Below are 72,089 nucleotides of genomic sequence, written 5' to 3'. Positions count from 1 at the left end.
ATTTTGAGGGACCCCGAACCCCTAAGTATGACAGAGGTGGATCTTCAGGGTGGAAGCAATCAAGAACCATTCGTCAGAGAACTAGAAGTTCCTACCCTATCCGTATCTGTGACATTTGTGGAAAATTTCACTGGGGTATATGCCATAGGGTCACTGGAGCCTGCTTCAATTGTGGTGGAATTGGACATTTTGCCCGAGATTGTACTAGCGTGCGTCGAGTTATGCCACATACTACACCAAAGGAATCACCCAAGGTTCGATTTTAGAGGCTCATTAATAGTTAGTAGGGGCAAGAGAGACAAGATTCTGTAATCCTCGCACAATGGACCAACCCGAGCAGAGGAATACATTAGAAAGAGGAAACGCCATGCATTGAGGGGAAGAAGCAGAGACTTCAGATGTAGTTGCCGGTATGTTCTTAACTTGTGAAAGGAATAATTATGTACTATTTGATTCCGGCTCTACTTATTTATATGCTAATGCAAAATTATATGTTCTACTGCTATTCCCTTGCATGGAGATAAATTTTAATGTGTTAGTAATTAGTCTTTTAGGATAAGAATTGCGATAATAAGCATGATTGGAATTAATTTTGGAAAAGTTTCTAGTGAGAGACATCTCCTAAACTACGATAAATTATAAAGTTAATTAGTAAGCCTAATTAGGTAAGGTAAGAGGATCAAAAAGTAAGTTATAGCAATATATCTGCCCTAGATAGAAGTAAAGGTACTACTGTTGATAGATGTCAGTAAGTACCATAATCAAAATAAGTTTAAGATATTAGTGGATTTGAAAGAAATAAGACATAGGGAAGTTTGATCTATTGGGATGTATCGTAGTGACTATGCAATATTCTTGATGTTTGTGCCGAAGTCAGACATAAAAGATTGACTTGAGATTTATTGTGTAGAGCTACGCATCACCCAATAGTACATAAGGATAAGAATAGTTAGAAATGACTTTCGCTTTGGTACAAATATACCAGAATAGAGTTTTATTACTAGAACTAAGTTTGAAAATCCTAATTCGGGATTTAAAACTCTATAATTAGAATATCAAAAGATCATGGTTGCAAGGTAATGAAAGTTAAAACTCCATTACCCTAGCATGAATTACAGTACATCAAGAATTGTTATGGACCGAGATTTTAGCATGGTAAAAATTTAGAAATAACACCTATAGGGCTAAGTCATCCAATCTCTGATATGGGGTTTATAGTTGTTTTGATATTGCAATGGATGTTTTGCTCAAAGTTTAGTAAGGAACAATATTCTATTTGTGTAGCAGTAAGACACAAATATAATTTTGTTTCTAGAAGAAACAGATGCTATGGATGACAATTATAAACTTATAAAACAGCTTAAGAAATGATATTTTACTAATAACAGAATTCGATAGAAACTAGTTGGCCTGTATTCTTAGGAAGAGCACAATTTTATTGTGCGGATCATAAGGATTAGATTAGAATTCAAGCCAAACTTTGAATAGCATGGGAAATGTGAGAGTCCGCAGACTCGCTAAGATTAAAAATTGTTTATGGTTGAAAAAAAAAGGGTAATGATCGCAAACCAGAGGAAAAATAAGCTATAAAATATTGATAGATAAAAGAGTTGTGGAAGTAAAAATTAAAATAGTCAAAAGTAATATAAGAAAGAAACATTATGAATATTAGTGAAAGTGTTGACTAGAATGGTCAGAGGACCAAATCAAAATAATATTGAAGTATAGTGGATTATTTAGGACGATAAGAGGTGTTAAATTACGACTGACAATGAAAGTTAAGGAAGAAGATTAAATTAAGAAATAAAATAATTAAAGTTAAGTTGTGGAATGAAAGAAAAAACAAATAGAACAATAAGAAATGAGAAAAACACTAGATGAGGAATTGCCACTAGGCAAACAACATATTTAAGACGCTGTAACGATATCCCTAACTATTTTATCAAGAAGAAAATAAGTTAAACAAAAGCAAACAAGATAGTGCAAAATGGCACATAGGCCTTGGTCATAAATAGAAATGGTAAGATAATGACTATGGACCTATGGCCAAGAAAGAGATAAGCTCATATATGACCAACAAGGTCATTTAAAAAAAAAAAGAGACTACAAAGGAAAATAATTACTAAAACAACAATGAAAAGACTAAAATATTCTAAACTAAATCAAGGTTGCATCAAATGATCAAGAGATTTGATAAGAAAAGAGTAAAACTAAGTTCTCATCCATAGGATCGTATGAGGTCCTAGAAAGAGTGGATCCACTAGCACACAGATTTGCTTACCTCTAAAATTGAAATGAAATTGAATCTAACTTATGACAAAAGCTCATAAGAAACTTGGCACACGAGGTGAGCAATCGATGAGTAAATAGTATAGCTTAAAGTGCTAAGGAACCATCATTCAGGCCAGGAAGTTGCTTAGGAGCGTGAATAGGACATAAGGAGATAGCACCCATAAGTGTTCAGAGACTGATACCAGGTAAAATTTCGAGGACGAAATTATTTTAAGGGGGGGAGAATTGTAACACTCCTATTTGTATAGCCTGGTATATTTCACTGTTCCGGTGATCGGAGTTAGTCCGGACAATTAAGGAGATTAGAACTATGTTTAAGACAACTAGATAAGCCATAAACACAAATAATTAGTAATTGTCAATTAGTTAAGTATAAATAAGAAAAACAGAACATAAGAAGTTAAACAAGCCGAGAGTCACAAATGATGAGTGACCTTCTGAATGATCATAAGTCGATTTAAACTCAAATTTCGAATCAGAAATGTGATGTCATTGTCCTTAAGACCATTACGAACATAGTGGAAAAGAGAAAATCACTAAAAGAATCATAAACTACCAAATAATTAGGTCAGTGAGCCAAAAGAAATATTGAATTATTTACAAATCGGTTGAACTCATGAGGGGCAATTTGGTCAATTGACCCTAGAGTCGTCTCGACCTAATCACAAATAAAATCAGAGAAAAGAAAATTTTGGAGTCGGGAATTAAATTAAAGAACTGATAGAAAATAAATAAAAAAAAGAAGGAAAATGAAAAAGTGAAGGTAGATGACATCATGCTTGACATCATGCATGATGCCATAAATATCATAATTAAAAATTTGTTTAATTTGATTTATGGTCTTGCTAAGACATTAAAAAGAAAAGAAAAGAAAAAAAAATTAAAAGTCTTCTTCTTCCACCAAGTTGCCGCCCCACCTCTCCCTTAACACCACCATTACCACACCTCCATGAAAGCTTGCTCCAAGCTTTAAATCCCCATTAAACCCTAATTTCTTCCTCAATCACTCCATAAAACCTTATTATCTTCCTTTCAGAAAAATATTTAGCAAGAAAGAAAGAAGAAAAGAGGAGAAAAATTGAAGATGGAATATCAAAGTTGAGGTAAACTATTTACTTTGGAATTTTCAGTTTAATACATGTGTTTATGATTAAATGAACTTAGAAACTAAAGAAATGAGATGAAATTAATTATTGGAGGACCAAACCTAAATTTCGGTCAACTAGGGTTTTGATATTTGTATGCATGAATTTGGTGGATTTGAAAGTGTATGTGAGCTTAATTGTGTTGAACAATTATGATTAAATGCATTGAATTGGTTAAATGCAATTAATTGGTGAACTAGGGTTTTGGACACCTATGGTTTGGGAGACAAAATGTGAAGAAATGGTGAAATGATGTAGTTGACCTAGTTTGAAGTGAGAAATGGTCATTTGTGACCAAATGGAGTGTGTTAGAAGTGTTTAAACCAAAAGCAAATTCGGATTGAGTGTGGTCAAGCTGCTGGCAGCAGGACCAAGGTCCCTTTGAGGGACCAAAACTGAAAATTTACAAGTCCAATTGGTATGAGACCAATTGGGAATGAAAATAGACACAAAATGACACAATTTTCATTCAGGAACCATGCCCAAAAAGTGACCAAAACCTAGTGAACAAATTGACCAAATCTGAAAATTCTCAGTCTGCCCTGTACAAACTGGCCAAATGAACAGTGTTTGTTCATTTGGCCATAACTTGAGCTAGGAAGGTCTAAATGACCTGAAATTTTACCAGTGGACAGATGAGATATATACATAAAACTTTTCTGAAGAAAACACACTCAAATTATGCCATTAACCAAGTCATTTGGCCACCCCAAGTTGGTGACCTAAAACTGCCAGAACCAAAATTTGCCTCAAAATCAAGTTAAGTCCAATCTGGCACCATGGTTCAAATTGCTATAACTTGAGCTAAAAAACTCCAATTGGAGTGATTCAAAAAGAAGAATAAATTTAAGACAATAAGGAACATTTTCTATGAAGAAAGTTTTACCAAATTCTAACAATAAAGTGACCAATGGAATAGTGCAACTTAGGACACCAAAACTGAAAATTTGCAAATTTGCCTAAAAGACTTAGAATTTGAGAAAACAACCAAAACCAACAAATTTAGTGACCAAAATGTGGTATGTGAGTGAAGTTGGAATTCATACCTATTAAGCCTTAGAATGTCAACAAATTGACTTGAATAGTGTAGTGAATAGTAACCCCGAAAAAAAAATTTTGAAGAACGCCAAGTTTAGCATATTAAAGCTAGGTATAAGTGAATTTGAATTTATTTTTGGATTTACGATGAGTTATGATACTGAAACACTGTGAAACTGTGTGTTTTAGTTGAAAAGAACACCAGGAAAGAACCCAAGGAATCGAGTCAAGGCCAAGAGGCGACTTGTCTAAGGTTTGTGCACAACTAACTCTTTTGTTATTTTTCAATTCCAAATTGATTTGAAATAAATTTATTGTATGATTTATGATTTTTATTGTGTTGAGAATTTTAACTTATTGAATGAAATTGTATAATTTGAATATAAATTTTCTTATGCATTTAAGGATTTATTGCATGGTTTTGAGGATTGCAAATATTAAGTTTGATGTGTTGCCAACCTTGAGCATGAATTTATGATGATTAAATATGTTGATAATTTGTAAACACTTTGTAAATAAAAATTGTTTTGAATATTATTTGAAACGATAAATGACATGGCAAAATTTGTTGTGAATTCTCATTAGCTTCTCTAGTGAGATATCTCCTCCACTAGATGGGGCGAGTTACTTCTTCTCTGGCTTTCCAGTTGGGGAAGAATTTGAATGAGTACTCATACATACTGGCTAGGCTTCGTTTCTCCCTTTTAGCCTCAGTTATTGAGAGAATGTGAAATGTCGTGGTGTACAACATGGCATCTATTTGAATTTTGGGTCATGGGATCAATCAGGAATTGTGTGGCAACGTCCTTTAAATTATTCATAATTTGATAAATTGTGATTGAAATAAATAATTTGTTAGTGATTCAAAATATTTTTGTATTGTTTTGGAATTTAAAAGAAATGTAAATAAATAGTTATTAATTGATCAAAATGTTATTCAAATGAATAATTTGCATGAATGAAAATAACGATTTTTGTATGTCATGAATTTTGAAGAATTTAGAAATTTTAAATTTTTATTCATTATGAATTGTTAAGAATAATTTGTATTAAGTTTTAAATTATTAGTTTGTGCACCATCGAAGTTCATCACTCAAATGATAGCTTTGTATGTCACACAGAAAGAAAATTTGTAGAGCAAATTGAGCGAGGTTAATGAAAGACACGTTGAGATTATCCTGCATATCATAGGTATACCCTTGTACATTAGCTTTTGATTTAATTTTGTAATTATATATATGAAATTTACTTTGAGCAGTTGTACCAACTGTTTTGTAATATATATATTTCGATTGTAATCAAATACAAATTATTGTAATATTATCTTGAGATTTTATATACTTATAAAGTTTTGCATTATTAAATTGTAATGCTCCCATGGATGTGAAAATTAATTCGGTTACCTCAATGGGATGTTTTAATGTTTGATTTAATTTAAACTGTGTAATGAATTGCTTGTGTTGATTTGTGAAATGAGGATTGTTTAAATTTTGAGACTTGAGAAATTGGTTGAGATTGATTGTGAAATTTGAAGAAGTTGGGATTGAGAAATATATTGTGAGTGTCTTTATTTTCAGTTATTGAAGAACTGCTTTTCAAAATACAGACGACACTCACAAATTTTTGTAAAATTACGGAGATTTTAAATATCTAAAAATTAGATTTATGTTTGGACTTTAAATGAAGGTTTTTAATATCTGAGAAAATTTTACCCACCAATTTAAAAATGAACGAAAATTATTTAAAATTATTTCAAAATTCCCAATTGTAGATCATGTAAATTATGAATTTATGTAATCAGTTTGTAAATCATGTAAATTAATGAAACTTGAGAACTTATATATATAAATTGTGCATAAATGGAAATGCATGGAAATGAATATAAAATTGAGATATATGAATGAGATGTGAATTATGAGATGATTATGAGAATAATTGGTGAGATTTTTACTGTAAAATATTATTGAAATTTTCAAATAGGTGAATAGTAAAACACATCAAATAATAATAAAATAGAGAAACTCCATTAGTTTCTCCATCGAAAAATAATCAATATTAAATATAACGAGAACAAAAATTTTAAAGAAATAAAGTAAGATAAGTTAGGGTGCTCCAGCACCGAATGTAACGCGCCTTACTCGGCTACACTGTAGTCGGGTGAGGAATGTTACATTTATTGGTATTAGAGCATCGTTTAGGCGTTTCTGGACCTAGATAGACTGCATATCATGCATTGCATTCATAAGAGTCGAGGTGACACTATTGCAGATCCAGATTTCTGCTTATTTTAGGTTAAGGTATGGAATAAGAGAGTGAAGAGACAATGAGATAGCGAATGGAGATGAGAAGGAGACTGTATTTAAGATGAAAAAGGATGAGTACAGAACTGTTTGAGGATAGGATTGAGGTTAACGAGAAAGTGAAGTAGGATAACACGGAAAGGTGAAGAAATAAGGAGGTAGTAGCTCCTCGACTACTTACACTGGGTAAATTTGGAGGACGAAATTTTTGTTAGAGGGGAAGAATTGTAACACCCTCACTCGTAGCAATTCCGCATATTCTACTATTTCGTGATCTGTCGGTCCTGATAGCTAGAACGTCTGGAAAAATATTTAAACTAAAATGAGGAACCTTAATTAACTCAAATATTAATAAGAAAAATTTAGGAAAAAATTTTAGAAATAAAATACAACCAAGTTAAATGAACCAGTGCCCTAGCGATGGGTGACCGTATGGGGAAGTATCAGTAAAGACAGTTACCGACCCCAGACCCATGAGAAAATTAATGAAATAATTTTTGGGACTCCAGAGAAGAGTCATTGAGGTTTCTATGGCATTAGAATGCCAAGAAAAGGTTTAGAAAAAATTTTCAATCGGTACAGACAATTTTAGTCTATTAAGCCAAACGGATGGCATTTTGGTCATTTCATCTTCAGAGATGATTTTTGGCCGACTTACCCAGTTAAGTAAATAATTATTATGAAATAAAATATGAATAAATATTGCTAAAAATTAAATTGAAAATGAGTAGAAAAGAAAAAGAAAGAAAAATGAAAGAAATTGGGAATTTTGACATCACATGATGTCATTAAGAAGGCCTCCACCAATCACATCACAACAAGCATATTTAAAATTATTAAAAAGGAGATAAAAACAAAAACAAAATAGCCATCTTCCTCATTTGTCTCTCATTATCGGAAATCTCTTATCTTTCTCTCTTCCATGAAAAAAATTTCTTCATCTCTCTTTATTTTCATTGATTTCCCTCTACAAAACCTTAGACCTCCTTCATTAAAACTTGTCTACACCACTTGGAAAGTTGTTTGGCTACCAAGAAAGCCAAAGAAAGTGAAGGAAATTGAAGGGAGAAAATCTCTCCATAAAGGTTAGTGCTAAATCTCTTACTTCTCTCTTTATATTTTTTATTTGAACCTTCAGTTAAGTTAGAAAAAGGAGAAAATTTGAAGAAAATATGCATGTTATGAACATTCTAATTTTTGGCAGCCATGGGGGAAGGTTGAGAATTGTTGATTTGATTGAATTAAATTGCTTGGGAATGATGTTTGATAATTATATTAGAGTTAGAAGTTGATTTGTGTATGTTAGATAAAGTGATGGATTGTTAGGGTTAGGGTTTTGAGATTTAATTGATGGTTTAATGCTTAGTTGTTTAAATTAAATTCTAATGGTCAATTAGTGACCATTTGATGAATTATGATCTTAAATTGGAGACCATTGTGGTATTGGGATTGAAATGGTATGCTGCCTTGAGTGGCCCTGCAGGTCTAGATGTGAGTCCACCATGTTTGGGTAGCTATAACTTGAGTTGTGTAGGTTCAATTGGTGCAAGGCCAATTGGAAATGAAACTAGACACATAAAGGCACAACTTTGGTGAAGAAACCTTGCCCAGAAAACCAAACCAGGTTGACTTAAAAATTACTCTAATCTGGGTGACCAACAGGCTGTCCTTGGAAAATAACTAAATAAACAGTGTTTGTTCAAATGATCATAACTCAGTGTAGGAAAGTTTAATTGATCTGAAAGTTTACTAGTAGAAATTTGAGACATAGCCCTACAACTTTCATGAAGAACATAAATCCAAATTTTGAACATAACTTAGTCAAATCGCCAACCAAACTTAGGTCACCAAATCTGGCAGAACCAAATTGCCCAGAAATTCTGGGTACAGGTCAATCCGGCCAGTTATGATAAAATGACCATAACTTGAGCTACAAAACTCCAAATGGAGTGATTCAAAAAAAGAAATGTAACTAGACACAATAAGGAACAACTTTCATGAAGACAATTTTGTCAAATTCTTACTGTACAAAAGACCAATGGAACAGTAAACCTAAGGTATGAAATCTGAAAATTTTGATTAACATAAGATAAGCTTTGAAATGGTATTGGAAATCAATACCAACAAAAATAAAATGCAAAATGTAGTATCTTGGAGAACTTAGATTCAATAAATTTATTATGTATTAAAAAGTCAACAATTTGAGTGAATAGTAATGTGAATAGTAGTACAAGGACACAAAGTGTAAGAACTATATTATTAAAGGGAAATTAAGGTCATAAATTTGAAATCCATGAAATGTTCATGGATTGCTTGAAACATGAAAAGTAATTCACCTAATTGATGTGAATAGGTAGTTAGGGCTTATATGCCCATCACAAATAGAATTCATAAAATGAATAAATGAGAAAGGAAAAATGTTTTGAATACAAATAAAGACATGTGAACCATTGTTTTGAATTATGATCAATATGAATAACATAATGAATGAATAAATGAACCATATTAATGTATGAATGAGACATTAGTTCTCATTATTGTATAAAGGAAAAGTACTTTGAGTACAATGGTATAAAAGGATAATTGATGTGAATTGTGATCATATAAATGATCAAATGAATGTATAAATTATAATCGAAATTTATCATGAAATAATGAAGTCATAAAACACAATATATTAATATTTAATGATATTATGTGCCCTTGTATTGCCTAGACATGTGTGTCAGATTTGATAGTTTGTCATGCCAATAGGGTAATGTTATAGCAGTACTGCGAAAGGCATTATGCCCATATTCATTGCTTTATGCCCGTATTCATGGCTTTATGCCCGTACTGATGGCTTTATACTCGCACTCATGCCTTTAATGCCCGATTTATGTGTTATCATGGCTTTTTAGCCATACTGGCTGCATACGTGGTTGACGTTCTGCATCCCATGGTATGACGGCCCGAGGCACCACGGTGTCCAGTGCCAACGACCCGTTATCCAATTTAGTCAGCCTATCGTAGGTTACTTGGGTAGTCTAATTTATTAAAATAAGTTACGAATATTAACAATTAAAAATGCTAGAAAGTAAATAAATGAGAAGAAGTTCTGAAATAAATTAGATTGGCTCCAAAAAATTTGTTTCTTAGAATGATCTAAAGTAAATTAAACTAGTTCTAAAAATTTTAAATATTACGAAATGATTATAAACAACTTAGAAAGTATCAAGGAAGTGATAAAAAGATTAGTAGAAGAATTATAACTTAAATAATATTACAAATATGACTTTCATAAGAATATAAGTATAAGTATAAATTTTAGAGTTATTTGTACATGATATAAATGATTATTATTAACTTATGAAAGAAGTGATTTTAGAGAGCAACATAAATGACGAAAGATATATTGTATGGAAAATTTCATATGAACTCAAAGAAAATTCTTAAGTATAGAAAATATGCTCCAATTATTTTTACTTGTTATATTATTTCCTTATTATATTATTGCACCACTAAGCAAAGAATGCTTAGCGTGATGGATTTGTTTCCTCACGCAGTATTGAAGTTAAAGCCCAAAGAATACCAATAGAGATTTTGGAGATCCGATCTCAGAGTGTTCAAGGTTGTTACCTCCTCAAAGAATGCATATACATAGGGCCCATATAGCTCATATTATGTATTTTGTATATTATAATTAGTTATTATTTGTAATGTAAACTATGAATTGTATGTTGAAATATAGATTATGGAACTGTAATTAATTTGTAGATCATGTAAATTATGAATTTATGTAATCAGTTTGTAAATCATGTAAATTAATGAAACTTGAGAACTTATATATATAAATTGTGCATGAATGGAAATATAAATTGTGCATGAATGGAAATGCATGGAAATGAATATAAAATTGAGATATATGAAGGAGATGTGAATTATGAGATGATTATGAGAATAATTGATGAGATTTTTATTATAAAATATTATTGAAATTTTCAAACAGGTGAATAGTAAAACACGTCAAACGATAATAAAATAGGGGAAACTCCGTTAGTTTCTCCATCGAAAAATAATTGATATTAAATATAACAAGAACAAAATTTTCAAAGAAATAAAGTGAGATAAGTTAGGGTGCTCCGGCACCGAATGTAGCACACCTTGCTCAGCTACACTGTAGTCGGGTGAGGGAAGTTACATTAACTGTGTTATCTCAGGTCTAAAGATTATATGCACTAATATGATATATGACAATGCATTTATAAGAGTAAACTCCATGTGGTTGTCATAAGTGTCACTGGGTCGGTCTACTTATCGTGTCTAAGTGCCTATCATGTTTGTTATGTGGCATGAGACTCACCACTCTAACTTATTTATATCTCATATTAATACTTTGGGAACAAACATGATTACAATCTTTCTGGAAAAGTCATGTCCTTTGTGAAGTATCCTCGATTATGAACCAATTTATGATACTTTGTACTAGAAATACTGTCACTCATATTCTTAATAACTTAAGAATAGAATTTCTAACAAAATATCAAAGGACCTTTTCAATTACACATAAATGAATTATGTAAATAGAAAAGTGAAAATGTCTTTTATTAATTAAAAATGTAAAAGATGCATACAATATGATATGCTCTAAGGCATACTACTAACAATCTTCTACTAACACTAGATCCATTCATTATAGTATCTCATACCCATCTTCTCAAGATGTCTGACTAATCGAGCTTGTGACATAGGCTTTATGAATGGATCACCGGATTTTCACCGATGCTATTTTCTCGCGTGGTTACATCGCCTCGCCCAACTATCTCTCCGATAATGTGATAGCGCCTTTCTATGTGTTTGGATTTCTGCAAGACCGGTTCCTTAGCTCAATGATAGCTCCACTATTGTTGCAAGAAAGAGGAATTGCTAACTCAATGGAAGGAACCACCGTAAGTTCTCATGAACTTCTTTATCCAAACAAATTTCTTTTGTAGCATCCGATGCAAAGAATGTACTACTCTATAGTGGAATCAGAATGACTGCTTGGAAACTCTTCCAACTAATCGCACCTCCATTACAAATAAACACAAATCTAGAGGTAGAATTTCTATCATTGATATCTAATTAAAAATCGTAATCAAGATAGCCATCCAATTGCGTGTCGTCGCCTTCATAATTTAAGAATAAATCCTTAGTTCTTCTCAAGTACTTAAGGATATTCTTGATACTATCTAGTATTCCAAACCCGATTGGATTGAAACTCGCTAGTCAAACTAATAGCATACGTGATATTCGGCCTAGTATACAACATTGCATACATTAAACTTCAAATAGCCGAGGCATATGGAATCCTGGCCATTTTATCTCTTTCTTCAGGTGCCTTTGGAGACATCTCTTTAGAAAGATGGATACCATGTCTTACTGGTAACAATCTCCTCTTGGAATCAAGCATGTTAAACCTTTTTAACGCCTTTTCCAAGTATAAACTTTGGGATAAACCAATTATTCTTTTCACTCTATGTCTACAGATGAGAATTGTCACACCTTACCCCTCTGTAAGGTATAACATGATCACGTAGAATACCTAATGAACTGCCGAACTTCACCTACCGATAACTCATTAAGTACTCTACAAGAGATTTTAAAACAATTTTCTTATTTTTGATAAGTGGTGAGCGTTTTCTAATAGGTATTTAAAACATTTGATTGAAGTTAAAAACTAGTTAAAACTTTTGGCCCATTTTATTTTTCCGCAAATTTTATAAAAATTTTGACAGAGCTCCGTTTATATTTTGAGAAAACAGTTCTTCAAATACCTGTAAAAGAAGCACTTCTAAAAATTTTTCTCAACCACTACTTCAAATTCTGAATCAATCTCAAATCTCAAGATTCCACGATCAACATTTCTCAATTTTCAAAATTCAATAATCCTCAAAATACTAGCAATACATTTCATTCAAATTAAATAAAATAGTTCCACTCATATTTCATTAGAGAAAAACAATTTATATTCATCCTTGCAAAATTTACATAAAAAAAATTACAAACTAAACTTTATTACAAAATTCATACAAATTTTGTACAAGCGGCTCAAGACCCATTTACATGTCCATACATTTATATGCAATACATACATCAAAAGAAATATTTATGATTAGGGTATAAATTATACCCGATAACTTCAAACTGAATGATCTTTAATCCTTAGCACTCATCACGCTCTTCTAGTCTCTCAGATTCCGCGACAAAGAATAGAAGCTATCACGAGTACTAGGACTCAAGCAGCACAACATACTAAAATAATCTTTATGCAAAACTTAAATCACATTTATTCAAAATTTTGGCTGAACATGAGAATTAAGTACAAATCATGCATTATGAGATTTTAAATGCAAACCAAGTTCATTTTAAAGTATCAAAACACATTTCATAAAACCCACAGTTAGATCATGCCATTCGAAACAAATAGAATCTCAATAGCCAGAGGCTAAAGAGAAATCACATCACAAGGCTAGCTAGCTCAAATATATGGATATCAATTCACATCCTCTTCTACTGGCACACCTCAACACTTCTCCAGAGAAGGAATCAAAATTCGAAACTAATTACCCCCACTAGTCGTGCTAGTGAGGTGTTCAAATATATGATCATGACACTGTGGTTTTAAAACTTTTCTTAACAATTTGCTAAACATTGTCATTTCAAATATACACAATAACTTTCACAATTTAAATCAAACATCATAAGAATGCCATAATTCAATATTTCACATTATTCAAAACAGTATGCAGAAGATGATTATAAAAAAGCATACGTTGTGCACAAACCTCAAATGAGTCGCCACTTGGCCTTGACTCGGTTCCTCGGGTTCTTTCCCGGTATTCTTCCCAACTGAAACACACAATTTTACAGTGTTTCAGTATTATAATTTAACATAAATCCAAAAATAAATTAGCCTTATTTTTACCTAACTATAACGTGCTAAACTCGACGTTCTCGAAATTTTGTGTTTTGGGTTACTATTCACTACACTATTCAAGTCAAATTGTTGACTTTCTAAGGCTTAATAGGTATGGGAACTCTAACTTCACACACATACCACATTTAAGTCACCAAACTTGTTGGTTTTGGTCCTTTTCTCAAAACTTAGGCCTTTTAGGCAAAATTGCCAAATTTTTAGTTTTGGTGTCCCTAATTGTACTGTTTCATTGGTCAGTTTATTGTTGAAATTTGGCAAAACTTTCTTCATAGAAAATATTCCTTATTGTCTTAAGTTTATTCTCCTTTTTGAATCACTCCAATTGGAGTTTTGTAGCTCAAGTTATACCCAAATTACTGTTACTGTTCATGCTGCAAAATTTGGTTCTGCAGATTTGTTGATCCAACTTCGTTCAGAAATTTGATCAAGTTAAGTCCATAATTTGGTCTAATTTTCTGCATATGAAATGTTATAATATGTCTTAGGTTTCCATCGGTTCAAGAATCGCTTAAATCGGAGTTTTATATAGAGAGTTATAGCCATTGAAACTTTACTGCTCATATGGCAATTCTGCAGTCCAGCAGATTCAGTGACCCAACTTTGATCAGTAATTTGATTTGGTTAATGGCATAATTTGGGTTTGTGTTCTCCATGAAAGTTTTAGGTCTATATCTCATCTAACTACTGGTAAAATTTCAGGTTATTTTGACCTGCCTAGCTCGAGTTATGACTAAATGAACAAATACTGTTCATTTGGTCAGTTTGTGCAGAGGCAGACTGTGATTTCTCAACTTTGGTCAATTTGTTCACTAGGTTTTAGTCACTTTTTGGGCATACTTCCTTAATGAAAATTGTGTCATTTAGTGCCTATTTTCATCCCCAATTGGTCCCATATCCATTGGACTTGTAAAATTTCATTTTTGGTCTCTCAAAGGAGATTTTGGTCATGCTGCCAGCACATGACCTTATCCAATCCGAATTGGCTTTTAATTCCAATACTTCTAACACACCTCATTTGGTCACAAATGACCATTTTTCACTTCAAATTAGGTCAAAGACACCATTTACAAGTTTTTCACATTTTTGGTCTCTAAACCCTAATGTCCAAACCCTAATTCACTAACCTCATGCATTTACTTGATTCCATGCCTCTAACCATAGTCATTCAACTAACTAAGGTTTATATACCCAATTAAATCCATCAAACCATGCAAATATACTCCCATATACATGCTGGCTGAAAATCATTCATGGTCCCTCAACAAATTTTTATTTCATTTTAAGCATTTTTCTAAGTTAACTAAGTTATAAACACAAGCAATAAACTCATTTGCAACTTAAATCACTAACCTTTGTGTAGTAACTTCTAACTCCCCTTTTCTCCAATATTATTTCTTCTTTTCTTCTTTCTTTGATGACCAATCTTCTTCTCAAGTTGCCTAGACAAGCTTTAACTATGGTGGCTTACTTTTCTATGGTGAAATCTTATAATATGCAAGCTCAAAATTGAGCTTTAATGGAGGTTTTGGTGTGGGAGAGGGAGAGTGACGTTTTTGAAGAAGACTTTTGTGTTTTATTTTTTTTTCTTTTCTTTTATGTCTTAAGAAGACCAAAAATCAATTTAAGTAAATTTATTAATTATATTCTTTATGGCATCATACATGATGTCATGCATGATGTCATCTCCCTACACTTTTTTCATTTTCTTTTTTTTATATTAGTTATTTAATTTAATTATCGATTATGAAATTTTATTTTCTCGATTTTATTTGGATGCTAGGTCGAGTCAGCTCTTGGGGTCAATTGACCAAATTGCCCCTCGCCGGTTCATCCCGGTTTGCAATTAATTCCATATTTCTTCTGGGTCCCTGACCTAATTATTTGACTGGCTTAACAGTTCCTTTTCATGATTTTCTCTTTTCCACTGTGTTCATAAGGGTCCTAAGGATCGCAACGTCACTTTTTACGGTTCGAAATTTGAGTTTAAAATGACTTCGCAGTCGTTCCCGAGAAGGTCACCTATCGTTGTGACTCTTGGCTCATTTAACTTCTTCAGTTCTGTTTTTCTTATTTATATTGAACTAATTAGCAATTACTAATTATTTGTATTTATGGCTTATTTAGTTGTCTTAAGTGTGGTACTAATCTCCTTAACTATCCGGATCGACACTGATCACCGAAATAGTAAAATATACCAAGTTATACAAATAGGGGTGTTACACGAATTCCAATAATATAGGTTGCTTCCCCTAAGTCTTTCATGGAGAATGTATTTGACAACCATACCTTGACAGTTGTCAACATACCTATGTCATTGCCTATTAACAAAATGTCATCTATATATAAGACAAGGAAAGCGATAGCACTCTCACTAACCTTCTTATATACACATGGCTCATCCACATTTTTGATAAAACCAAATGATTTAATGGCTTCATCAAAATGGATGTTCCAACTCCTCGAAGCTTGTTTCAACCCATAAATGGATCGTCTTAGCTTGCACACCTTGAAACTATCTTGGGATTCAAAACCCCTAGGTTGTTCCATGAAAATGTTTTCATCAATATTTCCATTGAGAAAAGCTATTTTGACATCTATCTGTTAAATCTCATAATCATAGTATGCAGCTATTGCTAATAAAATCCTAATTGATTTAAGCATGGCAACAGGCGAGAAAGTCTCCTCATAGTCGATTAACCCTTTCGCAACTAGCCTTGCCTTATAGGTCTCTACCTTTCCATTAGATCCAATTTTCTTCTTGAAAACCCATTTATTTTCTATAGGTATAATACCTTTAGGTGGGTCAATAAGATCCCAAACTTGGTTCTTATACATGGAATCAATTTTGGATTTCATTGCTTCAATCCATTTAAAAGAGTCTATATCTGATATAGCTTCTTCATAGGTAAAAGGATCATCTCCATGATCTATTTCTTCATGAGCAAACAACTCTTGTTCATCTTCATAAAGAAAATCATATCTCTCTGGTGGGTGAGATATTCTAGTTAATCTATGAGGAATTATTGTAGATGTTTCATCAATAGGCGTAGGTTGACTAGATGGATCTATATCCATCTGATTTGTTGGTTGGTCAGAATTCTCCAATTCTAACTCTATTTTCCTTCCTTTGCCACCTTCTTGAATAAACTGTTGTTCAAGAAATATGGAATCTCTGCTTATCATAACCTTTTGTGATGCAGGCAAATAAAAATAATATCCAAAACTTTCTTTTGGATATCCAACAAATTAACCCCTTTCTGATTTGGTTTCTAATTTATCAGTCTTCAGCTTTTTAATGTAAGCTGGACAACCCCAAATCTTAACATGCTTAAGACTTGGTTTTCTTCCATACCATATCTCATAAGGTATGGAAGAGACCGACTTTGATGGAATCCTATTCAGAATGTGCAAAGCAGATTCTAATGCAAATCCCTAAAAGGAGATTGGCATGTTAGTATAACTCATCATACTACGTACCATATCTAATAAGGTACGATTCGTCCTTTCAGATGCACCATTCAATTGTGGCGTTCCTGGAAGAGTCAACTGAGAAATAATGCCATGCTCTTTCAAGTATTCATCAAATTCAGTACTTATGTATTCATCTCCACGATATGATCGAAGAGTTTTAATACTTTTTTTCGTTTGATTTTCTACTTCAAATTTAAATTCTTTAAACTTTTCAAAGGATTTATGTTTGTATTTCATCAAATACAAATACCCAAACCTTGATTTGTCATCAGTAAAGGTAATAAAGTAATGAAAACTACCTCTAGCCATTTCCTTAAATGGACCATATACATCACTATGTATTAGTTCCAAAATATTTTCAGCTCTTAACCCTTGTCCAACAAAAAGTGATTTATTCATTTTGCCTTGAAGGCAGGATTCATAAGTTGGAGTAGGTTCAGAACCCAATGAGGATAAAATCCTCATTTTCTCCAGCTTCGTAATCCTATCTTCTGCAATATAACCTAATCTTAAGTGTCAAAGACGTTTTGAACTTGAGTTGATTTTCATCATGGCATTACATTCATTTAGATTACTTGCATTAGATTTATATTTAACATTATTATCCAAATAATAAAGTCCATCATGCATATAATTGAGCCAACATATTCATTTCCAAAATAAATATTACAAATATCATTTGTGAACTGAAATTCAGAACCATTTCTTGTCAAACTAGATACAGAAATGATATTCTTAAAAGCATCAGGTACATACAAAATATTATTTAAATACAAAACATGTCCATACATGTACAAAGATTTAGATCCTATGGCTAAAGCTTTAACAATTAAGCCATTGCCAATCTGGAGTCTAACATCTCGTGACTGCAAGCTGCTACTACTTGCTAGTTCCTGCATATCAAAAGAAATGTGATAACTAGCACCAGTATCTAATACCCAAGTTATAGATGAACTATTAGTATTATCAGAATCTAAATAACAAGATATAGACATACTTTCTGAAGGTTTATCTTTCCTGTCCTTCAGAGATGTAAGATATTCTGGGCAGTTTCTTTTCTAGTGCCCATCCTTCTGGCAGTGGAAACACTTTCCTTTGCTTTTGTCAGATTCGATCTTACCCTTCTGTTTGGCTATCTTCTTGGAAGGTCTAGGAACTTGAGGTTTCTTTTTCTTATTGCCCTTCATCTTCTTGGACTTTCTAGCAAAAGAAGAAGATGCAACCAAAGCCACCTCTTTTCCTTTATTGCTCGGCATATTCTTTTTGGCAATAACTAACATGTTAAGCAACCCAGCCAAAGTGCATTCTTGCTTAGTCATATGGAAATTTGTCACAAAATTCCCAAATGACTCTGGTAGGGACTGAAGGATCAAATCCGTCTGTAGCTAGAAATCCATGTGAAAATCAAGATGTTCCAGCTGCTCTATAAGCCGAATCATCTTGTAGACATGATCTCCTACATTCTGTCCCTCTGACATCCTCATCCGGAATAGCTATCTAGATATCTCATATCTAGCATTTCTACTGTGCTCACCATACAACTCTTACAGGTGAAGGAGGATCTCATTTGCACTTTGCATGTTTTCATGCTGCTTCTGTAACTCATTAGTCATAAAAGCAAGCATATAACATCTGGCTCTCATATCATTCTCCTTCCACTTGTCCAAAGTCTCTAGTTCCTCTGGAATGGCCCTTAGAGGTAAGGGAACAGGAATCTTCGAATCTAGAACATATCCAATATGTTCTAGGTTCAGAACAAGTTTTCAATTTCTGAGCCAATTAGAAAGATTAGGTCCTGTCAACCTATTATGATCAAGTATACTCGCAAGGATATTGGATGGTGGTGGTTTTTGTGTGCTCATTATTATCAGAAAACAAAATGCGGAAAATAACAAGATTAATTAGTAAATGTATCAAGTAATTAATCAAAATGATTATGGTTTTTTATTCAAATTGGTCCTCCCACTAACTTGGCGAATCCTACACTTCTAAAGTAGGAAACGGAAATCCTAGTTGAATAGATTTCTAGTGGGTGAATTCTTATAGTCTTATTGATCATCCTCATACACATCCATTATTGGAATCACAATAAACTATAAGTGAGCAACTCCTTGCCCATCACATCTCATGTGAGGTTCAATAATTTATTTGGCCCCTAATGCTCAAAATCTTAGGCACATCCATTATTGATTTATCTTGCATTAGTTAAGTTGATCCCATTGAGCTAGTAAGCATGCAAATAATTTTAATGACCTCAAGCACATCCATTATTGGCCACCAACCATTTACATACTTACAACATCGCATAACAATTATTCTTAAGAAAATCTCTTAAACAAATGCATCATTCCTAAGCTCATATAACTAACAATGCAAGTGTTTAAAATTTCTTAAAATAACTACCTCAATGGAGGGCCATGATAATATTACCATAATTATACCATCACCAATTTAATCATTTGTTTGTAAGATTTTGTGGTCGGCTTAATTACTATTATGGTCTCACTTTGCACATTATCTAGTTAGCATGCATATATCACATGCTTGCATACATTCATATACATCTCATGCATATATGGATAAACAAATAATATGGTATGATCATGGACTGTCTAAGGGATTTAATTTTGAGCCACCAAGAATTAAATCAAGGGCATTCCTAGGTGTATTTTATTCATTCATTTTACAAGAATTGCTAAAGGAGTACATAATTAACCCTTGATCTTGATCTCCTCCCACTAGTCCCACCAATGCTCTTGACCTTCTTGTTCTTCTTGCAATCCAATTACATTGTAACCCTTGGCATACCAAGGTGAATATAGAAGAATATGGACTTTTAAAGTCCTTAAATAAATGAAAATACATCATAAGTTATCACAACATTTATAATACATGCTTCTAAAATAAAATTAATTATTTTTACATCCCAAAGAAAAATAAAAGATATAAATTCAATCACATTGGTCTTTAATTGTCCATGATCATCTATCATGCATATTAAAATTTAATAATTAAATAAAATATACATGTTTAAAAATTAAATTGAATATCATATATTCAACTAAAAATTAAATTTGAATCTTATTCAAATAATTTTAAATTTTAGAAACTTTTTCTAAATTTAATTATATGAAAACAATTTTCATAATTATTTGTGTGATTGAAATTCCTAATTAAACCATTTAATTAGGTTAAGGCTTATTTCTGGGTCCAAAATTATACAACATTTGCATAAAAAGCCAAAATTCAAGCCAAACACAACCCTAAGGGGAAAACATGGCCCGTGTAACTATTACACGGCCTGAGGCACTCCCGAACATGGGCTGGGCCATGTTAACGCTAAACGACATGGGGCAGGGAGTGAAAATGGATGCGGGCCATGTCGTTGAACAACATGCCCATGGTGCTTGTCAACAAACCCGTGTACTATGAAAACAGGCCCTGGGCCATGTAAAAACCTAGAACATGGTCCAGGCTGTGTTACTTGTGGCAGTTTGACATTTTTAGGGTTTTCTTGATCCGAACCAACTTCAAATCAACCCAAACTTAACCCAATCACACCATTAATCCTCAAAATCAATTCTAATGGCAAATATAGTGGCTCTGATACTAATTGAAGGCATGGAAGCATGGAATTTAGGGCATTAGAGCATTGAAATTTAAAATTTAATCTAAGGTTACATGCACCATACTTGATGAGTTATGTGCTTAATCAATTTCAATGCCCAAAAGCATACCAAAATACATTTTAGCATGCACTAATGATTCATTTGTCATCAAGAATTGTGAATTAACAAATTAATTCATTAACCCTAATTAAAAAGAGGGATTTTGAGTACTAACCTCCAAGTGCACAATCAATGAATCTCCCTCTCTTAGGATGCTCTTAGGACTCCAATTGTTATCCCTCTAGCTTGTCCACCACAAGCACACCAATGGCAGTGTGACACCCCTTACCCGTCTACAGTGTAGCCGAGCAAGATATGCCACACAGTGTACCGAAACACCCTATTTTAATTCAATCATTTTTATTCTTCCTAATTTATTATTTTTTTTCATAGTTATGAAATAAAATTTCTGAAATATAATTCATTTCAATCATTTATTGAAATCATAAATTTATTTGAGGTTCCGCAAGTTTTATAAAAAATCTGACAGAGTACCGGCTAAAAATGGAGGAAACAGTTCTTCGGAACCTGTGAAAAACACTTCCAAAATTTTCAATCAATCCCAAACTCCATTTCATCAACAAAATTCCAATATTTCTCATATATACTCCCATTCTCATTCATTCATTTCATATGAAATTTATATAAAAGTCATAAATAAATATTCACTTGTTCATTCATAAACACAGTTTTCATAATTTACATCAATACTAAAATACATTACATAAGTCTTAATTATACATGAAAAAACAAAAGTTAATTACAAAATACTAAAATAAAACCTAGTGTCCTACCAATGCATTGATGACGGTGAGGTGACACGGATACTATGCAGAGCTGCAGAAAGTCTCACCCAGTCTGTGGTCTACTAGGCTCTTGGTCGGTCTCTCTAGAACCTACGCGTGGCAAAAAGTAACACGCTAAGCAATAATGCTTAGTGGTGCAAATAATAAAATAAAAAAATAACATAAAATAATTATGTAGTGCATGTTCTGATGTCTTATGCAGACAATTTTTCAATCACTATTGGTAATCTTATTTATTTTGTACTCATTATATTCATAATTTCATTAAATTTATTCACTTTCATTTTTGGTTGCCCAAGTAACCTATACTAGATGACTGGACTGCATAAACGTAACCGCACGGGTATCGTGCACTCGCCGCCACACCATCAGTCACATGTGTATCTCCCGGTATGCAACAGAACTGCTAATGAGCCGTAATAAATATTGGGCACAAGGCCAAGTATCATCACAATGTCAGAATGGCTAAAAGCCATGAAATAACAGAATGGCATAATGCCATGTGCAGTACTACTAACTGAACCCTATTGGCATGCCAACCTATCCAAACCAATCTTGCTAGGTGTACTAGGGTATGTTACACTTTTAAACTTTACAATTCTTGAAATTTAAGTTTAGGTGTTACTATTCATTTTATTGATCAACTAAAATGTTAACTTTTGCATAGACAATAGGTACATTGGTTTTAATACTCCTAACATACCACATTTTGCATTCTAAAATTATTGGTATTGGTTGCCAATACCATTTCTAAGCTTAGTGTTAGTTATTCAAAATTTTCAGATTTCAAGCCTTGTATTTACTGTTCCATTAGTCATTTTTGCAGTGGGAATTTGGCAAAGTTGTCAACATGAAAGTTGTTCCTTATTGTGTCTAGTTATATTTCCTTTTTTGAATCACTCCATTTGGAGTTTTGTAACCTAAGTTATGGCTTAAATACCATGACTAGCCGGATTGCCAACTTCCCAGATTTTCTGGACTGACCAAATCTATAGCGTTTTGTGTAGTGACTGTAGGTCACCTTTTGAACATGTTATGGTCAAAATTTGGGTTAGGTTTCTTCAAGAAAGTTGTAGGTCTATGTCTCGGCTATTTTCTGGTAAAATTTCAGGTCAATTAGACATTTCTACATTGAGTTATGACTAAATGAATAAACACTATTCATTTAAATTTATGATTTCAATAAATGATTGAAATCAGGACTGAGCATGAGTCCAATAGGTTTGGGTAGCAATAACTGGAGTTGTAGAGGTTCAATTGGTGCAAGGCCAATTGGACATGAAACTAGACACAAAATGGCACAACTTTGGTGAAGAAACCATGCCCAAAAAACCAAACCAAGTTGACCTAAAAATTGCCCTAATCGGTGACTCGCATTCTACTGGCAAAATGACCAAATGAATAGAGTTTATTCATATTTAACACCCTCCATGCAAGAACTCCGCATATTCTATCAAGCTTTCTGATCGTTGTCACTAAACAAAGCTAGAACGCCTAAAAATATTTAAAATGAAGTGACGAACCATAATTAACTCAAATATTAACAAGAAAATTTTAGGAAAAATTTTAGAAATAAAATACAACCAAGTTAAATGAGCCGGTGCCCTAGCGATGGGTAACCTTGTGGGAAGTTGCGGTTCTCGCAACTAGGAGCCCTAGACCCGAGGAAAAATTCATAAAATAATTTTTGGGACTCCAGAGAAGGGTCATTGAGGTTCTTATGGCATTAGAATGCCAAGAAAATGCTTAGGAAAATTTTTCAATCTGCATGCATAATTTTGGTCTATTAAGCCAAACGGAGGGCATTTTGGTCATTTCGCCTTCAGAGGTGATTTTTAGTCGACTTGTCCAATTAAGTAAATAATTATTTTGACATAAAATGTGAATAAATAATGGTAAAAATTTAATTGAAAATGAGTAGAAAATAAAAGGAAAGAAAATGAAAGAAAATGGGAATTTTGACATCATTATGATGTCATTAAAACAATTTTAACCATTCACATGATGACACATGGCTAGCACTCACTTAAAATAGATAAATGGGCAGCAAATGAAGGAAAAAAAAATCAAAATTTCCTTTTCTTCGTCCTTTTTGCTGAACCATTGCCCATGGTTTTTTCTTCCACCATTTTTCTTCATGAAAAGCTTCATCTTCCATAAATTCTTACCATATTTCCCATAAGCCCCAACACTAAAACTTGTTCTTGGACCTTGCTAGAGTGATTGGGAGCTAAGAAAGTTGAAGAAATTGAAGTTTGGTCAAGAAGGAAAATTGTTAAGTTAAGGTTAGTGCAATTTCTAGATCTCTTCCTTCTTTAATTCTTAGAATTAAGTTAACATGAGATGAAATTTCATGGAAAATTAATGAAATTATGCTTAAATGAAAGACCAAAATTTTGGCCAGCAATGAGAGCTTAGTGGTTTTATGGAATTGAGTTGATTACACATGCCTACTAGTGTGTATTAATTGTTTATATGCTTTGTATAATTGGATTGTGGTATTTGCATGAGATGTGAATTGTGGAGGTTAGGGTTTGGACACAAACTTGAGACTTTGTTCATGAAAGGATGAAAATAAGTTTTAATGATAAATTATTGATCATTTTCTTGTGTGTGAACAAGAAATGAAGTGAGTTGAGGCTTGGCATTTGTGTATGGGTGAGCTACCTTGGCTGACCTGCAGGACTGAGCATGAGTCCAGCAAGTTTGGGCAGCAATAATTGGAGTTGTAGAGGTTCAATTGGACATGGCCAATTAGACATGAAACTAGACACAAAATGGCACAACTTTGGTGAAGAAACCATGCCCAGAAAACCAAACCAAGTTGACCTAAAGATTGCCCTAATCCGGTGACTCGTGATTCTGCTAGGCAAAATGACTAAATAAATAGTATATATTCATTTAGTCATAACTCAGTGTAGAAAGGTCTAATTGACCTGAAATTTTACCAAAAAATAGCTGAGACATAGACCTACAACTTTCATGAAGAAACCTAACCCAAATTTTTATCATAACATGTTCAAAAGGTGACTCGCACATCGTGACAAAACACTGTAGATTTGGTCACCTAGAAAACTGGAAGTTGGCAATCCGGCCAGTCATGGTATTGAGGCCATAACTTGAGCTAAAAAACTCCAAATGGAGTGATTCAAAAAAGAAATATAACTAGACACAATAAGGAACAACTTTCATGTTGACAACTTTGCCAAATTCCCACTGCAAAAATGACTAATGGAACAGTAAAACAAGGCTTGAAATTTGAAAATTTTGAACAACTAACACTAAGTTTAGAAATGGTATTGGCAACCAATACCAACAATTTTAGAATGCAAAATGTGGTATGTTGGGAGTATTAAAACCAATGTACCTATTGTCTATGCAAAAGTCAACATTTTAGTTGATTAATAAAATGAATAGTAACACCTAAACTTAAATTTCAAGAATTGTAAAGTTTAAAAGTGTAACATGCCCTAGTACACCTAGCAAGATTGGTTTGGATTGGTTGGCATGCCAATAGGGTTCAGTTAGCAGTACTGCACATAACATTATGCCATTCTGTGATTTCATGGCTTTTAGCCAATCTGACATTGTGATGATACTTGGCCTTGTGCCCAATATTTATTATGGCTCATTAGCTGTTCTGTTGCACACTGGGAGATACATATGTGACCGATGGTGTGACGGCCCGAGATACTTGATACCCAGTGCCAGTCAATTCATCCAGTATAGGTTACTTGGGCAACAAAAAATGAAAGTGAATAAATTTGATGAAATTATGAATATAATGAGTACAAAATAAAAAAGATTACCAATAATGATCGAAAAATTGTCTGCATAAGACATCAGAACATGCACTGCATAATTATTTTCTGTTATTTCTTTTTATTTTATTATTTGCACCACTAAGCATTATTGCTTAGGGCGTTACTTTTCGCCATGCGTAGGTTCTGGAGAGATCGACTGAGAGCCCTGTAGACCACAGACTAGGTAAGACTTTCTGCAGCTCTGCATAGTGTCACTTCATCGTCATTAGTGCATTAGTAGGACACTAGGTTTTATTTTGGTATTTTGTAATTAGCTTTTGTTTTTCATGTGTAATTAAGACTTATGTAATGTATTTTAGTATTGATGTAAATTATGGAAATTGTGTTTATGAATGAACAAGTGAATATATATTTATGACTTTTATATGAATTTCATATGAAATGAATGAATGAGAATGGGAGTATATATGAGAAATATTGGAATTTTGTTGATGAAATAGAGTTTGGGATTGATTGAAAAATTTGGAAGTGTTTTTCATAGGTTCCGAAGAACTGTTTCCTCTATTTTTAGCCAGATCACGATTTTTTATAAAACTTTCTTAAAATCAAATAAATTTATGATTTCAATAAATGATTGAAATGAATTATATTTCACAAATTGTACTTCATAGCTATGGAAAAAAAAATAAATTAGGAAGAATAAAAGGAAATTCTGATTTTTTTTTTCCTTCATTTGCTGCCCATTTATCTATTTTAAGTGAGTGCTAGCCATGTGTCATTCCGGACAGCTAGAACGCCCGAAAAAATATTTAAACTAAAGTGAGGAACCATAATTAACTCAAATATTAATAAGAAAAATTTAGGAAAAATTTTAGAAATAAAATACAACCAAGTTAAATGAGCAGGTGCCTAGCGATAGGTAACCTAGTGGGAAGTTGCGGTTCTCGCAACTAGGAGCCTTAGACCCGAGGAAAAATTCATAAAATAATTTTTGGGACTTTAGAGAAGAGTCATTGAGGTTCCTATGGCATTATAATGCCAAGAAAATGCTTAGGAAAATTTTTCAATCGGTACAGACAATTTTGGTCTGTTAAGCTAAACAGAGGGCATTTTGGTCATTATGCCCAGGTAGAATGCAGGTCACTCGAATTAGGGCAATCTTTAAGTCAACTTGATTTGGTTTTCTGGGTATGGTTTCTTCACCAAAGTTGTGCTATTTTGTGTCTAGTTTCATGTCCAATTAGCCTTGCACCAATTGAACCTCTACAACTCCAGTTATTGCTGCTCAAACCTGCTGGACTCATGCTCAGTCCTGCAGGTCAACCAAGGCAGCTCACCCATACACAAATGCCATTTGGTCATTTTGCTCAGGCAAAATGCAAGTCACCCGGATTAGAGCAATCTTTAGGTCAACTTGGTTTTGTTTTTTGGGCATGGTTTCTTCACCAAAGTTGTGCCATTTTGTATCTAGTTTCATGCTCAATTGGCCTTACACCAATTGAACCTCTACAACTCTAGTTATTGCTGCCCAAACCTGCTGGACTCATGCTCAGTCCTGCAGGTCAGCCAAGGCAGCTCACCTATACACAAATGCCAAGCCTTAACTCACTTCATTTCTTGTTCACACACAACCAAATGATCACTAATTGATCATTAAAACTTATTTTCATCCTCACATGAATAAAGTCTCAAGTTTGTGTCCAAACCCTAACCTCCACAATTCACATCTCATGCAAATACCACAATCCAATTAAACAAAGCATATAAACAATTCAATACACACTAGTAGGCATGTGTAATCAACTCAATTCCATAAAACCACTAAGCTCTCATTGCTGGCCAAAATTTTGGTCTTTCATTTAAGCATAATTTCATTCATTTTCCATGAAATTTCATCTCATGTTAACTTAATTCTAAGAATTAAAGAAGGAAGAGATCTAGAAATTGCACTAACCTTAACTTAACAATTTTCCTTCTTGACCAAACTTCAATTTCATCAACTTTCTTAGCTCCCAATCACTCTAGCAAGGTCTAAGAACAAGTTTTATTGTTAAGGCTTATGGGAAATATGGTAAGAATTTATGGAAGATAAAGCTTTTCATGAAGAAAAATGGTGGAAGAAAAAACCATGGACAATGGTTCGGCAAAAAGGAGCAAGAAAAGGAAATTCTAATTTTTTTTTTCCTTCATTTGCTGTCCATTTATCTATTTTAAGTGAGTGCTAGCCATGTGTCTTCATGTGATTGGTTAAAATTGTTTTAATGACATCATAGTGATGTCAAAATTCCCATTTTCTTTCATTTTCTTTCCTTTTATTTTCTACTCATTTTCAATTAAATTTTTAGCAATATTTATTCATATTTTATGTCAAAATAATTATTTACTTAATTGGACAAGTCGACCAAAAATCACCTCTGAAGGCGAAATGACCAAAATTCCCTCCGTTTGGCTTAACAAACCAAAATTGTCTGTACTGATTGAAAAATTTTCCTAAGCATTTTCTTGGCATTCTAATGCCATAGGAATCTCAATGAACCTTCTCTAGAGTCCCAAAAATTATTTTATGAATTTTTCCTCAGGTCTAGGGCTCCTAGTTGAGAGAACCGCAACTTCCCACTAGGTTACCCATCGCAAGGGCACCGGCTCATTTAACTTGGTTGTATTTTATTTCTAAAATTTTTTCTAAATTTTTCTTGTTAATATTTGAGTTAATTATGGTTCCTCACTTCAGTTTAAACATTTTTCCGGGCATTCTAGTTGTCCGGACCGACACTGGTCACAAGAACAGTAGAATGTACGGAGTTGCTAGAGGGAGGGTGTTACAGGCAGCCCCAATCTTGACTTCCAAGGCCTTGCCAACCACTTGAAATTGGGGTTTATAGCTTAATGAGGGTGTATGGATGTTTAATGGGCTAGAAACACTTTCTAACAATTTTAATTCAAAAGAAATAAGCTTTTTCCTTTTGAATTAATTGAGAAATGAAAAGAGGAGAGTGAGACCCAAAGTTGCCATCCAAATGGGAGAGAAGAAAGAAGATTTTGGTTTTTCTTTCTTCCTTTCACTTATATACTTAGGTCAAAGTTCACTTACTCCCTTGCCACATGTCACCACATGATCTAATCTTACTTTTGTTTGACTTAATCTTATCAAGCCAAGTGTCAAAGGTAGATTCAATCTTGACTTTTATCATCTTTCATGATTGGAAGACAAATGGCAAGCTTATATGGTGCCATGTGTCACCATCTCATGGTGCCACATTTTACCATGTGAAAAGACCAATTTACCCTTATGTTTTAATTTGAGTTCTCAACCCAAATTTGTAATTTCTCCTCTTCAAATCAATTTATAACGAATATAAATTAATTAATTAATTAATCTTCATTAATTAATTTCTCACAATTAAATTCATATTTAAACACTTTAAATATAAATTTAATCTATGCTATACATCCAATAACTTATATTTGATTTTGCAATCTTATTGCAAACCAAACCTATTTAATTAATTAATTAAACTCTTTAATTAATCAATTAAATCACATTTTATTTGGTGATTAACTTGTGTAGATGTGTGACTTACTGGGCTCATTACTTATTGGCAATGAGAAATGATATTATCTCTTAATATGATTAGAACTCTTTCTTACCTTAAATGATTTCTCTAAATTATTTCAAGCATCTCATAGACCATGGTTGACACCTAGTATAGTATGCCATGGCCACCCAATCAGTAATAAGGAATACCTTAAATGAACCTTTAATTATATGTTACCATGCATTAAAATCTCTCCGTTACAAAATCTCAATTCCATCTGGAGTCATGGTTAATGTCAAACTCCATTTGCTATGAAAATTATGTTCTCTTTTAATTCCAATTCTTGATTAATTAGATTTTCTTGTCTCAAACTCTTTTCTGACTAAATCTATCTGTCCTGGCCAGGAACATGAATCATCAAGAATAATTAAATGAACATAAGATTTTATCCCTGTTTACTTAGGGTAACAGATTCCATCTTGATCAATACCTATCTCCATATATAACTAAGAGGAGCTAACACATGCCCATATACCCATACACAATAGTATGAAAGCAGTATCAAACTCAAACTACCTATATACAAGATAATTGTATTATCTCAGGTTTAAAGATTATATGCACTGATATGATAGATGACAATGCATTGACAAGAGTAAACTCCATTTGCTTGTCATAAGCGTCACTGGTTCGGCCTACTTATCGTGTATAAGTGCCTATCATGTTTGTTATGTGGGATGAGACTCACCACTCCAATTTATTTATATCTCATATTAATACTTTGGGAATAAACATGATTACAAACTTTTTGGATAAGTCATGTCCTTTGTGAAGTATCCTCGATTGTGAATGTCACACCCTACCCCTCCGTAAGGCATAACATGATCCCGTAGTATACCAAATGAATTACCAAACTTCTTCTACTAATAACCCATTAAATACACTATAAGGGATTTTAAACATTTTCTTACTTCTTTTTACAGTTGTGAGCACTTTTGACAAGTGTTAAATATTTTTTTTTTTTGCTGAAGTGAAACCAAATAACAAATTTGAGTATCAATAATTTCTGTAAAAATTTTGACAGAGTGCCATCTGTATTTTGAATAAAACAGTTCTTCAAAAACCTGTAAAAAGCACTTCCAATATATATTTCTTCAATCCCAAACTCTAATAATAATTCAACACAATAAGTAGACTACAAAAGGACTGAGTAGTTCAAAAGCTGAGATAAGAAATAAATATATTACAACTTTAGTTTACAACTGCTCAAGACCAAGTACAATATATACATATAGAGCATATACATTACAATAAAAACTACAAAATATGGTATACTCAATATACCCAGCTAAATCTCAAAATGTAGCACAAGCAGCCTACTCTGCTACTCCGTCTATCTGTCTACCTGCGACAGCAATGAAAAAGCTATCGCTGAGCCAATGTCTCAGTGGTGCACAACATTAAGAAAATGCAATTTAAAATCATAAGCCATAAATCATATAAACAGTGGATACTTAAAACTATAGTTAAATTCAAAAGACAGAGAATGTCCTAAAGAATTTAAACTCCATTTCACAATATCTCAATAAATATCAATAAATCACACACACAGTTTAATCATGATTCCATAGTCCAATTCGTCCCAAAAGCCGATGGCTAGTGAGGAATAACATAGCTAGCTAGCAAATAAATGAGTACTCATCCTATTCGTCCTCAACAGTACACACATAAACAATTCAGCCAGAGAGGGAATTCACAGTCAATTCTTCCCACTAGATAAGCTAGCGAGGAATTCAATCAAATATATATGATAGCTGTGGTTTCAAACCATTTGCAATATTTTTTCAAGCAATAAGTATCCATCAAATTTCCATTCAAACAATTTTCCAAAATTTGAAACAATAACATACAAATTGTCATAATTTAATTGAATTGAAAATTCAAAAGAAATAACTGTTGTGCACAAACCTCTGAAGTGTAATCTCTTGGCCCTGACTCAATGTTTCCTTCCCCTTCCCTGAGTCTTTGCTAACTGAAACACACAATTTAAAGTGTTTTAGTACTCATTTAAACTATCTCTGATATGTGTTGTGTAGTTCCTCTCATGCGGTTTCAGCTGGCGTGATGCATAAGTAATGACATTCCGATCTTGCATCAGTACACAGCCTAACCCATTGTGAGAAGCATCACTATAAACTATGTATTCTTTACTCGAGGTAGGTAAAGTAAGGGCTGGAGCTTCAGTCAAACACCTCTTCAACTCATCAAAACTCTACTGACATTTATCTGTCCACTGAAATTTTACATCTTTCCAAAGCAGCTTGGTCAGTGGAGAAGCTAACATAGAAAACCCTTTCACAAATCGATGATAATATCCAGCTAAAGCCAGAAAACTACGAATTTCTGTAATACTCCTGGGTGGCTTCCAATTAAGGATAGCTTCTACCTTGCTGGAATCTACCTTGATCCCTTCAGCTGACACAACATGTCCCAAGAAAGAGATTTCTTTCAGCCAAAATTTACATTTCAACAATTTGGCATATAGTTGTTTCTCCCCTAAAGTCTGTAGTACAATCCGCAAATATCTGTCATGCTCCTCTGCATTCCTCAAATATATCAAAATATCATCAATAAACACCACCACAACCTGGTCGAGATATGGTCTGAAGATAGTGTTTATCAGATCCATAAAAGCAGCTGGAGCATTAGTTAACCTGAATGGCATTATAAGAAATTTATAGTGGCCATATCGAGTTCTGAAAGCAGTTTTTGGAATACTCTACTCTTGCAGTTTTAACTGATAATAACCAGATCGTAAATCAATTTTAGAGAATATAGCTGCACCCTTCAACTAATCAAACAGATCATCAATGCGAGGCAATGGATATCTGTTCTTTATTATCACCTTATTCAATTGTCGGTAGTCAATACATAAGCGGAGAGTGCCATCTTTCTTCTTAACAAACAATACTGGCGCTCCCCAAGGTGATACACTAGGGTGGATGAAGCCCTTTTCAAGTAGTTCTTGCAACTGTACCTTCAACTCCTTCAACTCTGCTGGTGCCATTCTGTATGGTATTATGGAGATTGGATCTACACCAGGCATAACATTAATCTCAAACTACAGTTCTCTCTCTGGAGGTAATCTTGGCAATTCATTAGGAAACACATATGGAAAGTCATATACTGTAGGGATGTCCCTTAATGCTGGACTCCCCACTTGGGTGTCTACCACATGTGCCAAGCATGCTTCACACCCCTTTCTGATCATTTTTCTAGCTAGTGCAGCTGAAATGATGTTTGATGGCAATAGATGCCTCTCCCCATGTATTACCACATCAACAGATCGAGGAGAACAAAAGTGACTGTCTTGATCTCTGACCAATCATGGCATGATGCCTAGCTAACCAATCCATGCCCAAGATGATATCATAATCTCTGAAGGGCATTTCAATGAGATCAGATAGAAAAGTATGTCCTTGGATCATCAAAGGATAATCCCTATACATTCTATTGACCCTGACCTCTTGTCCTCGCGGACTTGTTACTTGCACCTCAAAGTTCAATTTTGTACACGGAACAACAATGCAATCAATAATGCTAGTACTCGTATAGGAATGGGTAGAACCCAGATCAAATAACACAAACAGATCTTGATTAAAAGTTGAGAAGGTACCAACCATAATATCAGATGTCTCAGCCTCTTCTCTCTGTCTCATTGCATAGACTCTGACTAGAGCACTGCCTTGCTCTGATTGATTCACTATGCCTTGGCTGCCTATTAGACTACCTCTACCCCTACCTCTACCTCTGTTAGGTGGTTGTGAAGCTCGTGGCGTGATTACGAACCGACCCTTCAAAGGTAGTAGGAGATGGCCCAACTCTATGTGCACCGTGCGCTTTGGCAAAGTGTCCTGTGCCTCCACAGTTATAACAGGCTCTTGTGGCCTTATAGCATACTCCACCATGATTTCTTCCACAAGTTTCACATTGGCGGGGAGGGTAGGAACTTCTGGTAGTTTGCTGATCAGATAGAGGAGGTCTCTATCCTGAAAATCTTCCTCTACTGGACTTTTTACCACCTCTGATGTGTCCTCCAAAGTTCTTTCTCTTCCCAGTAGGACCACTGGAACTCTGATCTATTGACTTTCCCTCTTTCTCTTTTTCTGTCTTCTCTGATTTCTTTTTCTCTGGGGCCGCTTCTGACTCAATTCTTTCTAATTACAATGCTTGAGAAATAAGCTCAGAGAAGTTAGTATGTTTGAATCCGACCACCTGTAATCTGATACTAGGCTTCAAGCCGGTTTCAAACCTCTTACATCTTTCCCTGCTAGTAGAAAGGAGACTTCCAGAATAGTGGCTCAAGTGGGAAAACTCCCTTTCATATTTTGCCACTGACCTACTTCCCTGTTTCAGACTTAAGAACTCCTGTAGCTTCTAGTCCACATAGGCATCTGCGATATATTTTTGTCTGAACTCCCTGAGAAAGTCATCCTAGGTTAGTACTGGAGGTTCCATCAAACTATGAGGAATGGTTTTCCATTAGTCATATGTGTCTCCCTATAGTAGTGACACTGAATACTAAAATCTGAGCTCCTCTGTACAATGTAGTTTCTTAAACACCCTATCCATTCTCTCTAACCATCGTTCTGCCTCTAGAGGATCTACTATCCCCTTTAACTTAGTAGCCCCATATTTAATCAGCTTATCATACTGCCTAGCTGAAAACTGTGCTTGTACCACTGGTGTCTGTAGTGGGACTTGAGTAGGCATGTTACCAGCCATCTGTTGGAACATTGCAGCCATCTGCTGAGCAAACTAAGCAGGGAACTGTGGTACTGAGGGGGCTGGTGCGGCTGATCCACTCACATTGTCTAGGGTTGGGGCTTCTCCTTGTACCTCAGCCTCTATTGATTGATCGACTGAATGATCTCCTTCTTTCATAGTCAATTTGAGGATATTATACCTCCTGAACAAATAACACAAGGAGATTTTCTCCCGTTAGTGCATATTTATAATATAATGTACTGTATGTATTAAATAATGACATTGAGCAGTTGTACTATGAAGAAAGAATATTCAAATTACAGGTCAAAATAGAATTTAAAAACTAGCTCTGATACCACTAAAACATGTCACACCCTACCCCTCCGTAGGGCATAACATGATCCCGTAATATACCTAATGAATTACCAAACTTCTTCTACTGATAACCCATTAAATACACTGCAAGGGATTTTAAACCTTTTTTTTACTTCTTTTTACAGTGGTGAGCACTTTTGATAGGTGTTAATTTTTTTTTTTAAATATAGGGGTGTTACATTTATTCCTCATTAGCCATTGGCTTTTGGGATAAATTGGACTTTGGAATCATGATTAAGCTGTGCGTGTGATTTATTGATATTCATTGAGACATTATGAAATGGAATTTAATTCTTTATAACATTCTCTGTCTTTTGAATTTAACTATGATTTTAAGTATCCACAGTTTATATGATTTATGGTTTATGATTTTAAATTACATTTTCTTAATGTTGTGCACCACTGAGACATTGGCTCAGCGATAGCTTTTTCATTGCTGTCGCAGGTAGATAGACAGACAGAGCAGCAGAATAGGCTGCTTGTGCTACACATTTTGGGATTTTGCCAGGCAAATTGAGTATACCACCTCCTTGTAATTTCTGTTGTAATGTATGTGAACTGTTTGTATATATTGTACTTGGTCTTGAGCAATTGTAAACTAAAGTTATAAATTATTTTGGCCTGTAAAAATGTTGTAATATATTTCTCTTATCTCAGCTTTTGGAACTACTGGAAATTGATGTTGAATTGAGTTTGACAAATGTTGAGAAAATTGATTTGTGTTGAACCATATTGGAGTTTGGGATTGAACAAATATAGTGGAAGTATTTTTTTACAGGTTTTTGAAGAACTGTTTTGTTCAAAATACAGACGGTACTCTACTGAAATTTTTATAGAATCTATTAATACTTTAGATTTGTTATTTAGTTTCACTTTAGTTAAAAAAATTTTAACACCTATCAAAATTGCTCGCCACTGTAAAAAGAAATAAGAAAAGATTTAAAATCCCTTGTAGTGTATTTAATGGGTTATCAGTAGACGAAGTTTGGTAATTCATTAGGTATACTACGGAATCATGTTATGCCTTACGGAGGGGTAAGGTGTGACATGTTTTAGTGGTATCAGAGCTAGTTTTTAAATTCTGTTTTGACCTGTAATTTGAATATTCTTTCTTCATAGTACAACTGCTCAATGTCATTGTTTGATACATATAGTACATTATATTATAAATATGCACTAATGGGAGGAAATCTCCTTGTGTTATTTATTCAGGAGGTATAATATCCTCTAATTGACTATGGAAGAAGGGGACCATTCAGTCGATCAATCAATAGAGGCTGAGGTACAAGGGGAAGCCCCAGTCCTTCACAATGTGAGTATATAAGCCGCACTAGTCCCCTTAGTACCACAGTTCCCTGCTCAATTTGCTCAGCAGATGGCTGCAATGTTCTAATAGATGGCTGGTAACATGCCTACTCAAGCCCCACTGCAGACACCAGTGGTACAACCACTGCCTTCAGCTAGGCAGTATGACAAGGTTATTAAATATGAGGCTACTGAGTTCAAGGGAACAGTAGATCCATTAGAGGTAGAACAATGGTTGAAGAGAATGGATAGGGCATTCAAGAAACTGCACTGTACAGATGAGCTAAGATTTGAGTATTGAGTGTCACTACTACAGGGAGATGCATATGACTGGTGGAAAACCATTCCTCATAGTTTGGTGGAACCTCCAGTGCTAACCCGAGATGACTTTCTTCGGGAGTTCAGACCAAAATATGCCCTAGATGCCTATGTGGACCAGAAGCTATAGGAGTTCTTAAGTCTGAAACAAGGAAGTAGATCAATGGTAGAATATGAAAGGGAGTTTTCCTGCCTGAGCCACTATGCAAGATGTCACACCCTACTCCTCATAAGATGTAACATTCTCTCGTAGTACACCTAATGAATTACCGTACTTCGCCTACCCGTAACCCATTAAATATATTACAAGGGATTTTAAAACAATTTTCGTTCATTTTTAAATTGGTGGGTAAAATTTTTTTTTCAGATATTAAAAACCTTTATTTAAAATCCAAACATAAATCAAATTTTTAGATAATTAAAATCTCCGTAATTTTTAAAAAAATTTCGGCAGTGTGCCGTCTGTATTTTGAGAAAATAGTTCTTCAGAACCTGAAAATAAAAACACTCCCAATATATTTCTCAATCACAACTCCATTAATCAATTTCATTTCACAAATCAACACAAGCAGCTCAATATACAGTTTAAATTAAATCAAACATTGAAATATCTCATTAACGTAACAAAATTAATATTTACATTCATGAGAGCATTAAAAATTAAGTAGTACAAAACTTTATAAGTACATAAAATCTCAAGATAATATTACAATAATTTGTATTTGATTACAGTCCAAAAATATATTATAAAAGAGTTGATACAACTGCTCAAATGAAATTACATACATATAATTACAGAATTACATCAAAATCTAATGTACAAGGGTATACCTATGATATACCCGAAGATAGTTTCACAGTGTCTTTCAGTAATCTCGCTCAGCTGCTTTATATTTTCTTTCACCTGCGACAGCATACAAAGCTATCTCTGAGTGGTGAACTCAATAGTGCACAAACTAATAATTTAAAACTTAACACAAGTTATGCTTTGACAATTCATAACAAATAAAATTTTAAAATTTCTAAATTCTTCAAAATTCATGACATCCAGAAATCAATATTTTTATTTATGCAAACTATTTATTTGAATAACATTTTGATCAAATAGTAACTATTTATCTACATTTCTTTTAAATTCTAAAACAATACAAAAATTTTGAATCACTGACAAATTATTTATTTCAACTACAATTTATCAAACTATGTATAATTTAAAGGGCGTTGCCAATAATTCACACAGTTGGACCCATGACACAAAATTCATAAAAGATGTTTTGTTGTACACCACGACATTTCAAACTCTCCCAATAACCAAGGCTAAAAGGAAGGAACAAAGACTAGATAGTATATATGAGTACTCATCCAAAGTCTTCCCCAACTAGCAAGCCAGAGAGGAAGGAACTCACCCCATCTAGTGGAGGAGATATCTCACTAGATAAGCTAATGAGAATTCAAAACATATTGCCATGTCAATTGTGGTTTCAAATCATATTCAAAACAATTTCTATTTACAAAAGTGTTTACAAACCATTAACATATTTAATCATTATAAATGCATGCTCAAGGTCGTCAACACATCAAACTTAAAATTTACAATCCTCAAACCCATGCAATAAATCCTTAAATGCATAAGAAAATTTACATTTAATTTATACAATTTCATTCAACAAGTTAAAATTCTCAACATAACAAAAATCATAAATCATACAATAAATTTATTCAAATCAATTTGGAAGTAAAAAATAACAAAAGAGTTAGTTGTGCACAAACCTCTTATCTAGACTTATCTTGGTTCCAAACCTCCTCCTTCCTTGGAGGGCTCCTTTCCCACTAAAACACATAACTAGAGTGTTTCAATATCTATTCAATTCATTTCTAATAAATAAATTCAATAACTAAATTTTGTACACTTACTTTATCCTACAAAACTGAATCCTTTGTACTTAGTATAATTGTGGCTACTATTCATTTGACCATTTGGTCAAAATATTGACTTTTTCATACTAATTAGATATGTTAATTCTAATTACACCCATATACCACATTTTGAGTCATATTTTTGTTGGCATTTATTGCCAAATTCAATTCAAAGCCTATTAGGGTTAAATCTCAAAATTTCAGTTTTAGGTTACTTGTTTATATTGTTCCATTGGTCTGTCTACAGTGGAAATTTGGCTAAATGTCCTGCATCAAAGTTGTTCCTTATTGTCTTATCTTTAATTCCCTTTTTGAATCACTCCATTTATAGTTTTGTAGCCAAGATATGGCCATTTTCCTAAGGCAGGCCGGATTAGTTCAAACCCAGAATTCTGGGCACTTTCTTGGTTCTAGCAGTTTTGGTGTGTTGACTACAGGTGGATTTTCAAACAGGTTATAGTCAAAATTTGGGTTTGTTTTGTAACACCCCAAAGTTCGGTAGTGCGTTCTACTGCTCCAGTGACCAGTGCTGCCCGGACAGCTAGGATGCCTAGAACTGTACTTCAATATGAGTGAGGAGACATAAAATAATGAAATACAAGAAAAGAAAATACAAGAAAAACAAAGGAAAAATCATAGCAAAGAAATGTAACCAAGTTAAGTGAGCCGAAAACCCTAGCGATGGTGATCAGACAGGAAGTCACGGCGTGGACCGTTGACTAGCCCTGGACTGCGGGGAACCCTGGAAAACATTTTTAGGACATAAATAGAACCTTATTGAAGAATTAATCTCATTAGAAAGATTAAAGAAAAATTAAATAAATAGTACAAAGAAAAGTGAGAAATCGAAAAACAGACAAAACCCGGTAATACCGAAAAATCGGGAACGTAACCCGAACAGGGGCATTATGGTCATTTGACACCCCGAATTGTCTTTTGACCTAAATGTCCATTAAAAATAAATAGTATTACACTTAGAAAATAAAATGAAAAATTAAATTGGTGGTACCTAAAATAAATAGTGGAAATTAAGGGTTTAATGTGGAATTAAGGGAAATTAAGTTTATTAAATGATTAAATGGTGTGAGTGGACCACTAAGAATTATAAAATGGGTTAAATATAATCATAAGTGGGCAGATTCCTCCCACTAAAACATCATCTTCTTCAATTTTTCAACCATGCCGTAGCAAGCTCCCTAAGAAATCCTCCATAGCCATTTTTCATGCAAGCTTTCTTATCTCCCCATTTTCAACTCCAATCCCTTAAGTAGTTTTATGAAAAATAGTCTACACATCACAAGGAAGATATTGATACCAATTTTGAGAAGTTTGGTGAAGGTTTAGCAAGTTACAATTAAAGGTAAGTTCATAATTTTGAGAATTTCTTTGTTAAAGTTTATGTGCATGTTATGGGTATTAGTTTGGTGAAGGAAAATTTTAAGTTTGATGGGTTATTGTTGTTGTCATTTTGGACAGCCATGGTCACGTTTTTGATGAGGAAATTGTGCATATAATTGTTGAGAAATAATGTTGTTCATGGTGATTTAGTAACCTAGTGATTTAATGCATGTATATATGGTGAATTATACACTTTGATGGAAATTAACTTATGGTACGGCAATGTGATGCTGATGAGTGATTTGTGGCAGCTTGTGGACACTTGAGAAAGGGTGTATATTGAAGGAAGTGTGGGCAGCATATTGACCTAGAAGGATTGATGTTAAGTATGTAAATTAAAGTTGTAAAGTGTATGTAATGTTTGTAGTGTTTAGGTGTAATTGTAATGGTACTTAGAATTGTGATTGTGAATAATAATTGGTGTGTTGATGGTGATTGGAATCTGCCCAAGATAATGCTAATGTTATATAGAAAATGTTGTTGGTAATGTGCCAAAACAGTTTGGTAGGGTATGGAAGTAAACCTTGCAAAGGTGAGTGTGTGTTTGAAGTTGGGATGTGTAATGCATATTAAGGGCAGTGTATATTTTGGCCTATAACCTTGAATGTGTAACCTTAATTAGTATGAGACCAATTTGAGGTGAAACTAGGCACAAAATGTGCCAACTTTCATTGAGAAACCATGCCAAAATTCTGCTTGCAAGGTGACCTAAAAAAATGACCAATTCGGATTAGGTGCAATTAGGACCTGAAAAATGACCAATTGGGCAGCAGTGAGTGTTTAGGCCATAACTCACTCAAACCAGGTCCAATTGACCTGAAATTTTGACCAAGAATAGTTAAGACCCATACCTACAAGTCTTATGAAGACACCAAAGCCCAGAAATGACCATAAGCAAGTCAAACAACTTGCACAAGTTCGGGTCCAAAAACTGGCCGAACCAGAATTGACCACTTTGACCTAAAATTTACCTAAAATGGTACCATTTGACCAGCAATAGTGTAATGACCATAACTTGGTCTACTTAACTCGGATTGACCTGAAATTTTGCACCGCGTGCAATAAGACCTAGATCTACAAGTTTGTAGTTTCGACCGAGACCCGAAAACCGAGGGAACTAGATCGTCCGGTTAGGTCAAACCAGTGTTCCGGAATCCAGCAATTTGCATTAAAATGCACTAAGCAAGGAAATGACTTTGGTAAAACATACCAAACCTAAAACCCTATCGAATATGACATATTAACGACACTAAAACCTAAATTACCTAAAACGCAACGAGGGTCGGTATATTAAGTGATTAAGTGAATAATTGAGTTCAGTGCATTATTTACCAAACTCCATCGATAGAGACAGTTTAATTTTGTACTGAAACACTTTAAATTGTGTTTCTCAGCTAACAAGGACTCAGGGAAAGGAAAAGAAATACTGAGTCCAGACCAGGAGACGAATATCAGAGGTTTGTGCACAACTAGTTTTTAACTGATTTGTTGAAATATTTCATATGATTAAATGAGATACTTTTCCTATGTATTATGTTTAACAAGCATTGGATTTAATTCAATGATTATTGAAAATTATTATAGTATGTATGAATTTGGCTTTGTGAAATGGTATTTCCATAAGTATTAAGCATTGTTATGAATTGAGTAAATTATGTTTTGGAAAATTGTGATAGAACATGTTTTGAATTGTGATGGTAATATTCATGGAAAAATGCAAATTTTATTATTTGAATTGTGATGAGCATAAAAATTATTGGATATTGGAATTGACTTTGAATCGAATTATATTGTGATTTATGCTCACTAAAAGGATTGTGATATTGTTTTATATCTCACTATAGTTGCTTGACTAGGTTATTACCCGTCTCTCTCATTTGTTGAGAAGACAATGGAGTGAGTTGTGTTTTGATTACCATGGTACGTGCACAGGCTTAGATTTTCCTCTGATTTGAGGTTAGATCTAAGTTTATTTTATCGTTATGGCCCTTGCGGAAGATTCATTATTGTGATGGTATCAGGCACGATGATTCGACCTCCCGACCATAGGGAGTTAGAATCGATTCGACCTCCCGACCATAGGGAGTTAGAATCACATCGAATATGGCCCTTCGGATTAGTCTTGAATAGTTAGTGAGATAAAGATTGATTTTTGAGATACAACATGGTTTTTGAGATACATAATGATTTTTGAGATACAGAATGGCTTTTGAATGGTGATTTCAATTATGGTTTATGTATAATTGATTTTGTTGGAATTACTTAAATGGATAGTCAAGATTTGACAAATTGAATTTTGTGCTCCAAGTCATTTATACAAATGATTTACATTAGTGGCAATGAATATTTTGAGTTGTGAAATTTGATGAGTATTGATTCCCAAATTATTTATCAGAAATTTGTCAATGTATATTGTATTATGTTTTAAATTATAGTTGTGCACCATCGAGTTCACCACTCAATGATAGCTTTGTATGTCATGTCGCAGTAAGAAGAACATAGAGCGATGAGTAAGTTTTTGAAGACACTTTCAGATCGACTCGGGTATATCATAGGTATACCCGTGTACATAGGTTTTGATGTATGCATGTAATAATATGTATGTAAATTATTTGAGCAGTTGTATAAAAACTCTTGTAAAATATTTTGGTATGTAATTAAATGTAAATTATTGTAAATGTAAATTTGAGATTTCATTTACTTGAATAGTTTTGTATTATATTTCCTTTGTCTCAGTCTTTGAAAAATTACTGTGGATTTGAGTTGAGAAAAATGTTGTGTTGAGATTATGTTGGAGTTGAGATTTGAAAATATATTGAAGTGCTTTCACAGGTTTTCTGAAGAACTGTTTTATCCAAAATACAGATGGCACTCTGCCAAAATTTTTACAGAAACTCCAATTAAGTCAAATGTGTCGCTTTTCTCACTTGATTCAAAAAGGTTTTTAACACTGTAAATAGTGCTCACCATCGTAAAAGAAGTAAGAAAAGTTTTGAAAATCCCTTGTAGTGTATTTAATGGGTTATCAGTAGACGGAGTTGGTAATTCATTAGGTATACTACGGGATCATGTTATGCCTTACAGAGGGGTAGGGTGTGACATGTTTTAGTGGTATCAGAGCAATGGTTTTAAAGTGAATTTCGAACTGTGAATTTGAAATCTTTTGTCAGAACTACAACTGCTCAAATGTTTGATACATATAGTACATTTACATCATAAATGTGAACTAATGGAGAGGAATCTCCTTGTGTTGGTTGTTCAGAATAGAAAATTTCGTGAGAAAAATGGAAGAGAAGAATGAGATAATAGAAACGATGCAGTGATGGCGGAAGAACAAGTTGAAGCCCCACCCACAAAATGTCGAAGCTGACTGTACTGGGCTTTACAGACAAATTATCGCACAAATGGCCCAAAGAATGGCCACTTTCTTCCAACAAATGGCTGATAATGTCACCCAAGCCCAAGTCTGCACTCCAACCCCACGAGGGCAGTGTGAAATGGAAAAGAGGGAGAAACCTATGGGTCAGAGCTCAAGCAGTAATTTGAGAAAGAGAAAAGAATTTGAGGAACCCCGAGCTCAGGGATATGATAGAGGTGGATCAGTAAGGCAGAGACCATCAAGGTCCAGTCGTCGAACAACTAGAAGTTCCTACCCTCCCCGCCAATGTGAAACTTGTAGAAGATATCATGGTGGGATATGCTATAAGGCGTCTGGAGCCTGCTACAATTGTGGAAAACTTGGACACTTTGCTAAAGATTGTACTAAACCACCTCGATCTGCTCTCCAGAGTTCACAGACCGTCAGTCAGAGTCAAGATAGAAATAGAGTTAGTACTCCTCACCACTATAACACAGTGAATCAACTCGAATATGGTAGTGCATCGATCGGGCGTCCATCAGGCGCCAAGGAGAAAGAGCAGAAACTTCAAATGTAGCCGCTGGTAAGTTCTTAATTTTTGAAAGAAACAATTAGTTATTAATTGATCCCAGCACTACTTAGTTGTGTGTTAGTGTCAGAACTATATGTTCTGTTGTTATTCCTTTACATGGGAATGAATTTTGATGTATTAGTGACTAGTCTTTTAGGATATTAGTGGATTCGAGAAAGATAAGATGTTAGAAAACCTAGTCCATGAGGTTATAATGTAGTGACTATATAATGTTCTCGATGTTTGTATTGTAAGCTGCAGATTATAGTACTGACACGAGATTATTATGTAGAGCTACGTACTTCCTCGTGGTACAATAAATTAAGAATATTTGTAAGTAATCTATAATCGACACAGTTGCGCCCGAATAAAGTACTATTACTGGAAATAAATGTGAAAATTTTAGTCAGAAATTTAAGACTTCAGAACTAGCCTATCAAATGATTACACTTGTAAGGTAGCTAGAGTCAGTGACTCGGTTACATTAATGTGAATTACCTGTACCCCAGTAATTGCTATAAGCTTAGAGATATCAGTACGACTTATCATCCTTAGATGGATGGACAGTCGAAACAAGTGATTCAGGTAAATTTTGAAACTCATTGAGTTTCTATAAATAATGAAATGAAATGATAATAATGACCTGTAAAATGGAATAAACCCTCGAGAATATACCGAGAACTTCTGTCATTGAATCCGAGGGGAGATGGGACAGATACATCCCACTAACAGAATTTGTATATAATAATAAGTGTCGAGCTAGCATACAAATAGCACCCTATGAAACATAGTAAGAGAATAGATAATTATGGATTTTGTGATGAGATTTCCGAGGACACAGAATAGTCATGATGCAATATAGGTTATAGTTGATAGACTAACCAAGTCTGCTCACTTTTTGCCAGTTCGAATGGACTATAGCCTGGAAAATTGGCCAGATTGTACACATATGAGATTGTAAAATTGCATGGAGTGCCAGTATCAATTGTATCTGACAGAGATCCTAGGTTCACTTCTAGATTCTAGGGTAGTCTTCAGAGAGCCCTAAGAACTAGATTGAACTTCAGCACAGCATTCCACCCACAGATAGATGGCCAGTCTGAGAGGGTAATTCAGATATTGGAGGATATGCTACGGGCTTGTGTGATTGAGTTTGAAGGTAGTTGGGATACACACTTGTCTTTGATTGAGTTTGCTTATAACAACAGCTACCAATCAAGCATAGGGATGCCTCCATATGAAGCTTTGTATGGCAGGAAGTGCAGAACTCCTTTATGTTGGGATGAAGTAGGTGAAAGGAAGATGATTGGGCCAGAAATTGTCCAGCAGACAGAGGAAAAGATCAGATTGATCAGAGATAGGCTCAAGGCTGCATCGACGCGTAAGTCCTATGTTGATCTGAAGAGAAGAGATATTGAGTATGCAGTGGGTGATAAGGTATTCCTCAAAGTTTCTCCTTGGAAGAGGATTATGAGATTTGGCAGAAAGGGGAAACTGAGTCCTCGTTTCATCGGACCATATGAGGTTCTGGAAAGAGTGGGTCCTTTGGCATACCGGTTGGCATTACCTCCAGAGCTAGCAAGGATACACAGTGTCTTCCATGTGTCCATGTTAAGGAGGTACAGATCTGACCCATCTCATGTACTGTCAGTTGAAGAGATTGAAGTAAATCCAGACCTCTCATATGAGGAAGAACCCATAAAAATTCTGGCATATGAGGTGAAACAGCTGAGGAACAAAAAGATACACCTGGTTAAAGTGCTGTGGAACTATCATTCAGGCCAGGAAGCTACTTGGGAACGTGAAGAGGATATGAGGAGACAGCACCCACAGCTGTTCAGAGACTAATACCAGGTAAAAATTTCGAGACGAAATTTATTTAAGGGGGAGAGAATTGTAACACCCCAAAGTTCGGTAGTGCTCTCATCGCTCCAGTGACCAGTCTTGCCTGGACAAATTAGGATGCCTAGAATCAGACTTCAATATGAGTGAGGAGACATAAAATAATGAAATACAAGAAAAGAAAATACAAGAAAAACAAAGGAAAAATCATAGCAAAGAAATGTAACCAAGTTAAGTGAGCCGAAAACCCTAGCGATGGGTGACCGCACCGGGAAGTCACGGCGTGGACCGTTGACTAGCCCTGGACTGCGGGGAACCCTGGAAAACATTTTTAGGACATAAATAGAACCTTATTGAAGAATTAATCTCATTAGAAAGATTAAAGAAAAATTAAATAAATAGTACAAAGAAAAGTGAGAAATCGAAAAACAGACAAAACCCAGTATCTAAAAATCGAACGAATCTAACAGGTGCATTATGGTCATTTGACACCCCGAATTGTCTTTTGACCTAAATGTCCATTAAAAATAAATAGTATTACACTTAGAAAATAAAATGAAAAATTAAATTGGTGGTACCTAAAATAAATAGTGGAAATTAAGGGTTTAATGTGGAATTAAGGGAAATTAAGTTTATTAAATGATTAAATGGTGTGAGTGGACCACTAAGAATTATAAAATGGGTTAAATATAATCATAAGTGGGCAGATTCCTCCCACTAAAACATCATCTTCTTCAATTTTTCAACCATGCCGTAGCAAGCTCCCTAAGAAATCCTCCATAGCCATTTTTCATGCAAGCTTTCTTATCTCCCCATTTTCAACTCCAATCCCTTAAGTAGTTTTATGAAAAATAGTCTACACATCACAAGGAAGATATTGATACCAATTTTGAGAAGTTTGGTGAAGGTTTAGCAAGTTACAATTAAAGGTAAGTTCATAATTTTGAGAATTTCTTTGTTAAAGTTTATGTGCATGTTATGGGTATTAGTTTGGTGAAGGAAAATTTTAAGTTTGATGGGTTATTGTTGTTGTCATTTTGGACAGCCATGGTCACGTTTTTGATGAGGAAATTGTGCATATAATTGTTGAGAAATAATGTTGTTCATGGTGATTTAGTAACCTAGTGATTTAATGCATGTATATATGGTGAATTATACACTTTGATGGAAATTAACTTATGGTACGGCAATGTGATGCTGATGAGTGATTTGTGGCAGCTTGTGGACACTTGAGAAAGGGTGTATATTGAAGGAAGTGTGGGCAGCATATTGACCTAGAAGGATTGATGTTAAGTATGTAAATTAAAGTTGTAAAGTGTATGTAATGTTTGTAGTGTTTAGGTGTAATTGTAATGGTACTTAGAATTGTGATTGTGAATAATAATTGGTGTGTTGATGGTGATTGGAATCTGCCCAAGATAATGCTAATGTTATATAGAAAATGTTGTTGGTAATGTGCCAAAACAGTTTGGTAGGGTATGGAAGTAAACCTTGCAAAGGTGAGTGTGTGTTTGAAGTTGGGATGTGTAATGCATATTAAGGGCAGTGTATATTTTGGCCTATAACCTTGAATGTGTAACCTTAATTAGTATGAGACCAATTTGAGGTGAAACTAGGCACAAAATGTGCCAACTTTCATTGAGAAACCATGCCAAAATTCTGCTTGCAAGGTGACCTAAAAAAATGACCAATTCGGATTAGGTGCAATTAGGACCTGAAAAATGACCAATTGGGCAGCAGTGAGTGTTTAGGCCATAACTCACTCAAACCAGGTCCAATTGACCTGAAATTTTGACCAAGAATAGTTAAGACCCATACCTACAAGTCTTATGAAGACACCAAAGCCCAGAAATGACCATAAGCAAGTCAAACAACTTGCACAAGTTCGGGTCCAAAACTGGCCGAACCAGAATTGACCACTTTGACCTAAAATTTACCTAAAATGGTACCATTTGACCAGCAATAGTGTAATGACCATAACTTGGTCTACTTAACTCGGATTGACCTGAAATTTTGCACGCGTGCAATAAGACCTAGATCTACAAGTTTGTAGTTTCGACCGAGACCGAAAACCGAGGAACTAGATCGTCGGTTAGGTCAAACCAGTGTTCGAATCCGAGAATTTGCATTAAATTGCACTAAGCAAGCAAATTACTTTGTTAAAACATACCAAACATAAAACCCTATCGAATATGACATATTAACGACTCTAAAACCTAAATTACCTAAAAGCATAGCGAGGGTCGGTATATTAAGTGATTAAGTGAATAATTGAGTTCGATTGCATTATTTACCAAACTCCATCGATAGAGACAGTTTAATTTGTAATCAAACACTTTAAATTGTGTTTCTCGGCTAACAAGGACTCGAGAGAAAGGAAAAGAAATCGAGTCGGACCAGAGACGAATATCAGAGGTTTGTGCACAACTAGTTTTTAACTGATTTGTTGAAATACTTCATATGATTAAATGAGATACTTTTCCTATGTATTATGTTTAACAAGCATTGGATTTAATTCAATGATTATTGAAAATTATTATAGTATGTATGAATTTGGCTTTGTGAAATGGTATTTCCATAAGTATTAAGCATTGTTATGAATTGAGTAAATTATGTTTTGGAAAATTTTGATAGAACATGTTTTGAATTGTGATGGTAATATTCATGGAAAAATGCAAATTTTATTATTTGAATTGTGATGAGCATAAAAATTATTGGATATTGGAATTGACTTTGAATCGAATTATATTGTGATTTATGCTCACTAAAAGGATTGTGATATTGTTTTATATCTCACTATAGTTGCTTGACTAGGTTATTACCCGTCTCTCTCATTTGTTGAGAAGACAATGGAGTGAGTTGTGTTTTGATTACCATGGTACGTGCACAGGCTTAGATTTTCCTCTGATTTGAGGTTAGATCTAAGTTTATTTTATCATTATGGCCCTTGCGGAAGATTCATTATTGTGATGGTGCATGCACGATGATTCGACTTCCCGACCATAGGGAGTTAGAATCGATTCGACCTCCCGACCATAGGGAGTTAGAATCACATCGAATATGGCCCTTTCGGATTAGTCTTGCATAGTTAGTGAGATAAAGATTGATTTTTGAGATACAACATGGTTTTTGAGATACATAATGATTTTTGAGATACAGAATGGCTTTTGAATGGTGACTTTAATTATGGTTTATGTATAATTGATTTTGTTGGAATTACTTAAATGGATAGTCAAGATTTGACAAATTGAATTTTGTGCTCCAAGTCATTTATACAAATGATTTACATTAGTGGCAATGAATATTTTGAGTTGTGAAATTTGATGAGTATTCAGATTCCCAAATTATTTACTGTAAAATTTGTCAATGTATATTGTATTATGTTTTAAATTATAGTTGTGCACCAGGTTCACCACTCAATGATAGCTTTGTATCTTTATCACAGTAAGAAGAACATAGAGCAGTGAGTAAGTTTTTTGAAGACACTTTCAGATCAGCTCCAGGTATATCATAGGTATACCCGTGTACATAGGTTTTGATGTATGCATGTAATAATATGTATGTAAATTATTTGAGCAGTTGTATAAAAACTCTTGTAAAATATTTTGGTATGTAATTAAATGTAAATTATTGTAAATGTAAATTTGAGATTTCATTTACTTGAATAGTTTTGTATTATATTTCCTTTGTCTCAGTCTTTGAAAAATTACTGTGGATTTGAGTTGAGAAAAATGTTGTGTTGAGATTATGTTGGAGTTGAGATTTGAAAATATATTGAAGTGCTTTCACAGGTTTTCTGAAGAACTGTTTTATCCAAAATACAGATGGCACTCTGCCAAAATTTTTACAGAAACTCCAATTAAGTCAAATGTGTCAGTTTTCTCACTTCAGTTCAAAAAGGTTTTAACACCTGTAAATAGTGCTCACCACTGTAAAAGAAGTAAGAAAAGTTTTGAAAATCCCTTGTAGTGTATTTAATGGGTTATCAGTAGACGGAGTTGGTAATTCATTAGGTATACTACGGGATCATGTTATGCCTTACAGAGGGGTAGGGTGTGACATGTTTCTTCATGAAAGTTGTAGGGCTATGTCTCAGCTTTCTACTAGTAAAAATTCAGCTCATTTGGACCTTCCTAGACCAAGTTATGGTCATTTACGTAACTACTATTCATTTGGTCATTTTTGTACAAGTCAGTGTGCCCTAATATGGATTTGGCCTAATTGTTCACTAAGTTATGGTCATTTTCTGGGCATAATTCCTAAATAAAAAATGTGCCATTTTGTGTCTAGTTTCATTCTCAATTAGCCTCACACCAATTGAGTTCGTAAATTTTCAATTTTGGTCCCTGAAATGGACCTAGGTCAAGCTGCCTGCAGATTGATCTTCACCAATCCGAATTGGAACTTGGTTCCAACAATTCATACACACTATAAATGGTCATAATTGACCATTTCTCAACTCAAATAAGGTCAATAACATCATTTGGCCAATTCTCAAATTTTCTCCCAAACCCTAAGTGCCAAGAACCCTAACTTACACAATTCATTCAATTAATGAATTTAAAGTACATAATCAACATCTATACACTTAGTTACACTTCTAGACCCCTTTAATTTCATCAAACTCAATCAATTTCAACTCCCCCAAAGGCTGGCTGAATTTCACAATTAATCCTCAATATTTGATTTGTTTTATTTCTTTCATCAATTCTAAGTGTCTTTCACATACATAAGCATAATTCAACTACAAATTATAAGTTTAAATTGCTAACCTCTCTTTAAAGCTCAAATCCTTCAATTGGTCCACTTTCTTCCTTCCCTTTCTTCTTCAATCTACTTTTCAAGTTGCCAAAGTAGGGTTTAACAAGAATTTTTAGGGATTTAATGGAGAATTTTAGGGTTTGTGAAGCTTTAAATTAAACTTTAATGGAGGAATTTTGAAAGAGAATATGAGAGAGTGTGGATGGCGAAAAATGGAAGAAGAAGACCACTTTTTTCTTTTTATTTTTTTGTCTTATTTTTGTAATATTTATCCTTACTTTTTCATATTTTAAAATTATAATGTCAATGAGGTCATGCTTGCATCACCATGATGATGTCATAAGTCTTTTTAATTTAATTTTCTTTTCTTTTTGTTTTTCCCATACTTCTTTCATTTAATTTCATATTTCAAAATTTTCATTTCTCAGATTTTATTGGACAGTTAGGTCGGGAGTCAACTCTAGGGGTGAATTGACCAAATCGCCCCTCGCCGGTTCAATCCGGTTTACAAGTTATTCGATATTTCTTTCGGATCCCTGACCTAATTATTTGACCTGCTTGAAAATTCTTTTCTATGATTTTCTCTTTTTCACTGTGTTCGTAATAGTCCTAAGGACCGCGGCGTCACATTTTACGATTCGAAATTTGAGTTTAGACTGACCTCGTAGTCACTTATCGGGAACGTCACCCATCGTTGTAACTATCGGCTCATTTAACCTTTATGTTCTGTTTTTCTTATTTTAACTTTTTTATCTGGTAATCATTATTTATTTTCGATCAGGGTTTTTCCAAGTGTCTTAAACATAGTTCTAATCCTCTTAATTGTCCGGACCGATACCGGTCACCGGAACAGTAACATATACCAAACTATGCAAATAGGGGTGTTACAATTCTCACCCCCCCCCCCCTTAAAATAATTTCATCCTCGAAATTTTACCTGGTATCAGTCTCTGAACAGTTGTGGGTGCTGTCTCCTCATGTCCTATTCATGCTCCCAAGTAGCTTCCTGGCCTGAATGATGGTTCCGCAGCACTTTAACCAATACTATTTACTCATCGATTGCTCACCTCGTGAGCCAAGTTTCTTATGAGCTTCTGTCATAAGTTAGTTTCAAATTCATTTCCATTTTAGAGGTAAGCAAATTTGCATGCTAGCGGATCCACTCTTTCTAGGATCTCGTACGATCCTATGGGTGAGAACCTAGCTTTACTCTTTTCTTATTAAATCTCTTGATCATTTGATGCAACCTTTAGTTTAGTTTAGAATATTTTAGTCTTTTCTTGCTGTTGTTTTAGCAATTATTTTCCTTTGTAGTCTTTTTTTTTAAATGACCTCGTTAGTCATATATGAATTGCTTATCTCTTTATTGGCCATAGGTCCATAACCATTATCTTACCATCTCCATTTATGACCAAGGCCTATGTGCCATTTTGCACTATCTTGTTTGCTTTTGTTTAACTTATTTCTTTCTTGATAAAATAGTTCGGAATATCGTTACGCGTTTTAAGTAAGTTGTTTGCCTTGGTGGTAATTCTTCATCTAGTGTTTTTCTCATTTCTTATTGTCCTATTTATTTCTTTTTTTTTTATTCCACAACTTAACTTTAATTATTTTATTCCTCAATCTTATCTTCTTCCTTAACTTGACTGTCGAGTCGTAATTTAGCACCTCTTATCGTCCTTAATAAATCCACTATACTTCAATATTACTTTGATTTGGTCCTCTAACCATTCTAGTCAACACTTTAACTAATATTCATAACGTTTCTTTATTACATTTGCACCAACAATTCTAATTTTTACTTCTATATTTTCTTTTATCTACCGATATCCTATAGCTTATTTTCCGCTGGTTTGCGAACATTACCTTTTTTTTTTTTTGGAACCATAAACAATTCTTCAATCTTAAGAAGGGAGTCTACCAGACTCTCCTTTTTCCCATGCTTTTCAAAAGTTTTGCTTTAATTCTAATCTAATCCTTATCATCCGCACAATAAAATTGTGCTCTTCCTAAAGAATACCTGGCCAACTAGTTCCTATCGAATTACTGTTATCAGTAGAACATCATTTCTTAATTGTTTTATAAGTTATAATTATCATCCATAGCATCCTATCTCTTCCAGGGGAACAAAATTATATTTTGTGTTTTACTGCTACACAAATAGAATACTATTCCTTACTAAACTTTGAGCAAAAGATCCATTGCAATACTAGAACAACTATAAACCCCATATCGGAGACTGGATGACTTAGCCCTATAGGTGTTATTTTCTAAATTTTGACCATACTAAAATCTCTAGTCCCATAACAATTCTTGATGTACTGAAATTCATGCTAGGGTAATGGAGTCTTTAACTCTCACTACCTTGCAAGCATGATCTTTTGATATTCTAATTGTAGAGTTTTAAATCCTGAATTAGGATTTTCAAACTCAGTTCTAGTAATAAAACTCTATTCTAGTATATTTTTACTAAAGCGAAAGCCATTTATAACTATTTTTATCCTTGTGTACTATTGGGTAGTACGTAGCTCTACATAATAAATCCCAAGTCAGTACTGTAATCTGCAGGTTATAGCACAAACATCAAGAACATTATATAATTACTACGATACATCCCAATAGATCAACCTTTCCTATATCTTATTTCTCTCATCCACTAATATCTTAAACTTATTTTGATTATGGTATCTACTAACATCTATCAACAATAATACCTTTGCTTTCATCTAGGGCAGATATATTACTATAACTTACTTTTAGGTCCACTTGCAATACCTAATTAGGCTTACTAATTAACTTTATAATTTATCATAGTCTAGGAGATGTCTCTCACTAGAAACTTTTTCAAAATTAATTCCAATCACGCTTATTATCGCAATTCTTATCCTAAAAGACTAATTACTAACACATCAAAATTTATCTCCACTCAAGGGAATAGCAGTAGAACATATAATTCTAGCATTAGCATATAAATAAGTAGAGCCGAAATCAGATAGTACATAATTATTCCTTTCAAAAGTTAAGAACGTGCCGGCAACTACATCTGAAGTCTCTGCTTTTTCCCCTTGATGCATGGCGTTCCCTCTTTCTAGTGTATTCCTCTGCTCGGGTTGGTCCATTGTGCTAGGATTACCTGAAGTGCTGTCTCTACTTCTACCTCTACCCCTACTAACTATTAATGAGCCTCTAAAATCAGAACCTTGGACTGATTCCTCTGGTGTAGTATGTGGCATAAATCGACGTGCGCTAGTATAATCTCGGGCGTAATGTTTGATTCCACCACAATTGAAGCAGGCTCCAGTAACCTTATAGCAAATACCCCCATGTAATTTTCCACAAACGTCATAGATACGGATAGGGTAGGAACTTCTAGTTCTTTAACGAATGGCTCTTGATTGCTTCAGCCCTGAAGATCCACCTCTGTCATACTTAGGAGCTTGGGGTCCCTCAAAATCTTTTCTCTTTCCCAAATTACTACTTGAACTTTGACCGATAGGTTTCCCACTTTTCTCTTTTTCATGCTGCTCTTGAGGGGGTTGGGTTTGTACTTGGGCCTGGGCTGACAGATTATTAGCCATTTGCTGAAAGAACATGGCCATCTGCTGGGCCATTTGTGCAGTAATTTGTATAGGAGGGACTGGTGCAGCTGGACCTCCAACACTCTGCGGAACTGGGGCCTCTCCATGTACGTCAGCTGTATCAGACTGCTCTACTTTTTTATCCCCTTTGTCCATATCTATTCACAGGATTTTTTTTTTCTGTACAACCAATACAAGGAGATTTCTCCTCGTTAGTTCATATTTATGATGTAAATGTACTACATCTATCAAACATTCGAGTAGTTATACTTATCAAAAAATATTTCAAATTCACAGTTCAAAATTTACTTTAAAAACTAGCTCTGATACCACTAAAACATGTCACACCCTAATCCATGTAAGATGTAATATGCTCCCATAGTACACCTAATGAATTACTGTACTTCACCTACAGGTAACCCATTAAATATACTACAAGGGATTTTAAAACAATTTTTGTTGATTTTTAAATTGGTGGGTAAAATTTTTTTTCTGATATTAAAAACCTTTATTTAAAGTCCAAACATAAATCAAATTTTTAGATATTTAAAATCTCCGCAATTTTTATAAAAATTTCGGTAGAGTGCCGTCTGTATTTTGAGAAAACAGTTATTCAGAACCTGAAAATAAAGACACTCCCAATATATTTCTCAATCACAACTCCATTAATCAATTTCATTTCACAAATCAGCACAAGCAACTCAATACACAGTTTAAATTAAATCAAATATTGAAATATCTCATTAAAATAACAAAATTAATATTTACATTCATGGGAGCATTAAAAATTTAGTAGTACAAAACTTTATAAGTACATAAAATCTCAAGATACTATTACAATAATTTGAATTTGATTACAGTTCAAAAATATATTACAAAAGAGTTGATACAACTACTCAAATGAAATAACATACATATAATTACAGAATTACATTAAAATCTAAAATACAAGGGTATACCTATGATATAACCGAAGATAGTTTCACAGTGTCTTTCAGTAATCTCGCTCAGCTGCTTTATATTTTCTTTCACCTGCGACAGCATACAAAGCTATCGTTGAGTGGTGAACTCAGTGGTGCATAAATTAATAATTTAAAACATAACACAAGTTATGCTTTGACAATTCATAACAAATAAAAATTTAAAATTTCTAAATTCTTCAAAATTCATGACATCTAGAAATCAATATTTTCATTCATGCAAATTATTCATTTGAATAACATTTTGATCAAATAGTAACTATTTATCTACATTTCTTTTAAATTCTAAAACAATACAAAAATTTTGAATTACTGACAAATTATTTATTTCAACCACAATTTATCAAACTATGCATAATTTAAAGGGCGTTGCCAACAATTCACATAGTTGGACCCATGACACAAAATTCGTAATAGATGTCGTGTTGTACACCACGACATTTCAAACTCTCCCAATAACCAAGGCTAAAAGGGAGGAACAAAGATTAGCTAGTATATTCCCCAACTAGCAAGCCAGAGAGGAAGGAACTCACCCCATCTAGTGGAGGAGATATCTCACTAGACAAGGTAATGAGAATTCAAAACATATTGCCATGTCAACTGTGGTTTCAAATCATATTCAAAACAATTTCTATTTACAAAAGTGTTTACAAACCATTAACATATTTAATCATTATAAATTCATGCTCAAGGTTGTCAACACATCAAACTTAAAATTTACAATCCTCAAACCCATGCAATAAATCCTTAAATGTATAAGAAAATTTACATTTAATTTATACATTTTCATTCAACAAGTTAAAATTCTCAACACAACAAAAATCATAAATCATACAATAAATTTATTCAAATCAATTTGGAAGTGAAAAATAACAAAAGAGTTAGTTGTGCACAAACCTCCTATCTAGACTTGTCTTGGTTCCATTCCTCCTCCTTCCTTGGAGGGCTGCTTTGCCACTAGAACACATAACTAAAGTGTTTCAATATCTATTCAATTCATTTCTAATAAATAAATTCAATAACTAAATTTTGTACACTTACTTTATCCTACAAAATTGAATCCTTTGTACTTAGTATAATTGTGGCTACTGTTCATTTGACCATTTAGTCAAAATATTGACTTTTTCATACTAATTAGATATGCTAATTCTAATTACACCCATTTACCATATTTTGAGTCATATTTTTGTTGGCATTGATTGCCAAACTCAATTCAAAGCCTATTAAGGTTAAATCTCAAAATTTCAGTTTTGGGTTACTTGTTTATATTGTTCCATTAGTTTGTCTACAGTGGGAATTTGGCTAAATGTCCTTCATCAAAGTTGTTCCTTATTATCTTATCTTTAATTTTCTTTTTGAATCACTCCATTTGGAGTTTTGTACAAGATATGGCCATTTTCCTAAGGCTGGCCGGATTAGTTCAAACCAGTGCACTGGCACTTTCATGGTTACGCGGTTTGGTGTCTTGACTACGGTGGATTTTCAAACAGGTTATGGTCAAAATTTGGGTTTGTTTCTTCATGAAAGTTGTAAGGCTATGTCTCAGCTTTCTACTGGTAAAAATTCAGGTCATTTGGACCTTCCTAGACCAAGTTATGGTCATTTACGTAACTACTGTTCATTTGGTCATTTTTGCACAAGTCAGTGTGCCCTAATCCGGATTTAGCCTAATTGTTCACTACGTTATGGTCATTTTCTTGACATGATTCCTGAATGAAAAATGTGCCATTTTGTGTCTAATTTCATTCCCAATTGTCCTCACACCAATTTGGTTGGTAAATTTTCAGTTTCGGTCCCTAAAAGGGACCTAGGTCAAGCTACCTACAGATTAACATTTACCAATCCGAATTGGAACTTGGTTCCAACAATTCATACACACTACAAATGGTCACAATTGACCATTTTTCAACTCAAATAAGGTCAATAACATAATTTGTCCAATTCTCAAATTTTTTTCCAAACCCTAAGTGCCAAGAACCATAACTTACACAATTCATTCAATTAATGAATTTAAAGTACATAATCAACATCTATACACTTAGTTACACTTCTAGACCCCTTTAATTTCATCAAACTTAACCAATTTCAACTCCCCCAAAGGCTAGTCGAATTTCACAATTAATCCTCCATATTTGATTTGTTTTATTTCTTTCATCAATTCTAAGTGTATTTCACATACATAAGCATAATTTAACAACAAATTATAACTTCAAATTGCTAACCTCTTTTTAAAGCTCAAATCCTTCAATTAGTCCACTTTCTTCCTTCCCTTTCTTCTTCAATCTACTTTTCATGTTGCCAAAGTAGGGTTTATCAAGAATTTTTGGGGATTTAATGGAGAATTTTAAGGTTTGTGAAGCTTTAAATTAAGCTTCAATGGAGGAATTTTGAAAGAGAATATGAGAGAGTGTGGGTAGCGGAAAATGGAAGAAGAAGACTACTTTTTTCTTTTTATTTTTTTGTCTTATTTTTGTAATATTTATTCTCACTTTTTCATATTTTAAAATTACAATATTAATGAGGTTATGCTTGCATCACCATGATGATGTCATAAGTCTTTTTAATTTAATTTTCTTTTCCTTTTGTTTTTTCCATACTTCTTTAATTTAATTCCATATTTCAAAATTTTCATTTCTCATATTTTATTGGACAGTTAGGTCAGGAGTCAGCTCTAGGGGTGAATTGACCAAAAATTCCTGTAACACCCTCCCGGTAATCATTCCGTACATTCTACTGTTCCGGTGACCGGTGTCGGTCCGGACAGCTAGAACGTCCGGAAAAATAATTAAACTAAAGTCAGGAACTATAATTAACTCAAATATTAATAAGAAAAATTTAGTAAAAATTTTAGAAAATAAAATACAACCAAGTAAAACGAGCCGGTGCCCAAGCAATGGGTAACCGGAGGGAAGTTGCGGTTCTCGCAACGAGGAGCCCTAGACCCAGGTAAAAATTCATAAAATAATTTTTGGGACTCCAGAGAAGGGTTATTGAGGTTCCCATGGCATTAGAATGCCAAGAAAATACCTAGAAAAATTTTTCAATCGGTATAGACAATTTTGACCCGTTGAGCCGAACGTAGGGCATTTTGGTCATTTCGCCTTTAGAGGTGATTTTTGGCCGACTTGTCCAGTTGAGTAAATAATTAATATAACATAAAATATGAATAAACATTACTAGAAATGAAATTTGAAATGAGTAGTGAAAGAAAAGAAAAGAAAATGCAAAATAATGCAAAAATGACATCATTTAAAAATTTTGACCAATCACAAATTAAGCCATCAATTGACTAACAAATAAAAGACATAAATAAAGACTAAAGGAGTTAAAAAAAACGTGAGCAGCTCCTTCTTCTCCTTCATGAAAACGTAACCCTCTCCTTTCCTCCCTCCATTGATGAGCTTGGCAAGCTCATGAAGCCCTAAACTCCCACCATATTTCCTCAAGTTCTCAACACAAAAATTTATTCTAGAAGCTTGCTAAGGTGTTTGGGAGCAAAGGAGAAGAGAAATTAAAGTTGGCAAGCTTGGAGATTCTTCAAGTTGAGGTTAGTGCAACTATAAACATAAAACTCTTAAATTTCATGATTTTGGACTTGAACTTAGTAAGACTTGTAGTTTAAATGAACAAAAAAACCTTGTGTATGAACACTTGAATTTTGGCTGCCCTAGTAAAAGAATATGTAGGAATGTTTTGATGAGCTTGAAGTGAATTAGAAACCATATTTGAAGTTATAAACATATGAGTAATGCCTTAGTAGCTAACTAAGGTAAATGGCATAAATTATGGATTTGAATTAGGGTTTTGGGGAGTGAAAAATTGATTTAGAGCACATTTTAATGGTCAATTAGTGACCATTTTAGGTATGTTGACCATAATTAGAACTGAAAAATAGTATGGTAAAGTGAAAGTGAAATCGCCCTAGAATGACATAGGGACTGAAAATTCAGTCCCTTTGCACTGCCATAACTTGGGCTGTGTTAGTCCAATTGGTGTTTGGCTAATTGGACATGAAACTAGGCTTATAATGGCACATTTTTGCTGAAGAAACCATGCCCAAAAGACCAAAGCAAGAGGACCAAAACTTGGCCCCAAATCCGGATACCGTGACCGATTCTGAGAATTTGCCAAATGAGCGATGGCTGTTCATTTGGCCATAACTCACTGTAGATTTGGTCAATTGACCTGAAATTTTTACAGCAACAAGTTAAGACATAGACAAACAACTTCATGAAGAAACATACCTCAAATTATGACCAGAACCTAACCCAAATGGCAGTCACGATTCTTTGTTCAAACTCCAATCGTGCGATTTTGATTTGAGCGAGAATGTTTGGATGGCTATAACTCTCTCTAGAAAACTCGGATTTAGGCGATTCTTGAACCGATGGAAACCTAAGGCATAGTAGAACATTTCATATGAAGAAAGTTAGACCAAATTATGAACTTAACTTGGTCAAATTACTGACCAAACTTGGACCAAAAATGCGGACCAAAATCTCAGTATGAACAGTGCACGTGAACAGTAAACTTATTTTGGCCATAACTTGAGCTACAAAACTCCAAATGGAGTGATTCAAAAAAGGAAATTCAACTAGACAAAATAAGGAACAACTTTTATGTTTTGCATTTCTTCAAATTCCCACAGCAACAGTGTCCAATGGAAAAGTGAAGTTGACTCACAAAAACTGAAAAATCTGCTCCTTTGGTTTAATACTTAGAAATGGTCTTAACACTTAATGCCAACAAGTTTTGAATGCCAAATGTGGTATATTGGGAGTGCCAAAGTCAGTGTACATATTTTCTATTCAAAAGTCAACATTTTTGTTGACCAATGAGGTGAATAGTGACACCAAAACCAAAAATTGGCAATTTTGCCAAAATGACCTAAGCTTTGAGAAAGTGACCAAAACTAACAAGTTTTAAACACAAAATGTGGTATGTTGGGAGTGCCAAAGTCAATGTGCATATTTTTATTCTAAAAGTCAACATTTTTGTTGACCAATAAGATGAATAGTGACACTAAAAATTTGAAATTTATAAATTGAAGAATTTAAAAGTTTCAAGTGCCCTAGTAGGCCTAATGTGATTGGTTTGGATAGGTTGGCATGCCAATAGGGTTCTGATAGCAGTACTGCGTATGATGTATGGCTTCATTGCCATTATGTGATGTGATAGCCTATGGCTATACTGATTATGATGTTTTACTTGGCTTTATGCCTTATTGTTTATATGGCTTATTAGCCATTCTGTTTTACACAGGAGACACATTGTGACCGATGGTGTGACGGCGAGTACACAGTACCCGGTGCTAGTTTACCCGTTTATCGATCCGGTCAATTTGTATAGGTTACTTGGGCATGGAAAAGTATAACTGTAATTGAACTGATTGTTAAAGAAAATACGAAAACTAAATATCAGGAATGATTACGATAGAATACAATGAAAACTTAAAATTCATGAAGAAGTTAATATCATAAAACGTAATTAGCCCTCGACTAAACACTAAGTTGGTAATTATTCAGTTCTTATGAACACAATGGCTAAGAAATTATGATTTTTATGTTGCATATTATTTCTTTCTATTTTATTATTTGCACCACTAAGCTTTATGCTTAGCGCGTCGCTTTACTTGCAGCGTGAGTGCGAAGATCTTGATAGAGAGCCAGTAGACCACATATTGGGTAAGTCCATCCTGCAGTTCTGCATAGTGTCCGTGTCACCTCACAGGCTACAGTGCATTGGTAGGACACTAGGTGTCATTTTGGCATTTTATAATTGATCTTATTTTCTCATGTGTAAATGAACTTATGAAATGTAATTTGATGCTCATGTAAATAATGAGAATTGTGTTTGTAAATGAAAAAGTGAATGTTTATCTGTGATATATATATGATTATCACATGAAATGAATGATTGAGAAATGAATGTGAACTGAAAAATATTGAGATTTTGATAAATGGAGTTGAGATGAATGAATAAGAATATAGGAAGTGTTTTTCACAGGTTCCGAAGAATGGTTTTCTCCATTTTTAGCCGGTACTCTGCCGGATTTTCTTTAAAAATTTTCAGAACCTCAAATAAATTACAATTTCAATAAATGAATTATATTTCACAAATTATTTTCAAAACTATGATAAAAATGAATTAAGATAAAATAGAGTGCTCCGGCACACTGAGTGGCATAACTTGCTCGGCTACACTGTAGTCGGGTAAGTGGTGTCACAATTCCCTCGCCGGTTCAATCCTATTTACAAGTTATTCGATATTTCTTCCGGATCCCTAACCTAATTATTTGACCTGCTTGAAAATTCTTTTATGTGATTTTGTCTTTTCCACTGTGTTCGCAATAGTCCTAAGGACCGCGGCATCACATTTTACGATTTAAAATTTGAGTTTCGACTGACCTCACAGTCACTTCCTGAGAAGGTCACCCATCACTGTGACTCCCAGCTCATTTAACCTTTATGTTCTGTTTTTCTTATTTTTACTTTTTTATCTGGTAATCATTATTTTTTTTCGATCAGGGCTTTTCCAGGTGTCTTAAACATAGTTCTAATCCTCTTAATTGTCCGGACCAATACCGGTCACCGGAATAGTAACATATACAAGGCTATGCAAATAGGGGTATTACACAGGAAGTCTCCTTTCTACCAGCAGGGAAAGATGTAAGAGGTTTGAAATCGGCTTGAAGCCCAGTCTCAAACTCCAAGTGGTCGGATTCAAACATAATAACTTCTCTGAGCTCATTTCTCAAGCACTTGAATTAGAAAGAATTAAGTCAAAAGTGGCCCCTGAGAAAAAGAAATCAGAGAAGACAGAAAAAGAGAAAGAGGGAAAGTCAGTAGATCAGAGTTCCAGTGGTCCTCTTGGAAAGAGAAAGAACTTTGGGGGACAAAACAGGGGTGGTAAAAAGTTTAGTAGGGGAAGATTTTTAGGATAGAAACCTCCTCTATCTGGTCAGCAGTCTACCAGAAGTTCCTACCCTCCCCGTTAGTGTGAAACTTGTGGAAGAAATCATGGTGGGGTATGCTACAAGGCCATAGGAGCCTGTTATAACTGTGGAGGCACAGGACACTTTGCCAAAGACTACACTAATGCTCGTAGAGTTGGGTCACCTCCTACTGCTATAGAAGGGTCAGTTCAGAATCCTGTTACCAGAGACTCACAACCACCTAGCAGAGGTAGAGGCGGGGGTAGAGGTAGTCCATCAGGTAGCCAAGGCACAGTAAATCAGTCAGAGCAAAGCAGTGCTTTAGCCAGAGTCTACACACTGAGACAGAGAGAAGAGGCTGAGACATCTGATATTATGGCTTGTACCTTCTCAACTTTTAATCAAGATGTGTTTGTATTATTTGATCTGAGTTCTACCCATTCCTATGTGAGTGCTAGCGTAATTGATTGCATTGTTGTTCCATGTGTGAAAATGGACTTTGAGGTGCTAGTAACAAGTCCGCTAGGACAAGAGGTCAGGGTTAATAGAATGTATAGGGATTGTCCTTTGGTGATCCAAGGACATACTTTTCTGTCTGATCTCATTGAAATGCCCTTCAGAGATTAGGATATCATCTTGGGCATGGATTGGTTGGCCAGGCATCACGCCATGATTGACTGTAGACTGAAGACAGTCACTTTTGGTCTCCCTCAATACAGTGATGTGGTAATACATGGGGAGAGGCAGCTATTGCCATAAAGCATCATTTCGGCTGCACTAGCCAGAAAAATGATCAAAAAGGAATGTGAAGCATACTTGGCACATGTGGTAGACACCCAAGTGGGGAGCCCAGCATTGAGGGACATCCCTATAATATATGACTCTCCAGATATGTTTCCTGATGAATTACCAGGATTACCTCTAGAAAGAGAGGTGCAGTTTGAGATTAATGTTATGCCTGGTGTGGATCCAATCTCCATAACACCATACAGAATGGCACCAGCAGAATTGAAGGAGTTAAAGGTACAATTGTAAGAACTACTTGAAAAGGGCTTCATCTGCCCTAGTGTGTCACCTTGGGGGGAGCCAGTATTGTTTGTTAAGAAGAAAGATGGCACTCTCCGCTTATGTATTGACTACCGGCAGTTGAATAAGGTGACAATAAAGAACAGATATCCATTGCCTCACATTGATAATCTATTTGATCAGTTGAAGGGTGCAGCTATGTTCTCCAAAATTGATTTGCGATATGGTTATTATCAGTTGAAAGTGCAAGAGCAGAGTATTCCAAAAACTACTTTCAGAACTCGATATTGCTACTATGAGTTTCTGGTAATGCCATTCGGGTTAACTAATGCTTCAACTTCTTTTATGGATATGATGAACACTATCTTCAGACCATATCACGACCAGTTTGTGGTGGTGTTTATTGATGACATTTTGATATATTCGAGGAATGTAGAGGAGCATGACAAACATCTGTGGATTGTACTACATACCTTAAGGGAGAAACAACTATATGCCAAATTGTCGAAATGTGAATTTTGGCTGAAAGAAATCTCTTTCTTGGGACATGTCATATCGGTTGAAGGGATCAAGGTAGATTCCAGCAAGGTAGAAGCTATCCTTAATTGGAAGCCACCCAAGAATATCACAGAAATTCACAGTTTTTCTGGGTTTAGTTGGATACTACCGCCGATTTGTGAAAGGGTTTTCTATGTTAGCTTCTCCACTGACCAAGCTGCTTCGGAAAGATGTGAAGTTTCAGTGGACGGATAAATGCCACCACAGTTTTGATGAGTTGAAGAGGTGTTTGACTGAAGCTCTAGTCCTTACTTTACCTACACCGGGTAAAGAATACACAGTTTGTAGTGATGCTTCTCACAATGGGTTAGGTTGTGTACTGATGCAAGATCGAAATGTCATTACTTATGCATCACGCCAGCCGAAACCGCATGAGAGGAGCTATCCGACACATGACTTGGAGCTAGCAGCTATTGTTTTTACTCTGAAGATCTGGAGACACTACTTGTATGGGGAGAAATGCTACATTTACACAGATCACAAGAGCTTGAAGTATTTGGGCACTCAGAAAGAATTGAACTTGAGACAGAGGAGATGGTTAGAACTGATTAAAGACTATGATTGCTTAATAGACTATCAGCCAGGGAAAGCAAATGTGGTGGCTGACGCCTTAAGTCGTAAGACTATGGCAAGTCCCAGAGTTTCTCCTTTGTCCATGATACATGAGTTGAAAGCAAAGCATGCCAGTTTGGAGATTGATGATGAGGGCCAGACAGTAGTTGCATGGCATGTACAGCCAGTGTTGATTGGTCAGATCAGAATGGCTGCTCAGAATGATGAGAAATATCAGAAGCTACTGAAAGAAGTCTAGCAGGGCAAGAAACCTGAATTTTCTATGAGAGATGATAGTTTACTACTACATCAGGGCAGAATGTGCATTCCTAATGATGTGGAATTGAGACAGATCATTATGAAGAAAACACATGAGTCTCCTTTTGCTATGTACCCTGGTGGAACTAAAATGTACAGAGGGCCAAAAGGGCATTACTGGTGGATGGGTATGAAAAGGGATGTAGCTAATTTTGTCTCCAAATGCCTAACTTGTCAGCAAGTAAAGGCAGAACATCAAGTACCAGCTGGTTTGTTACATCTATTGCCATTACCAGAGTGGAAATGGGAACAGATAACTATGAATTTTGTTATGGGACTTCCGAGGACACATAATAGTCATGATGCAGTATGGGTAATAGTTGACAGATTGACCAAGTGCCTTACTTTTGCTAGTCCGGATGGACTATAGCCTGAAAAGATTGGCCAAATTGTACATAGATGAGATTGTGAGATTATATGGAGTGCCAGTATCAATTGTATCCGACAGAGATCCTAGTTTCACTTCTAGAATCTGGGGTAGTCTTCAAAGAGCCCTAGGAACTAGATTGAACTTCAGTATGGCATTCCACCCATAGACAGATGGCCAGTCTGAGAGGGTAATTCTGATTTTGGAGGATATGCTACGAGCTTGTGTGATTGAATTTGAAGGAAGTTGGGGTACACACTTGCCTTTGATTGAGTTTTCTTATAACAATAGCTACCAATCAAGCATTGGGATACCTCCATATAAAGCTTTCTATGGCAGAAAGTGTATAACTCCCCTATGTTGGGATGAAATAGGTGAAAGAAAGATGATTGGCCCAGAAATTGTTCAGCAGATAGAGGAAAAGATCAGATTGATCAGAGATCGACTCAAGGCTGCATCAGACAGTCAGAAGTCCTATATTGATTTGAAGAGAAGAGATATTGGATATGCAGTGGGTGATAAGGTATTCCTCAAAGTTTCTCCTTGGAAGAGGATTATGAGATTTGGCAGAAAGGGGAAATCGAGTCCTCGTTTCATTGGACCATATGAGGTTCTTGAAAGAGTGGGTCCTTTGGCATATCGGTTGGCATTACCTCCAGAGCTAGAAAGGATGCACAGTGTCTTCCATGTGTCCATGTTAAGGAGGTACAAATCTTGTAATGGCCCGACCCACTAGTGATATTGTCCGCTCTGGGCCAAAGCCCTCACGGTTTTAAAACGCGTCACTAGGGGTTACGAACCATTAACTTATCAACCCAGCATCTCTCCCGTGTTTTGCGGATGTGAGATTTACCTAGGGTGTTACAAATCTGACCCATCTCATCTTTTATCGATTGAAGAGATTGAGGTAAATCCAGACCTTTCATATGAAGAAGAACCCGTAGAGATTCTGGCATATGAGGTGAAGCAGCTGAGGAACAAATAGATACCCCTGCTTAAAGTGTTGTGGAACCATCATTCAGGCCAGAAGCTACTTGGGAACGTGAAGAGGACATGAGGAGACAGCGCCCACAGCTGTTCAGAGACTAAAACCAGGTAAACTTTCAAGACAAAATTTATTTTAAAGGGGGGAGAATTGTAACACCCCTATATTCGGTAGTGCGTTCTACTGTTCCGATGACCAGTGTCTGTCCGGACAGCTAGAATGCCTGAAACTACACTTAAATGTTAGTGAGGAGACATAAAATAATGAAATACAATAAAAGAAAATACAAGAAAAATTAAGAATAAATGAGAGAAAATGAAACTAAGTTAAACGAGCCAGCACCGCAATGATGGGTGACCGCACGAGGAAGTTACGGCGCAGGCAATAGCCGACCCCAAGACTACGGGGAACCTTCAGAATTTTGTTTCGAGACATAATTAAACACTTATTGAAGTATAATTGACATTAGAAATGTCTAAGAAAAATTAATAAATTAGTATAAAAAAAAAACGAAAAATCAAGAAATCGATAAAAATAGATGTTACCGAAAATCGGGAATACAACCCGAATAGGGGAATTTTGGTCAATTGACACCCCGACTTGCCTTTTGACCTAAATTTCCATTAAAAATAAATGATATGAAACTTTGAAAATGTCATGAAAATTAAAAGTATGGTACATATTATAAATAGTGAAAGTGTAGTGGCAAAATTGCAAAATGGTGAAACTTTAATTAATTAAACCTTAAAACTAAGTTAGTGCTCCTTTAAGGGGAATTAGTGGACATATAATATAGCATATTGGGATAGAAAATCTGTCATCTTCAACCTCACAAACAAACCAGCCGAAAACCTCCTAAGAAGTTCCTCCATGGCTGAACTTGAAGGACCTCCATGCATCCATGATCCAAGCTTCTATTTGTTAAGGTTTCTTCATTAAAAGTGATCACCACACCTTGGGCAGCGTTTAGGGAACAAGAAAGAAGAGATTTAGTGGAGTTTTGAGGAAGTCCATAAGAGGTAAGTAACCATTTCTTCATCCTTTCTTTGTTAAAGTTTGTGTGGGTGTTGTGGTGATTTGATTTATGAAGAAATGTTGAGGTATTGATAATTTAGGGTGGTGTTCCATTTCAGCAGCCATGGAAGTTCAAAATGTTTAGCTTGTTTTTACATGTAAATGGTAATTTGAGGTGTTGATTTAAGTGCTTAAATGTATAGGAGTGATTTACCATGCATATAGTTTGAATTGTAAGTTTGAAAATTTAAAATGGGAGCTTGATGTATATGTGTTACTTGGGCAGCCTTATGGTGAAGATTGAAAGTGTTTAATTCATGAAAAGTTTGTTAAATTAGGATACTAAAAGTGGCAGCATATGTATATAATTTAGTAGTTAATATATATGTAATTTGATGATGGAAGTTATATGTAATGGTTAGGAGTATTATGTGGATATATTGTTTAGAATTAGATATTGTGAATTAGAAGTGTAATTGGTGCATTGTAAATTGGTTATATTTTGCCTAAAGTGACTATAGTGTAAAGTGATGAATGGTTGTGGTATGGTTCAAATGCATAATTGTTGGGAAGTGAAGATATAGTTGGTTGAATGTGTGATTGGTTGATGCTTTAAAAATGTGTTAAGGGCAGTATGTGTTTTAGGCTATAAATGGAATTATGTGGCTCCAATTGGCATGAGGCCAATTGGAGGTGAAACTAGGCACAAAATGTGCCAACTTTTATGTTGGAAGCCTACCTAAATTCTTTCCAGAAAGTGACATGAAAATTGACAAAATCCGGATTGGTGACATTGCAAACCTGATAATTGACCATTTGAACAGCAGTCAGTATTTTGGCCATAACTGACTCAAAACTAGTCCAAATGACCTGAAATTTATATGGTTGGAAAGCTTAGACATAGGGATACATCTTTTGTAGAGATCACAAAACCTAGAAATGACCATAAGCAAGTCAAAATGCTTGCACAAGTTTGGATATAAAAACTGCCAGAATCAGAAATGACCTAAAAATGACATAAGTTTGCCATTTTAGTGCAACCTGTCCAGCATTGGTAAAATGACCATAACTTGGTTTAGTAAACTCCAAATAACCTAAAATTTGTGGCAAAAGTTCAATAAGACATAGACCTACAAGTTTTTAATTTTGACTAGAACCAAAAACTAAGGGAGCTAGGTCATCCGACTAGGTCAAAATAGCATACCGAAATCTGATAAATTGCAATAAAATGCAATACACTTGAAAATGAAATTGGTAACATATACCAACACTAAAGGACTATAAAATGTGATATATTGGTAACATTAGAATTGACTCACTTAAAGTGCATCAAAGGTTAACAATATAGGTTGACTAAAGAAAGCAATAGTATTAAATAAATTTAATTATTGAACCTTATTGTTAGAAATTATTTAAATGAGTACTGAAACACTTTAAATTGTGTGTTTCAGTTAGCAAAGACTCAGAGAAGGGAAAGGAACCACTGAGTCAAGACCAAGAGTCTACTCATCAGAGGTTTGTGCACAACAGTTATTTCTTTTGAATTTTCAATTGAAATAAATTATGACAATTTGCATGTTATTGCTTAAATTATGGAAAATTTGTTTGAATGATATTTGATGGATACTTATTGCTTGAAAAATATTGCAAATGGTTTGAAACCATAGCTATCATGTATATTTGATTGAATTCCTTCGCTAGCTTGTCTAGTGGGACGAATTGGCTTTGAATTCCCTCTTTGGCTGAAGTATTGAGGTGTGTGCCAGTTGAGGACGAATAGGATGAGTATTCATATAATTGCTAGCTAGCTATATTATTGTTGCACCTTACCCTTTCGTATGGCATAACATGATCCCATAGTATACCTAATGAATTACCAAATTTCGTCTACTGATAACCCATTAAATACACCACAAGAGATTTTAAACCTTTTCTTATTTCTTTTTACAGTGGTGAGCACTTTTGACAGGTGTTAAATTTTTTTTTTTTTTAACTGAAGTGAAACCAAATAACACATCTGAATTATTACTAGATTTTATAAAAATTTTGGCAAAGTGCCGTCTGTATTTTGAATAAAACAGTTCTTCAAGAACCTGTAAAAAGCATTTCCAATATATTTATTCAATCCCAAACTCCAATATGGCTCAATACAAATCAACTTTCTCAATATTTTTCAAACTCAATTCAAAATTAAATTTTCAATATTTCTAAAGGTAAACTACAAAATGGCTAGGTAGTTCAAAAGCTAAGATAAGAGAAATAAATATATTACAACTTTAGTTTACAACTGCTCAAGACCAAGTACAATATATACATACAGTTCAAATACATTACAACAAAAATTACAAAAATATGATATATTCAATATACCCGGTAGAATTCCAAAATGTAGTACAAGCAGCCTACTCTGCTGCTCTATCTATCTGTCTACCTGCGACAGCAATGAAAAAGCTATCACTGAGCCAATGTCTCAATGGTGCACAACATTAAGAAAATGCAATTGAAAACCATAAACCATAAATCATATAAACTGTGGATACTTAAAATCATAGTTGAATTCAAAAGATAGTGAAGGTCATAAAGAATTAAACTCCATTTCACAATATCACAATAAATATCAATAAATCACACACACAGCTTAATCATGTTTTCAAAGTCCAATTCGTCCCAAAAGCCAATGGCTAGTGAGGAATAACATACCTAGCTAGCAATTATATGAGTACTCATCCTATTTGTCCTCAAATGACACATACCTCAACACTTTAGTCAGAGAGGGAATTCAAAGCCAATTCATCCCACTAGACAAGCTAGCGAGGAATTCAATCAAATATACATGATAGTTGTGGTTTCAAACCATTTACAATATTTTTCAAGCAATAAGTATCCATCAAATTTCATTCAAATAAATTTTCCACAATTTAAGCAATAACATACAAATTGTCATAATTTATTTCAATTGAAAATTGAAAAGAAATTATTGTTGTGCACAAATCTCTGATAAATGCCTCTTGGCCTTGATTCAGTGGTTCCTTCTCCTTCTCTGAGTCTTTGCTAACTGAAACACACAATTTGAAGTGTTTCAAAACTCTTTTAAATTGTTTATAATAATAAAGTTCAATGATTAAATTTATTTAATACTATTGCTTTCCTTAGTCAACCTATAGTATTGACCTTTGATACACTCTAGGTGAATTAATTTTAATGTTAACAATATGTTACATTTTATAGTCCTTTAGTGTTGTTATATGTTACCAATTTCATTTTCAAGTATATTGCATTTTATTGCAATTTATCAGATTTCGGTATGCTATTTTGACCTAGCCGGATGACTTAGTTCCCTCGGTTTTTGGGTTCTAGTCAGAATTACAAACTTGTAAGTCTATATCTTAGTGAACTTATACCGCAAATTTTAGGTCATTTAGAGTTTACTAGACCAAGTTATGGTTATTTTACCAATGCTGGACAGATTGCACTAAAATGGCAAACTTAGGTCATTTTCGATTCTGGCAGTTTTTATACCTGAACTTATGCAAGCATTTTGACTTGCTTATGGTCATTTCTGGGTTTTGGTGTCTTCATAAGAGTTGTAGCTCTATGTATAAGCTTTCCATGGTATAAATTTCAGGTCATTTGGACCTGTTTTGAGTGAGTTATGTCAAAATACTGACTGTTATTCAAATAGTCAATTTTTAGGTTTGCAAAGTCACTAATCCGGATTTGGTCAGTTTTCATGTCACTTTCTAGACAGAATTTAGGTAGGCTTTCTTCATGAAAGTTGGCACATTTTGTGCCTAGTTTCACCTCCAATTATCCTCATACCAATTAGAGTTACACACTTAGGGTTATAGGCTCATTTGCATACTGCCTTTTACATGTCTCTCAAACACTAATCCAAATACACATTAACCTTGTTATAACTTCATGCCCAAACCAAATTCTACATTTGTATCATGCCACAACCATTTATCACTTCACATTATAGTCACTTTGGGCAGAATACAATGACCTTAAATACACCAATACAAATCCTAAATTATAAAGTCCATTTATAATAACATATATACATAATACTCCTAACCATTACACATAACTTCCATCATCAAATTACATATTTATTCTCTACTAAATCATATACATATGCTGCCACTTTTAGTAACACAATTCAACAATCTTTTCATGAATTTAAACACTTCCAATCTTCATCACGAGGCTGCCCAAGTAACACATACACATCAAACTTCCATTTTCAATTTATAACTTACAATTCAAACTATATACATGGAAATCAAATCTAATACATTTAAGCACTTAAATCAATACCCCAAATCACCAAATACATGAAGAAATAAATCAACTTCCATGGACATGAGGGCTGCCAAAAATAGTACCTTGTCCATACTCATCAAATTCCTCAACTTCTTCTATAATCTAACTCACCATAATTTTAGTTATAATTTTAATGAAACAAGTAATGAAAACAAACACTTACCTCTTTTGAAGCTTGACCAAAACTTCACTAAAACCTCTTAAAATTGCTATCAACTTCTTCCTTGCAAGCTGGGGATAAACTGTAATGAAGACAAGTGTGGGAAAAGATGACTTGATCATGGTGATTCAAGCTTGAAAAATGGGCGGCCATGGATGAGAGCTTGGGAGGTTTTCGGCTGGTTTGTTTGTGAGGTTGAAGATGACAGATCTTCTGTCCCAATATGCTATATTATAAGTCCATTAACTTCACTTAGTGGAGCACTAAGTTTGGTTAAAGTATTAATTAATCCAAAGTTTCCAATTTTGCAATTTTGTCACCATTCTTCCACTATTTACATTATGTACCACAATTTATTTTTTTTATGACATTTTCAAAGTTTAATATCATTTATTTTTAATGGAACTTTAGGTCAAAAGGTAACTCGGGGTGTCAATTGACCACAATGCCCCTATTCGGGTTGTATTCCTGATTTTTCGGTAACACTGATTTTTGTCGGTTTCTCGATTTCTCGTTTTTCTCTGCACTAATTAATTAATTTTTCTTTGACATTTCTAATGTCACTTATACTTCAATAGATGTTTATTTAAGTCTTAAAAATATTTCCTACGGTTCCTCGTGGTCCAGCGCTAGTCACGCCTCCTTTGCAACTTCCCAAAGGCGATCACCCATCGCTACGGTTTTGGCCTGCTTAACTTAGTTACATTTCATTGCTCTTATTTTTTCTTTGTTTTTCTTGTATTTTTCTCTAGTGTATTTCATTATTTCATGTCTCCTCACTAACATTTAAATGTAGTTCCAAGCATTCTATCTGTCCGAACAGACACTGGTCGTCAGAACAGTAGAACAGACTACCGAATATAGGGGTGTTACAGTTATTCCTCATTAGCCATTGGCTTTTGGGATAAATTGGACTTTGGAATCATGATTAAGCTGTGTGTGTGATTTATTGATATTCACTAAGACATTGTTAAAAGGAATTTAATTCTTTATGACATTCTCTATCTTTTGAATTTAACTATGATTTTAAGTATCCACAGTTTATATGATTTATGGTTTATGGTTTTAAATTGCATTTTCTTAATGTTGTGCACCACTGAGACATTGGCTCAGCGATAGCTTTTCATTGTTGTCGTAGGTAGACAGACAGAGAGAGCAGCAGAGTAGGCTGCCTGTGCTACACATTGAAGGAGCAGAAGCATGAAAAACACAAGTTTAGATGATTGAAATTCAAAATTTTTCTTCTAGGGTCACATGCATCATGGAAGATTTATTTTTATCTATTTGATTTCAATGATAAACAACATATTAAAACTCTTTTAATATATTTTTGGATCTACATTTGCCATTTAAGATTTTAGAATTAATAGATTAATTCAGTAGAACCCTCGATTAGATCAAGAACAAGTGCACTAACCTCTTGATGTACTGTAGTGTGTTTGGCAGTTTGGGATTCGTCTTTAGGACACCAGATGTTGTCCCTCTAGCTTGTCCACACTAAGATCACCCATGGCAGCCCTTGAACAGCTTATAAAGCTTTTTCTATGAATTAGAAAATCAAGTTTTGCCTTTTAAGAGATTACAGATGTAAACAGGACACTAGAAACAATTTCTAGTAGTTTTAATTCAAGAGATTATTTGCTAATCTCTTTGAATTGATGAGAGAAGAAGAAGAAGAGAAGGGAATGGCAGCCAAGGGTG

The sequence above is a fragment of the Hevea brasiliensis genome, chromosome 13 (genome assembly GCF_030052815.1).
Source record: "Hevea brasiliensis isolate MT/VB/25A 57/8 chromosome 13, ASM3005281v1, whole genome shotgun sequence".
In the NCBI taxonomy this organism is placed as follows: Eukaryota; Viridiplantae; Streptophyta; class Magnoliopsida; order Malpighiales; family Euphorbiaceae; genus Hevea; species Hevea brasiliensis.
Note: the sequence above shows the minus strand (reverse complement) of the source record.